At 39.0% G+C, this 62,598-nt stretch overlaps 1 protein-coding gene across 4 annotated transcripts; it reads left to right on the top strand.

Annotated features, from left to right (window-relative positions):
* The first annotated feature begins 29,532 nt into the window (after window positions 1-29,532).
* Window positions 29,533-56,264, top strand: TIPRL (TOR signaling pathway regulator). 4 transcript variants are annotated; one of them, XM_063104893.1, is made up of 7 exons: window positions 29,533-29,775; window positions 34,103-34,282; window positions 34,975-35,074; window positions 44,894-45,025; window positions 50,503-50,598; window positions 52,722-52,784; window positions 53,906-56,264. In XM_063104893.1, exons 1-7 carry the CDS (start codon window positions 29,672-29,674, stop codon window positions 54,047-54,049), a joined length of 819 nt encoding a protein of 272 aa, XP_062960963.1. In that variant the 5' UTR covers window positions 29,533-29,671; the 3' UTR covers window positions 54,050-56,264. The 4 variants fall into 4 exon arrangements, with proteins under 4 accessions (XP_062960963.1, XP_062960964.1, XP_062960966.1 ...); XM_063104894.1 differs by lacking the exon at window positions 29,533-29,775 and adding an exon at window positions 29,789-30,045; XM_063104896.1 differs by lacking the exon at window positions 29,533-29,775 and adding an exon at window positions 30,067-30,164.
* The last annotated feature ends 6,334 nt before the right edge of the window (window positions 56,265-62,598 follow it).

The following is a 62,598-nucleotide window of genomic DNA, read 5'->3' on the forward strand; positions in this document are numbered from 1 at the left end:
CATCTATCTCTTCCATTTGGCTGCTCTCGAGTTGTATCCTTTGTAACAAACAGGTAACAGTAGGTAAAGTGCTTGCCTGAGTTCTGTGAGCTGTTATAGCAAATTATTGAATCTGAGAGGGGGTCATGGGAACCCCCAATTTGAAGTCAAGTCAGTCAGAAGTACTGGAGGACTCAGACTTGGAACTGATATCTGAAGGAGGGACAGTCTGTGGGACTGAGCCCTTAACCTGTGGGGTCTACACTAACTGGGGTAGTGTCAGAATTGAATTGAATTGTTGGACACTCAGTTGGTGTTGTAGAATCAGAGAATTGATTGGTGTTGGAAAAGACACCATATATTTGGTTTTGGAAAGAAAAATAACCCTCAAATAAATCCACATTTACCCTTTGATCTGTAACAGTAGCACTTCTAGGAATTTATCCCAAATATAAAATGTTGCCAGTAAAAGGCAGAATTATTTGTAATTACAGAAGATTGAAAACACCCAAATGTCTGTTAATAGGGATTGATGGAATAAGTTATGATTCACTAGTACAATGGAATGAAGAAAATCTCTATAAACTAACATGTAGTGGCCTCCAATATGTATCATTAAGTGAAAAAGGCAAGGTGCAAGAGTGTTGTTATATGTTCTCTTTTGTGTGAGACCAGGAAAGAATATGAATATACAAGTACTTGCTTATGCAGTTGATCCTTGAAAAAGGTGCGGGTCAGGGAACTACAACTTTCCCTGCCTTTACTTAAGTAGTTAAGAAATGTAAGTAGTTAAGCACTTAAGCAGTTGGCCCTGTGAAACCAGTGCGCATGAAAAAGACAGTCTTCCAGCTGACTATGCAGGTCCATCTTATAAGTAGTGGACCCACACAGTTCAAACCTGTATTGTTCAAGTCTGCTGTATTTCAAAGTGGAAGAACAAACCAAAAACTAATAAAAATATGGTTTCTAATAAGGGAAAGGGACAAACAGGTATAGAGAACAAAAAAGAAAGCAAGGTTTCTAGGAAGATTTTGTCTTTGAAACTAAGTATAAATTTTGCAAAATTGAAAAAAGTTAACTGAAAAAAAAGACAACCTCTAAAAACTGAAGGAAAACTAGAGTAAATATCAAGTTGGTAGCACAGGAACTTTATTAGTTTTCTACCATTCCTTAAAGGTTATCACAAATAGTCTGGCTGGTTAGCTCACGTGGTTAGAGTGTGCTGCTGATAACACCAATGTCAGCCACCAAAAAAAAAAAAAAAAAAAAAAAAAAAGATACCACAAATTTATCAGTTTAAAGCAACATTCATTCATTGTCTCACAATTCAGAGAGAAATCTGGGTGGGCTCGACTGGGTTCTCTGCTGGTGAGCTCAGAATGCAAAAGTCAAGGTGCTGGCTAAGCTGAGCTCTTATTTGGAGGCTCTGGGGTGGGGTGTGGTAACAGGTGGGGAGCGTGGGACTAGGGGATCCGCTTCCAAGCTTGTTGAGGCTGTTAGCAGAATTCAATTCCTTGCTCTTGTGGGACTGAGGTCCTCGTTTCCTTGCTGGCTGTCAGTGGGGGCCACACTCTGCTTCTGGGGCTGCCTGCACTCCTCCTCACATGGTTTCCCCCATCTTTGAAGTCAGCAAAGACATGTCAAATCTTTCTCACACTCTGATCTCTCTGGTTTTCCCTTAACTCCCCTTTCAGCCAGAGAGAACTCTTTGTTTTTGGCTCGTGTGATTAGGTTAGGCCTACCTGGATAATACCCTGTTTTATAACATAACATAATCACAGGAATGATATCTCATCATATTCACAGGTTCCAGGGATTAGGGAAGGACTCTCTGTGAAGCTATCTTCATATACTGCCACAACAATATAGAAAAAGAATTTCAAGTGAATTTAGAATATAGTATTTTAACTGTGCTTCCCTAGTGGGATATGTTCTAAGGACACAAAGAATCTAAAAAAAAAAAAACAAAAACCAAAAATCGAACAAACTCAATCTCCTTCAGTTGTCGAATGTCAGTGGTACTTTGATACTGTTGAGTGAAACAATTATATAGGAAAAAGCAAATAAGTAATTTTGTTTATGTTGTGGAAACTGCAATTTTTAGTGAAGAAAAAGATCAAATATAATACTGAAAAGGTTAAGTAAAAATCTGCAGAGTTTAGATCCCTGCATTGTCCAGCCACCGAAAAAGAAAGAAAGAAAGAAAGAAAAATGTGCAAAGAGTAATTTGCATTGGGAATGTCAGTATGAACTGATGATTTTTCCTTCTCTAAAAGTATCTGCTAACCCTATCCACTCAAATGGCAGGAAGAAATGACAACAGAAGCAATGAGCACTCTTGTGGCAATGAACAACCCTAGCAACCAGATGTGGTCTCAAAATACCATTTCTCATTAGGAGTAACTAAGGCTCCTTGCAGAAATGACTTATTCCAGTTCTGGACCAGAAAGTGTATAAAATGAGTCTGGAATATCTTCTCGTGCCAGGAAAAAAAAAATTTAAAAAAAAAAAAGGACCAATGGGGTCATTTCAAAAAGATACAAAAGCTGATCTGAAGGGACAATTTGAGCATCAAAAAGAACAATAATTGCAATAAACTAGACCAGATCCAATATAGAAAAAATTTTAAGTTTATAGTCATTTTTAAAAATAATCTATTGGTCATTCCTGGTGATTGCTAAAGCAACCGGCTCATTCCTCTGAAAAATTAATGGAAGTGACTGGCAGGATAGCTCGGTTGGTTAGAATGCAGTGCTGAAAAATTAATAAAAGGGAGGAATCAAGCATTTATTCCACTTTTCCTATAGGAATTGCATTTCAGTATAACCAAAGAGTAGTTAGGGAATGTTTTTACTAACAGAAAATCTCCAGCAAAATAAATGCAGAAGGAAGAATAGAATTTTAAAATCACCGTTTTGCAACCCTTAATGAAATAATGGTTGTAGGCAGCAATCATCTATGTATACTAAAATCATTAGGTCAATGGTTGATGGAGAACTGGTCAGTCTTAGTATCACAGAAAATGGGATGCAAGAGGAAGTACACAGCACCACCTAGGAAGTACTCTTGTGTAAATTTTACAATGGGGGATAGATGCTTAGCAAATAGAAAGTAAAAAATAACTATGTTAAACTTTAAACAATAATTACAAGTTGGCCACCAGCTGAGAGAAAAACCCAATGGAATAGGAGACAAAGTCAGGAACATCACCAGTACTTTCCCACCCACGTTATGATTTCACCCTGAGTAGGCTTTCTCTGTGCTGTTTATTGTCAGTTTCCTGCAACGCCAACTTTGAGTTGCCTCTTAGCAACTGACTTTGGCCAGCAATGGAATCTAAATCCAGAAGACATGGAAAGTGTCCTGTCAGATAAAAAATGTGAGTTCTTGAAAACTGCTATGCTGCAGGCTGGAGGAAATCTTTCTTTTTTTCAATGAGAACCTGAGAAGGCAGGGCTGTGCTTTTTTCTGTACGCTCACTTCGTTCAGCTTTAGAACTCAAGATCCATTATCATTGTTATATTAAATTCATTGACATTCTTTTAAATCACCTCATGCATGGCCCTTTGAAGGAGGGATTATGGTGTAACTAGCAGTCTACAGGTTGGGAGTCAAAAGACACGGATTCTGATCCTGACTCTGCCCAGGCTTGCTGATGGTCGTGACTCCACAGTTGGATGCGGATTGAGTCTAGTCAGCTGCCAGGGGGAGGGGCTGAAATGATCAAGATTTGCCATGCTGACAGTCGCAGAGACCTCTAAGAGGGCTAAAGAAACACCGCCGGGCAGGAAGTCCAGTAGATCTTACCTCTGGGCCAGCGGAGGGAGTCAGAGACCAGGACAGCTGCAGAGGAGAAGCTCCTAGGGTGGAGGGCAGGGGCTGGGGGAATCTGCCCAAGGTCATGCCAGGAGAGATGATGATTAAGAACTAAGTTTTGAAAGGCAGTAGGGCTCCTGCTAACCCTCATATCATGACCAACTTGATTTTATCCTTCCCTGTGCCTCCTTGGCTGGGGAAGGAAAGGAAGGAAGACCATGTCCAGTCAGCCGTATCTATCAAAAGAGAGCTAGGAGTAGGTTTTAGTCATCTTCAACTCGAAAACCGTGTTTGCCATTGGGAGCATCTTTTCTTTAGTTCCCTTTGTTTTTCTTTGGTTCATCTGGGGGTTCTCATTTGAAGCTACCCACGAGACATTTCTGCTAGGAAAGTTAGAAAAAAGACATTTTTCTCTCCCCTCAGACCGGGGAGCCGAGGACCCCTGCTGGCCACTGTGGGAGCTGCAGCAGCCCCAGCCGAAAACCTGATGGACCTGGTTGCGGTTGGTGAGCAGGAGACTCAGAGAACAAGGGCCCCACACCTTTTGAGGGTGTCAGTAAATGGGGGGGTGGAAGGGGCAGCGGCGGGCGGGGGGTGATGGAGGGGAGGGGACAGGAAGAAGGGGGACGAGAAGGGGAAGAAAAAAACAGAAAAGTAGTAATGCCAATACAAGCTTATAAAACAGGTTCTATTCAATATTTACCTTTAGCAAATACATACTTTTAATAATCTTCTCCAATACAGTGCAATAATTTGTTTCTCTACCCAGAAAAATTAGGATCATTGAAGTATTTTCGATTAATATAAATGATAGAATTTTTACAGAAAAATTATATTGCTCAAAGAATCGTTCCAATTTCAGTTTGAATGATGACCGTATGTCACACGTAAGTTATAAACCTAATTGGATTTAAAATGTTCCATCATGAATGGCAATGTTTTACCATATAATTGTGCTAACAACAGAAAAATGTACTAAAAGATAAATATTACCAGTGGGGTGGGTAGGTAATGGGACATAAGTTTAAGGTCAAATAATTAATATTTTCTTTTCAGTCCTGTCAGGGTGTCTCTGTCACTTATATTTGTAATGTTATTTGGTGAGAAGGTGAAAAGTTTAAATTTGAGGCCCTTTGGAAGAGGGAATTCCCAGTGGCTCTCCTGATTCCTGCCCCTTCTTCCTCCTTCTTGATAAACCCCATAGTGAAGTGAACCTGTGACTCAAAAGCCTTTTTACTTATTACAATTACATGTAGAGCTTTGAAAATATTCATTTTCCCGGATCCCCCCCAGCACTTACTAATGTTTCTGGAGGTGGGTTGTCCCCAGACTAGCATTTGGAAATGGGGCCCTGTGTTCTCATACACTGCTGGCAAAGGTGTATATTTACATCGCCATTTGGAAATCAACTGGCAGTCCAGTATCTATTAAATCAAAATAAATACATCCCCTTCAACTCGGAAATCTTCTTCTTGGGAATCTATACCATAGAAATGAAAGCACTAGGCCATTTTCATCCTGTGATAGTGTGGATTGCCACTCTGTACAGAGCCCCCACCAAGAAGGCCCTCACCAGATGTGCCCCCTGGACCTCAGACCTCCCAGCCTCCAAAACTCGGCAGCGGGTAAGGAGCTGCGAGCAGTCCGGAGCCTGGGCGAGCAGCCGGGAGGCATGCAGAGCTGCGCTGGGGCCGCATGGGCGCCACGGAGCTGGGGACCGCACCCACCAGGCCGATGGGTCTGCCCTGGCCTGGTGCCGAGGGGGTCCTGCGCTGTGGAGACATGGAGGAGCCAGGTGCTGCGGCCTGAGATGGTGGAATAGACTGTCCCTAGCATCAATCTCTCCCACAAATCAACCGATTTAAACTATAAAAACATAACATCAAGTGCATATGGAACGGGGAGACGTCCAGCAGGGGAGGCAGAAGCTCCGCGGAGACCACATGCCCTGCGGGGCCGCCGTCTCACGATCCGCAGATAGGCTTCACTGCTGCCACCCGGCTCCGTTCCCAGCCCAGCCCAGTGCGCACAGAGTGGGGAGACATCCGGCAGGGGAGGCGGAGGCTCCGCAGTAAACCACACACCCTGTGGGGCCACCACTGCGTGATCCAGCAAGTAGGCTTCACTGCAGGCACCTGGCTCCATTCCCAGCCTGGCCTAGTGCACTTGGAGCAGGGAGATGTCTGTCAGGGGAGGCAGGAAATCCACAGGGACCACACTGCTGCTGCACGATCCAGCAGCCAGGCCCAATGCATACAGAGCACAGAGACGTCCAGCAAGGGAGATAGAAGCTCCGTAGAGTCCACACACCCTGTGGGAGGGCCGCTGCCATGCAGTCCAGCAGCAGGTAGGCTTCACCGCCACCACCTGGCTCGGCTCCATCCCAAGCCTGGCCTAGCGTGCACAGAGCAGGGAGACATCCTGCAGGGGAAGGGGAAGCTCTGCAGAGACCACATACTCTGCTGTGCCTCAGAGCATCCCAGCAGCCCAGGCAAGAGCGCATGAAACAGGGAGAAGTCCAGCACGGAGGTGGAAGCTCAGCAGAGACCACACACCCTGTGGTATCACCCTGTGATCCAGCAGCCCAGCAGAGTCCAAGCTGACCAGAGAGGTGGCTCCCCGGAGAGGCCCAAGACCAGAGGCAACCACACATGCAAGGCACTAGTGGCCAAGTGAGCAGTCACTGAGGTAGCCATACCAAATAGGCAACCACAGCAACATCTTAGTCAGTCAATAGTGTCAAACCTGTGAACTGTGAAACCCCCTGCCACAATGAATAAACATCAAAGAAAAGATACCAGAAATATGAAAAATCAAGAAAGTACACCAACAAAGGATAATAACTCTCAAGCTCTAGATCCTATAGGACAAGAAGCCCTTGAAATGACTGACAAGGAATTTCAAGTGATAATTCTAAGGAAACTGAATGAGATACAAGAAAACTCAGCTAGACATCATGATGAAACAAGGAAAAATATACAGGACCAGAAAGAGGAAATTTACAAGGAAATCAATGCCCTGAAAAAAAATGTAGCAGAACTTGCTGAACTGAAGAAGTTATTCAGCAAAATAAAAAACACAACGGAGAGTTTAACCAGCAGGCTTGCAGAAGTTGAAGAGAGAACCTCTGAACTAGAAGATGGGCTGTTTGAAATAATACAAGCAGACAAAAAAAAAAAAAAAAAAAAAAAGAAGAAGAAGAAAGAGTCAAAGGCATTGAAGAAAATCTGAGAGAGATATCATACAACCTTAAGCACTCAAATCTCCGAGTCATGGGTATTCCAGAAGGGGAGGAAAAAAGAGATTGCATTGAAAACAAAATAGTGGCAGAAAACTTCCCAGGTATAGGAAAAATCACAGATCTTCAGATCCGGGAAGCTCAACGATCTCCAAATGTATTCAACCCAAAAAGGTCTTCTCCAAGACATGTTATAGTCAAATTGGCAAAACTCAAAGACAATGAGAGAATCTTAAAAGCTGCAAGAGAGAAGCGTCAAATCAGATGCTAATCAGATTAACATCAGATTTTTTATCACAAACCCTAAAAGCCAGGAAGGAATGGGATGATATATTCAAAATACTAAAAGACAGAGATTGCCAGCCAAGAATACTCTACCCTGCAAGGCTATCCTTCCGAAATGAAGGGCAAATAGTATATTTCTCAGACAAACAAAAACTGCGGGAGTTCACCACCACACAACCACCCTTACAAGAAATTCTCAAGGGAGTACTGGGTTTGGTTCCTGAAAAATAGCTACCACTGCCATAAAAACCCAAGAAAAATCTAAACCCACTAGTATAATAAAAATGGCATTCATGAAGAGAAAACAAACAAACAAAAATGCTATCTACAACCTAAGGAACCAACACACAGAAAACAATCAGTAAATCAGAAAGCAAGGAACAAAAGACACCTAAGACAACCAAACAATAATCAATAAAATGCTAGGAATAAATCAACACTTTTCAATAACAACTCTTAATGTAAACGGCTTAAATTTCCCAATCAAAAGACATGGACTGGCTGACTGGATTAAAAAGGAGGACCCAACTATATGCTGCCTTCAAGAGACCCACCTCACCCATAAAGACTCACATAGACTAAGAGTGAAAGGATGGAAAAAGATTTACCACGCAAACAGAAAAGAAAAACGAGCTGGAGTAGCTATTCTTATATCTGACAAAATAGACTTTAAACTGAAAACCATAAAAAGAGACAATGAGAGACACTATAGTGATAAAAGGACTGATGCATCGAGAAGACATAGCAATCATAAATACGTACGCACCCAATGTTGGAGCAGCCAGATTTATAAAACAATCTCTATTAGACCTAAAGAAGGAAATAGACACTAATACCATAATAGCAGGGGACCTGAACACCCCACTGTCAATATTGGACAGATCATCTAGGCAAAGAATCAGCAGAGAAACACAAGATCTAAACAATACTCTAGACCAATTGGACTTGGCAGATAACTACAGAACATTCCATCCAACAACCTCAGAATATTCATTCTTCTCATCAGCACATGGATCATTCTCCAGGATAGATCACATAGTAGGTCACAAATCAAGTCTCAACAAATTCAAAAAAATTGGAATTATCCCATGTATTTTCTCAGACCACAATGGATTAAAATTAGAAATCAATAACAAACGAAATTCTGGAAACTGTACAAACCCATGAAAATGAAACAGCATTCTACTTAATGACATATGGGTCCAAGAAGAAATCAAGCAGGAAATCAAAAAATTTATTGAGACTAATGAAAATAATGATACATCATGCCAAAACCTGTGGGATACTGCAAAAGCAGTATTAAGGGGGAAATTTATTGCATTAAATGCTCACCTCAGAAAAATGGAAAGATGACAAGTGAACAACCTAAAACTTCACCTTAAAGAACTAAAAAAACAAGAACAATCCAAACCTAAAGTTAGCAGACGGAAAGAAATCATTAAGATCAGAGCAGAGCTTAATGAAATTGAAACCCAAAAAACAATACAAAAGATCAATGAATCAAAAAGTTGGTTTTTTGAAAAGATAAATAAAATTGTCAAACCATTTGCATGGCTAACAAAAAAAAAAAGGAGAAGAGAGAAGACTCAAATAACAAAAACTAGAAATGAAAAAGGTGATATTACAACTGATTCATCTGAAATACAAGGAATCATTCAAGACTACTATAAACATCTATACGCCAACAAATTTGAAAATCTGGAGGAAATGGATAAATTTCTGGACACACACAAGCTCCCAAAACTGAGCCATGAAGACGTAGAAAGTCTGAACAGACCAATAACAATAAAGGAAATTGAAGCTGTTATCAGAAGGCTCCCAACAAAGAAAAGCCCAGGACCAGATGGATTCACAGCAGAATTTTACCAAACATTCAAAGAGGAATTGACACCGATTCTTTACAAACTATTCCAAAACAGAAACGGACGCAAATCTCCCAAACTCATTCTATGAAGCAGACATCATCCTGATACCAAAACCAGGTAAAGATATAACCAAAAAAGAAAACTACAGGCTGATATCCTTGATGAATATAGATGCAAAAATCCTCACTAAAATACTAGCAAACAGAATACAGCAACACATACGTAAAATTATTCACCACGATCAAGTGGGATTCATCCCAGGGATGCAAGGTTGGTTCAACAAACGTTAATCAATAAATGTGATACACTGTATTAATAAAATCAAACACAAGGACCATATGATCATCTCTATAGATGCTGAAAAAGCATTTGATAAAGTACAGCACTCATTCATGACAAAGACCCTCTATAAGTTAGGTATAGAGGGAAAGTATCTCAACATAATTAAAGCCATATATGATAAACCCACTGCCAATATCATCCTGAATGGGGAAAAGCTGAAAGCTTTTCCTTTAAGAACAGGAACTAGACAAGGATGCCCACTCTCACCACTCCTATTCAACATAGTGTTGGAAGTACTAGCCAGAGCGATCAGAGAAGAGAAGGAAATAAAGGGCATCCAGATAGGAAAAGATGAAGTCAAACTGTCCGAGTTTGCAGATGACATGATCCTATATATTGAACAGCCTAAAACCTCTACAAAAAAACTGTTGGAATTGATAAATGATTTCAGCACAGTAGCAGGGATACAAAGTCAACACACAAAAACCAGTAGCATTTCTTTTCTCCAATAGTGAACATGCAGAAAGAGAAATCAAGAAAGCCTGCCCATTTACAATAGCCACCAAAAAAATAAAATACTTAGGAATTGAGTTAACCAAGGATGTGAAAAATCTCTATAATGAGAACTACAAACCACTGCTGAGAGAAATTAGAGAGGATACAAGAAGATGGAAAGGTATCCTATGCTCTTGGATTGGAAGAATCAACATAGTGAAAATGTCCATACTACCCAAAGTGATATACAAATTCAATGCAATCCCCATCAAAATTCCAATGACATTTTTCTCAGAAATGGAAAGACTATCCAGACATTTATATGGAATAACAAATGACCACGCATAGTCAAAGCAACACTGAGCAAAAAAAATAAAGCTGGAGGCATAACACTACATGACTTTAAACTATACTACAAAGCTATAATAACCAAAACAGTATGGTACTGGCATAAAAACAGAGACACTGATCAATGGAATAGAATAGAGAATCCAGAAATCAACCCACACACCTACAGCCATCTGATCTTTGACAAAGGCATCAAGCCTATGCACTGGGGAAGAGACTGCCTCTTTAGCAAATGGTGCTGGGAGAACTGGATATCAATATGCAGGAGAATGAAACTAACCCATACCTTTCACCATACACTAAAGTCAACTCAAAATGGATTAAAGAATTAAATATACATCCTGAAACAATAAAACTTCTTAAAGAAAACATAGGAGAAACACTTCAGGAAATAGGACTGGACACAGACTTCATGAATATGACCCCAAAAGCACAGGCAACCAAAGGAAAAATAAACAAATGGGATTATATCAAACTAAAAAGCTTCTGCACAGCAAAAGAAACAATTAACAGAGTTAAAAGAGAAACAATAGAGTGGGAGAAAATATTTGCAAAATATACATCTGGCAAAGGATTAATAACCAGAATATACAAGGAACTCAAACAACTTTACAAGAAAAAAACAAGCAACCCAATTAAAAAATGGGCAAAAGAGCTAAGTAGGCATTTCTCTAAGGAAGATATACAAATGGCCCACAGACATATGAAAAAATGCTCAACATCACTCAGCATCCGGGAAATGCAAATCAAAACCACACTGAGATACCATCTCACCCCAGTTAGGATGGCTAAAATCCAAAAGACTCTGAACGATAAATGCTGGCCAGGTTGCTCTCATACACTGTTGGTGGGACTGCAAAATGGTGCAGCCTCTATGGAAAATGGTGTGGAGGTTCCTCAAACAATTGCAGATAGATCTACCATACGACCCAGCTATCCCACTGTTGGGAATATACCCAGAGGAATGGAAATCATCAAGTCGAAGGTATACCTGTTCCCCAATGTTCATCGCAGCACTCTTTACAATAGCCAAGAGTTGGAACCAGCCCAAATGTCCGTCATCAGATGAGTGGATATGGAAAATGTGGTACATCTACACAATGGAATACTACTCAGCTATAAAAACGAATGAAATACTGCCATTTGCAACAACATGGATGGACCTGGAGAGAATTATATTAAGTGAAACGAGTCAGGCACAGAAAGAGAAATACCACATGTTGTCACTTATTGGTGGGAGCTAAAAATAAATAAATAAATTCACACACACACACACACACACACAAAACCGGCGGGGGTGGGGTGGGGGGAAGAAGACATAACAACTACAATTCCTTGAAGTTGATACGACAAGCGAACAGAAAGGACATTGTTGGGTGGGAGCGGGGAGAGGGAGGAGGGAGGGAGGTTTCGGTAATGGGCCACAATAATCAACCGCAATGTATATCAACAAAATAAAATTAAAAAAAAAAAAAAGAAATGAAAGCATTAGTACAGAAGAAAATGACAGGTCTTCTAAAAGTTCATGGATTAATATTATCTTTTAATTCCATTTTTCCATGAATTTTTTGGAAGTACATGCATATACATATACAAAAACATTTATTGCAACGTTGTCTGTTGGGGAAAAAAGAATAAACAGAGTAAATGCCCATCCATAAAGGAAAGCTTGGATAAAATGTAGACTAACCATACAATGTATTATATTATTAAAGAAGAACGAGTTAAAGTGATATCACTTGACCTGGAAGGATTTTTACAATGCTTATTTAAAAAACGTAATAATAACTAAAAAAATACATTTTGCAAGAGTATATATGTTTATAAAACTATATCTTGTAAGAAATATATAAAATAAATAATGGCCAATCCCTCAGTATCTGTGCTAAATTATCTGATTTTATGACTATGGAGAAATGTATTATAAAACACACACCAGGCTGTTATTGTTTGTTTGTGGGGAGGGCTGTGCACACAGAGAGGGCAAGGGTGCTGGAAGAGAAAAAATAACAAAACTATAGAAATATATTGATGTGTCAAATAAAAATATATAAAGATATATTTAAATATAATATATAAGATATAAGGAATATATTAAAACAGTGAGATTGTAGCAGTATAATGGCATTTAAAATGTAGACTATAAAATTCTACCCATAATGTTGTTGTAAGTAAGTAAAAATAAAGTATGCACATGGAAAGTTCTAGAAGGTGACAAAGACAAATGAAAATTGATTTGATTTTTTATGAGACCAAAAGTAACTTTCTTCTTGGATTTGTTATTTAATACAGAATCTGTAATTATGTAGAGTTCTTGTGCATTTTTATGTTTGTTTTAAGAAAAAATAAATAAAAAAGAAAGAAAGAAACCACTGCCCTGGACTCCAGTGGGGAAGGGTTGCTTCCCTTATGTAGTGTAGTGAAAAGAATCCTGACTTTCCAGCCAGACTTTCCCGACCTTGAGCTTTGATTCTATCACTTGTGATCACTTGACCTCTCTAGCTCAGGTTTCTTCAACTAGGAGAGAGGGTAGTAACTGTACCTAACTAAGGGTACAGTTCCTGTCATGCAGCAAAATCCTAAGCAATGTTAACTATTTGTGGTAGACTAATATACTGAGGTATTAGTTTGTTTTTTATTTTTACTGCTATGGAATTATCCAAAAGAAAAAGCACTATCTGTATGGTGCTCTCAGTATTTTCCCTCCACTGTTCCAAAAGGGTGGTCAAGGCTGTGTACGCCTGTGCTTCAAAGGCGATTTATATTGTTTGGTGGGAGAGGGTAAGGAGAGGGTAAGTGGAAGATGGGCAAAATTAGAGACACCGGGAGTTCTCCAAAATGAGAAGGGTTCCAAGAATTGGGGGAACCATGAGTGGCAAACACTTTCCTCCCCACCCCACCCCCATCTCCCACCCCTCCTGAAGCCTGGGGTGAGGGCAGGATCTCAGAGGAGGAATAGAAACTCCCAGTAGGCTGGGTCAAGGGCAGGTCAGCAGTGAACACCAGCAGAGAGTCAAGACTGGATTGTCCCCCTTGAACGTTATCCTCTGCATAGATCTAGGTCCCTAGGACCTTTGTATTATCCTAAGGATAGGGGTAAACAGTGGTGGGATGAGGTGTCTCTATTCTATTTGTCTAGGGGTTTGAGTTGGATTTAATTTGATATAAAGAAAACACATAGGATATATCTTACGGGATTCCAAATACCTATCATATTCTCATTCTTTTTCTTACTCACTTTATCACTATGTGATACTGGGGAAGTGGGTTATTTAACGCTCTCAGCCTCAGCTTGCTCATCTGTAAAAAGAGCAATAATAATACACAGCTCACAGAGTTGTCGCACTGAAGATTAAATCAGTGTCTATAACAGTGGCTAACTGGCCATTGTCACGTCCCTTTTCTAAGCCTCTTGGGCATGCCCGACTCAGCCTCTGAACACGATTTTCAGCATTTGGAGCAATTTTTCCTCTTCTGCTTTTTGAATCCTACTTCAAGTCCTAACACAAGCACTGTCCATTTCCTTCTTTCCTGACACCCAGACAATGGTCCTTTCTCTGAACTCCTAAGCCATTTACCTTGTTTCCTTCCTTATTCAGAAATTTGACATTTCTGAAGCACCCTCTGAGTGGCAGGCATACCGAGGGGAAGTGACAAAGTTTTTGTTTCACAAAGCTTGTATAAGTAGATTGTTTCCATACCTTATAGGTAGATAATGTCTCCTTTCCCAAATACACTATCTGCTTCCTAAGGTCAGAAGTGATGTCTTTTACCTCAATATTATCTAGAGCAGAGCCTAGAATACAGAAGATGCATGATGAATGCTCTCTTGGATAAGTTTGCCTTTAGTCAAACTATTCCTCCTTCCCTTTACGTACCTGAATCCCCCCTTACATAGCTAACTCTAAAGTGGCTGATCCTAGGTGCTATGATCTGTATCTCTGGTCTCTATCCTCAGTCCAGCACAGACCAAGCTCATACATGTTTGAATACACAGAATAATATAATCTGTGCAAGATGGCTGACTGAGGATTGGAGTGTGGTCTGTTTCAAAGTGGACATCTGGGAGTCTGGGGTGAAGCTCACACTCCAGGCCCCTTTCTTTATCTGTCACCTGAGCTGACTTCAGAGTTACTCTTAGACTTCTAGCAGAACAAAGAGCTAAAATCATAGGAGATTTCTAAAGTTCTGTATTAGTGCTCAAGTAATAGTGCCCTGTATCTTTTCCACATTTGCTTCACAATTGAGTTCCCCACTCAGAAAACAGATGTTTGAACATTTTTAACCATTATAATAACTGATGTTTGTATAGCAATTAATGGCTTTTATTGTAAAGGGACTTCACAGTTATAAGCAAGCTAAGGCAGGTAATAGATTAGATTATCATTATTACTGTTACTTTTGCTATTCTATTAAAGAAACAGGGATTTAACAACATTATCTAAAGTTAGCAAGCCAGGATATAGCAGATCCAGGAAACTAAAAGGTCTACTGACTCCAAATCTTGTGTTCTTCACATCATACCACACAATTTTTTTAAAAAGTAACTTTCCCTGAAGCCAACCTCAGCTAGCCCTCAAAAGATTTTATTAGCGTTCAGGAAGGAGAGAGGCTCATACACTCAGTCACTTCTTGACAAACCTAGTTTATGGCCAAGCTTAAACAGCCACCCTTGGTTTCAAACAAGTGGTTTCCCCCTGCCATTTATCTAGGAAGAAACCACCATAACTTTCAGATGATTTAACACCAGATGTGCTTTTCAGGAAAGAAAAAAGAAAGATGTTTCTTAGGGGGAGTTGTTAATAGGAAAGAGAAAATAATGTGATATTGCAATTGAGTTGATTTGTTAATTGTGCCTTTGTTAGGAAATACTTATTAAATTGAATTATGGTTATGCAGAAATCAATGAGCTCCAGCTCTGTGAGAAAAATATAACTGTTTTCAGGTTTATGTAATAATAAAGTCCAACATAACCTGGGTCTTTATTTGCTGTGCAACTTAAAACGACTATTATATTTCTCTGAAACTCTCTGAACATTTGCAATGGCTGGCTTCTATTTCTCCTTTACTAATGACTTAGTCTTATTTCCAAGTCATGCTACAAGGGAGAGTAGGCAACATTTCTTCATTTTAAAAAGTAAATTTGGATGCCATCAGCATCTGCTGTCCTCTCGGTTCCTCAAATGGTATGAGTCTTCTGCACCCTCTTTCCCTACCTTCTTACCCTGCTGAAATATTTGTATTCTCATCAATATCATGTCCCCCTCCTTTTTGAACACCCCCAAATCTGGATTCTCTCACTCTGTCTACTCCTGCCTCCCCTCTCCCCTGCCAAACCTGGCGTCTCCCTGTATATTTTATTTTATTTTATTTATTTATTTATTTTCCGTGACCGGCGCTCAGCCAGGGAGTGCACCGGTCATGCTTATACAGGATCCGAACCGCGGCGGCGGTAGCGTTGCCGCGCTGCTAGCGCAGCACGCTACCGAGTGCGCCACGGGCTCAGCCCCTCCCTGTATATTTTATGTAAATATTTTGGGGATGAAGGGGTTGTGTTGTTGGCTGTCTCCTCGGCTTCCTCCCACCAGTCACCTGTGGAATCCATGACAACCCCCGCCCTGACCCTGTGGGTCCATTTAACCCCCAGCCCGGCCTTTCCTACCATTGATCAAGCCCTAGATCATCAGTCCATTCCCTTGAAAGTTGGCTGATTGACTGTTGTGTCATTCACAGCCCCAGACAGGCTCTAGGGACATAAATATAAGTAAGAAAAAGGTCCCTGTGCTTGAAGAGGAATTTTGAGGAATTTAAGAAATTTTCACAATAGCTTCAACTTAATGGAGAAATTAATGGGGAATTGGAAGTTATTTGAAACCAGGAGAAAAAAAACTAGGAGAGCAATAAATGAAACTAAGGAGGTGGAAAGGAAAGTTTGTGACATCAGGGTGACATAGAGACAGCCATGGTTTGGTTCAGTGTGGTTCATTTGGAAGATGGAATCATACTATCAAGATACAGTAGCAGTTATTCCTATCATGACTCAGAAAATTGGACAGAAGAATAGAGTCTTTTCAGCTCTGGATCATTTCATCTGTGTTTATGCAGACCAGTCCCAGTCCTCCCATTTGTGTGTGATAGGTACTCCTCATGTTCATATAGGTTATCCACCATGGGGATTACGGAGGAAAGTTGAATTATAGGTTGACTTTTTCCTTTTCCTGACACTTAGAAAGTTCCTGTGTCCCATTCCTCCTATCAGGGTTTGCGCGGGGAAGGTGAAACCAAATTTAAAAGGCCTTCCAAACTATTTTGTATCATTAGAAATTTGGTTTCATTATTGATATTTTTAAATAATTGGGTTTTCAGAAATCTCTCTTTTGGAATATGTTATAAAACTACTTATTCTAATGAAATTAAACTTTCATTTCCTGCTTATCTATAGCATGACCAAAAAAAAAAAAATCCATAAACAAAACAAACCCTTAATGATTTTGAATAAGAATAAGGTACACTGATATGTTCAAGCCTCCCAAACTGCCTGTAGTTCACCTAAGGCACCACACTGTTCCTTTTCACCTTCTTTATAGGGAATCATGGTTTTGTGGCCTTCTTTCATATGAGAATCCTATGGCCAGTCCAATCTAATCAGTAGCTCTTTTCTCTGTATTATCGATCCCTTCATCCATTAGTGTCGATTAGCACTGATGGTACCGTTACTGTGTCTGTTTTCTATGTGTAGAAGTAAACTCCTAAAGACTAAGCACATTGTCTTATTTGTCTTTGATTCTTCGGAACTTAACGCAGTGCCTGTATCCTGTTGGCTCTCAATAAATGCTAATGAATGAGTGAATAAATCCAGTCACAGGCCTAAACTTAAAAAAAAATTTTTTTTGACCCTTGCAAGAAGGCATTGAAGAACCCAGTCAAAATATAATTCATGATTAAACTGGAATGATATGCAAATCACTAGGACATTTGTTTAAATTAGTTTATTAGAAGATCTTGCTAGTTACCTAATCAGTACTGAGATAATGGGGCACAAGAGAAGAGAAGACAGGAGAGAGAGAATGGATCATAGTATCACATTTAGGAGACTGAGATGGCACAATATGATGACATAAGGACTGTCCATTGAGTCAGGAGTGGTAAGCAGAGTCCAGAACATCAGATCTTTGCAGCCGTATTTAGAAACCTACTTTATCTTAAAAGCACTGAAGGCTTGTAAGCAGAGAAAAAACAACATGATCACAGCTGCGTTTTAGAGTGATCACTCTGGTTGCAGGGTAGAGGAAGGACTGGAGGAGTGTGAGGATAGGGAGAAACAGCTAGGATGCTGCTGTAGGAATCCAGGAGAGAAGTGCTGAAGGCCTGCAGCAGAGTTGAGAGGATGAAGGGAGATGGACAGATTCCAGAGATATTAAGCAACTGAATCAACAGATGAGGACTGTGACCTGCCCAGTGCCTCCTCTGGATCCTAGCCTGGCTGACTGACTGGCACAGGGTGGAGGTGCCATTTACCAATATTGGGGAGTGCAGTGCTTAGTGATCTGTTCCTATGACAGTTTCACTGTTCACAGTGATTTCTCCATTCTCAGGGGGCTTCTGTGTGCACTGTGGGCTGCAGCACCTGTAGGGTAAGCTTCAGCTACTTGGGGCCTGCTCCCAGTCTCATGGCACCTACAGAGAAAGCCATTGGCTACTGATGTCACTGAGTCTTCCACTTTACTTGGGAGACTCTGGTGAGGCAGTGTTATGTCTGAGCACCACTTGAAACCTTGATGCCCAAAATCCCACCAGGCCTCCACTCTGTCATCTTAATCACCGCCCCCCACTTGTCACGCCTCACTGATATTCTCATCCAGGTCCTGCTCTGTGCTTTCTTTTGCTGATCAAAATTCCCCCTGTTCCCCTCCCTTCCAACATCTGCTAATTTCTCCAGAACACTTATCCCAAAGCAAACTCTTACATTAATTCTTAAATTGATAGGCTGCTCCTTTCAAGTTCCTACCTTGATGAAATTTGTCTCTCCTCTGAGGACTCTGTGCCTCACAGCCCTCATGTGCGGGGAAGCTCATTCTTTCCCACCCCATATTCCTCCAAGATGGTGGTGGGTTTTAGTATCTCCACTCTACAATGATGCTTCAGGACCACTCTGCTCCTCTCCTCCTCCCTGTCTTCTTCAGGCCTGACTAAATGCTTACCTGGACTACTACTGCCTGCCTTTCCTAATCCTGCTATCATCCTGGGTGACTTCAGGTCCAGCAGATAGTCCGTCCATCCAACATCCTAGCAGGACAGCCTCAGGAGCTATTTTAACTATTTGTAGCCACTTTGCTGCATTTAGGGTAAACTGCTACAAGGTTGCCAGGACACCTGGGTCATGGTAGTAACACATCCAGGTGTCTTACTTGGATATGGTTAGCCGAATCAAGATCATAACATGTTTTTATGTAAAAGAAGAGTATGAGCTAAATTCTATTCATATTAAGAATTAAGTGAACTCATGTTGTAAAACATTTATCATGGTGTCTGGCACAGAATAGGTGCCCAATAAATTGTAGTTATCGTCATCACTGTTACTATTATCAGCTTCCAGCCCTTCTCTCCTCAAAGCACTCATATGCGTGCATACTCAGACACACATGCACACACCAACACACACGCACACCACCTAACAATAGAAAAGTACTGTGTCTGCCAACTTGTAGGGACATCCTATTTCATCCAAGTATCTTCTGCTCTCTTTCTTATGAATGTACAAGTTAAGTGGCTTTGAGATATGAGGTGTTCAGTCCTCCAGGGATTGGGTTTCAGGCCACTCCCCTGAGTTTAGGCCTCTCCCCAAGGACTCAAGATCTGCCTCTGAGTCCTAAGCTGCAATGGCCTTGGAGCACCCATTTTCAGCACCAGCACTTGCAGACTGAGACCACAGGGTATAGACTTATGTACTCTTGATGGCCAAGCAGGCTCAGGACAAAGGAATTTACCCCTTAAATGACCTTTACTGGAGGCACTACAGAGCACAGAATATATTTGTGGTTTTTTTTTTTTTTTGTCTTTTTCGTGACCGGCACTCAGCCAGTGAGTGCACGGGCCATTCCTATATAGGATCCAAACCCGTGGCGGGAGCGTCGCTGCTCTCCCAGTGCCGCACTCTCCCGAGTGCGCCACGGGCTTGGCCCGCACAGAATATATTTGAATATATTTGGTGCATGTGGTGGAATTTGACTAATGAGCATGGACTAAATGAGACCAACTGAGCATTTCAGGACTAGGCTGCAATAACTGGGAACCACCCCCTTAGCTGAATATTCACTGGATAGCACGAATATGTATAAATAGCGAAATCATAAAAGCTGAATCCTTATAGAATGCAGGGCTGTTGCTCTTCACTCTTCTAGAGCCAGCTGGCTCTTAGCCTAGGTGTGTATTTCTTACTTTTGTTTAAACTTGCTGTGGCTGCTGCTCGGTCTCTGAAGCTAGGCCACACTTTCCCTGTGAAGTCTGTATTTCTTATTCTCTGTATTAAGCCTGTTTTCACTTTCTACTGTGACTCTGCTATTCAATTTTTTCCTGTGGCAGAGTCAAGAACCTGGTAAGAGGACAGGGTGGGTTGAGGCCAGCTATTGGGTCTCCCCAGACCCTCTCTCCTCTGGTATCAGCTTCTGGGATTGCCTTAGTCCACAGACTCTCCACTATTAGCACATGTGGGATTAGTCTGAAGAGTTTGTTAAAAATGAAGACCTCCCATCAAATAAGATTCCACTCATACAGATTCTGAATCAGTAGTTCCGGGTGGAGAAACAGAATTCAATTTTTTGAAGCACTCCAGATGATTTTGATGTGTGTGTGGCCCCGGGACCACACTTCGAGAAACAACATCACTCTGAATGCACAAGTGCACACTAGGCCACTGCTGCTACTCCAGTCATACTAGTGGATAGTGTATTGAGTGAGTACCTTTGCAAGGCACTGTGCTAGGTACCTGTATATATTGTCTCATTTAATCTTCCTAACAATACCATAAGGTATGCTATTATTAGAAATAATTATGAGAAAAAAAATGAAAAAAGTGAGGCTTGGCAGAGGTCACAGCACAACTAGCAAGTGGGTTGACATGATTTGAACCCAGGCAGCCTAACTTCAGCTCCCCCGTGCTCATCCGCTTCAGTTCTTCCCTAAGAGCCTATTTAGACTTTTCCCTTTTTGAGATGAATGTTGAAAAGTCCACTTGCCAAAGCCTAATCCTTTCTTCTTTGCTCAGCTTGGTCTTATTGATCTCACCCCGTTACAGCAATAATCTCTTGGGATCTTTCTTTTCTTTTTTAACATCAGTCATGGAACTCTCGCTGCAGTGATGGGGCTCTGCCTCCAGGCCCACAGCTCACCCCCCACAGGCTCAGCCCCTCCTGCTAGTGCTCACCAAGAGAGAGGCCTGACCCCACCTGGGAATCCACCTAAATCTCTGCCCTTGTCTTCCTTCATTCCACCTCTACCAGCTGTTCCTATCTCCAAGTTTTGAATTTGAACTTACGATTTCAGAAAGGCTATGTTTGCCCATTCAAGTTCCCTGCATGTAAATTGTCTCAGTTTCTTTTATCCTTTTTTTCCTTCCCCAAATAAGCAGGGAAAAGAAAGAAAAATTCTTTGACCATACAGCATCCCTGGACAAAAAGAGCATGAATTTCTACTATTGTTCTGTTTGGTTTTGTTTTAATTCATGCTTCTGTGGTAGCTGTCTTATACATTCCTGGTTTACCTGTTTCATTTCTGTCTTCAGAAACTAGCATACAATAGTTCTCTTAGTACTATTTTTCTCATCTCCTGAAGTTTTATAGTTTGATTTTGGTGACCTGAATTAAAGCACACACATACAAAAATCTATCCTTTACCAGAGTCTATTACTATAAAAGACATATAAAAAGTGTAATATGTCGTATAAGGAATTATCCAGTGATTTTTCTCACAATCTTAAAAGTAACATTTGAATCAAAGTCTTTCATGTGCTTCTATTTTCTTGAGTCTCCAAATGAATTCCCATTTATACTAAAACACCAATTCTCTGTAAAATGGACACAGTTACTTCAATAGTTAACATGAATTATTGTAACAATGATATAGTGCAGCTGTTTTCCTTTATAAATGATTTAAAAATAGAACTATTTATCTGTGTTCCATCAGTTCTTTTGATACAGTTACATGCCATACACTTAAATCTATCTTCACAATGTGTGAATGTATTATATATATAGACAACAAAGCCTTACAATGTTTATTTAATTAAAACTATAATGCCAGGGGTTGGCTGGTTAGCTCAGTTGGTTAGAGCATGATGGTGATAACACCAAGGTCCAGGGTTTGATCCCTGTACTGTACCCGCCTGCGCCTCACAAAGGTAAAACTATAATGCCAAAAAATAACATCAAAGACCAAAAAATCAATACAAACAATGTTATTGATTCCCAAGATGATGTCCACTATACGTGCCACTCAAGTGCTCTGAGAGAACTAACCACAGCCGGAGCTGGGGACCACACTGAGCCTGGCCACACAGTGGCTCCTGCTTCCTGGTACTCAGCAGCTCTCCAGGCAGATGAAAATTCACATCAGTCCTCAAAAATTTGAAAAAATGGCTCTGAAGCTGAAGTAGCAATATTAATTTTCCTTAGTCAATTTCTTATCACCTAAATAGATGTATATCTGGTTATGACTATAGGTTTAAAAGACCCAGAGGCCTGATTTATAAGTAGATATTTCCCTGTTTTGCATATTTGTGAGCCTAACTTTGACTTTTGACTACAGTTCCAGAAATACCCTGGTGCTCACCTTTAAGCCTGACTACACCAGAAATACCCTGGTGCTCACCTTTAAGCCGTCCTTTTGTGGGTCCTTAAACCTTACCAGGGTGCTGCTTAGACATTTGGTTTTCTTTGGCCTACAAAAAAACTGTAAAGTAGGTAGAGGTTAAATTTCATAACTTCTCTTTCAACTTCCCCTTTCTTTTTTCATATCCGACTCTGCCACTTTCTCTGCCACCCCCACCGCACCCCCAGGACTTGCCTACACTAGTAGTACCGCATAAAAACCCTTCTATTCCTCTTCTAATTACTACAAAGCCCCCTGTTGTTGACATTGGGGGTGGGGGTGGGGCATATGCCTATCTCTGAGAACCACTGTCCCCAACTCCATGGGCTTATACTGGCATGGCTCAATCTAGTCATGGTTGATTGGGCCATGCTGGATACCTGACCCAAGCTGAGTCAATCAGAGTCTCTCTCCTGGGAATTTGAAATGAGAACCAATAGATACCTATCAAGATGTCTACTAGGAAGCTCTGGGGGCCACACACAAGAGAAGCAAAGAGAGCTAGTTGGCAAAGAGAGGAGAAGGAAGTAGAAGCACAGTCAGGGGAGGAGAGAAAAAGAGAGAGACGAAGAGCTGTGGAGAGAGTTAGAGAGGCTGCGTAGGGCCGACCAGCACCCTAGGTGTCCCAGCTGCTGAGTCCTTCCTTCCTAAGGCCTGGTTGTTCACTTTCTCCTCACATGCTGTGAGGTGACTCCAAATCTTTAAATGCATTGTCTTTTTTAAGACTAGACAGCTTTGCTACTGCTAGTTTGAAGAGGGTTTCTTTTACTTTCAACAAATGTAACTCAAATAAGATACTCCCTTAGGGAATGTGTTTTTGCACTTAATATTCTCATCATCAATACACTGAGCGGGGTACTGAGGCCTCCTTCAGGCATTTAATTCCTGAAGACTCTTCTAGTCTCCAGTGCAGCTCCCTGTGAGCAGCTCTCTGGTCCTAGGGTTCCTCCAGCCATCTCACATATGTGCTGCCTCTACCCAGTATTCTTAGGAAGTTTTCTTATCCTTGGCCTACTTCAGAACAGGGTTCCCAACTGCTGTCTCCTCTGTTTTGTTTTGAGATAACCATAATCCCTTCCGAGGAATTTTTTTTTCCTCTTATATTCAGTTTAGACAATTAGTAAAAACAGGGCATCAGAGGGTGAACTTTTTTCTCTTTTCATTTTTGCTGAGAGAGTGGATTTTTTTAAGACATGGGAGGAAAATAAGGTAAAGTGAGATGGGTGGTCAGAGTTAAAGCATTCTAAGGTTCTCATGTTGTTTGAGAGGAGGGTAGCAATACAGAGTAATAGACTTTGGTAAGTATGCAAGTTAAAGAATTGCAGGGGACCACTAAACAACTACACATAAAATCTCTTATAGCTGTAATGTGACATGGCAGAAAATGAGCTGTAGTTATGGTCTTACAGGTTGCTGAATTTCAACATAGGTTCAGTTTGCAGGCTTGTGGGTCTCTTAAGTGAATTTAAGACATTTATTAGTCCAAGAACAGGAAATTTAGAGTAGTAAGATTTGGGAGGACTCCAAGTACCCTGGTATTGCAATCACACAGCCCCTTCTCTCTCTGACAAGGTTGGTTCTGACGTGCTTGAAGACTCTAGGCTGACCTCATCTGAGGAAGCTAACTTGCAAGAGGGTGCCAATTCTTTTTGTGCTCTACACCTACCACTTCTCATTGCCTCCACAGCCTTAACTATACTCACTCTCAGTGTACCTAGAGGACAAGTTGCAAAGTCAAATCCAGGTGGAGAACTTGTCAACAGCAAATGAATTGCATTATTTTTTAAAATTTATATTGGCAAAATTCCAGGAAACAAGCATGGGAATAAAATCTGAGGTTGCTAGTCCAAATAGGGAGGAATGTAATTTTAGAGTGAGCTGAATGTGTTGATATGTTCTACTTAAAGAGAGATTCTGGATTCAAGTGTGCTGGTGTAAACAGTTGGGACTTATTTGCTTGGTAGACTAACTGAAACCTGAACTCAACAATTAGCCTTGTTGAAAGAACTAGAGATATAGATTTTCCTAGGTTTAATGTAGAAGTAATGCAAAGACATAGAGTGCCAGGAATGTCAGAGTAGATTTTATCACTCATAACCTGCTCACCCCACCTCCTAATATGTCCCCTGGGAGGTTTAGAGGACATGCCCTTTACCAAGAAATGTATGGGTGAAAGAGACACCAGCATCCTCTGTGGTTCTTTGACTGACCTCTGTATGCCAGGGATGAAGGTGGGCAATGATCCATTGGAATGAACTCTTTGATTTTCATGGGGATGTTGGGATGCCCAAATGATAAAAGCCAAACAGGAGCACCTGATTGCCAGAGGCAATGTGAGTATGGTAACTAATTGTAGTTAATTATAGGCAGTACAGACACAATGATAATCAGAATGGATTGATCCATAGAGATCTTGGTCAAGGGCAATTGATGATGGCCCTCTGTGTCAGAGATAGATGGTCAGTAGGCTAAGGTTATACTTGATCTGTATTACCAACACAACCCTGAATATAGTAAACAAAGCTTGGATTGAGTCACCACTGTAGTCATGGCCCCTCCCCCAGTTTCTAGACCTGAATGAGTTCACAGAACTTGAACCCTTTGCAGGGGAGGCTGGTTAGTCTTGTGGATGGGCAATTTGGCCAAATTATTAGCATTTTCCAAATCATTCTGTTGGCATGCTATACTATTGTGCAGAAGAGAATCATTCTGAGATAGAAACAGTGAAATCAAATTACAACTGACACAGTATACAAATTTGAATATTGATTTTCTTTAATAATCCTGATCATTCATTCAGAAGTGCCTCCACAGTTATGCAGATATTAGCATTCATTGTCTATGTGCATGTGTGTGAAATTTCACATGTGCGGGAACAAAGGGAGTTTAGACAGAACTGAAACTTCGTTTCCAAGAGGCTCTTCTTCAGAAAATCTAGTTTTCTTCTTTCTTATACTTTCATGTCTTTTCTCTTAATGGTCTCTGCCCTTTGTCATCACTAAATGCACAGGGCTGTTGACGGGTATCCTGATTATGGCCTTGTGATCGCCAGACCACAAGTTGGATGTTTCTCCTTTTATGTTCAGTCACCTACTCCTCTCCCTTATTTGTCCTCTTCTCTCTAGCCCCTCTTCTACCATCTCCAGTTATACCAATGGTCCACAAAGTCTTTTGATCACATGCCATTAATATCTAAAAAATTGAGCATGCATCCCAATATTTGTTTATAAATAAAATGCATGTGACTATATGAGACATTATGTATATTATGAAACATGCAAAGAAATAGAACTAAGAAAGATGAGATAGATCTAAATAGAAATACTGATATTTTCTTCCTCTGCTGCAGTGCATTTTGTACATGCCCTAGGTGTGTGTATCTCACTTTGAAGGCACAAGTTTAGGACATCAAGATCTCTCATCTAGGCAGTGGCCCCAATCAGCCATTGAAAAAAATTCCAAGTTCTTTAGCACAGTATCAAGTTCCCTCATGATCTGGCCCCTGCCTACATTTCCTGACTCATCTCTTACCACCCTCCCAGTGACAGTTTATGCTGCAACAGTCCCAACCACTTTTTGCTCCTTACTCATACTGTGCTGCTCCATGCTTTCACACCTATGCATCTGCTGTTCCTTGTCCTTGAAGTAGAATGTCTCCTCCCAGTGAAGTCTTATTTTCAGTTTAAAACCTTGCTCTGGGATCAGCTCCCTTACATTCATTGAAGTAGTGAATTATTCCTAACCTTTACAGAGAGAATTAATTACTTCTTCCCCTCTGTTCCATGTCCATGTATGCACACCATTTTATTGCCCAGATGTTACATAGTATTGTTTGCATTTACTTACTTTGTTTCTTATTTTTCAGGGCAAGCTTCTGGAGATTACAGGCAATGCCTTGTGTATCTCTATATCCTTGGCATCTGGCACAGATGACTCGAGCCGAGGTGGCTTGAGGCCGGGGAATATCATAGCTTACCCATGACTCGAGCTGAGGTGGCTTGAGGCCGGGGAATATCATAGCTTATCCATATTACTCACTGTAATGCCTTTCTCTAAATACTGTGCCTTGTATGTCAGAAATGTAAATACTCTAGGGCTGGCCCGTGGCTCACTTGGGAGAGTGTGGTGCTAACACTAAGGCCACAGGTTCGGATCCCTATATAGGGATGGCCGCTTAGTTCATTTTGGAGAGCGTGGTGCTGACAACACCAAGTCAAGGGTTAAGATCCCCTTACCAGTCATCTTAAGAAAAAAAAAGAAAAGAAAAGAAATGTAAATGCTCATTGAATAAATTAAGCTGATGGATGGATAGATGAATAGATATATAAGTGACTGGATGAATAAAAAGACAAAGGGAAGGCATGAAAGTTGTTTGAGATTAAGAACAGTCATGTGGCGGGGGAAATATGCTATTTCCAGGGTGCTCCAGAGGGCAAAACCAGGTTCAAATAATATAAGGAACAAGGAAGCACATTTTAACTTAATCTAAGGGAAAACATTCTCATCATTAAACTTTATAAATGGCACAGGGTGTTTAGAAATAGTAAGCTTCTGCTTAACAAAGATTTTTTGAAAAATTGTACATTCATTTGACAAGGTTGCTGAGAAAGGATATCGTATGGCTTATAATACCTACATAATTGAGCCTCTGCCCACCTCTCTGAACCTTCCCAGTTCCCTCTAGCCACACTGGCTTCTTGCTCTTCCTAAAACATGACAAACCCATTGCCTCCACTGGGCCTGAATATCTGATGCTTCCTCTGCCTGGAATGTTCTACCTCCAGATTTTTTCATGGATTTTCCTTCTTATCAGCAGGTCTCTGCTTGAGTGTAACTTCCACAGAAAGGGCTCCTTTGATCATTCCATCTATCCCAGTCTGCTCCCCAGCTCCCCACATTCTTACCCTCTCCACTTAATTTGCTTAATGTTCTGCACAGAATTTATCAATACCTGAAATTATAAATTTTGTTTACTTATTACCTGTCTTCTCTATTATAGTGTATGTTCCAAGATGAAACAGATCTTGCCTGTTATATTTACTGCTGTGTCCTTATACTTAAAACAGTTTCTAGCACCACAGGAGGTGACAAGAAAATGTTTGTTGAATGCATAAATTTCTATAATAACTGGTTAATAACCAACTGGTTAGTTGGTTGTTCTCAGCACTGAATCTTGACAAACTTGTTTGATTTGGTGGCTCTAACAAACTTTTCCCAACTTGGTTGAAAATGAATCCCTTCCCTTCATCAAGTCTCAGGTATTACTCCATCCCAAAAATCAGCTTTACAAAACAGTTATTGCATGATGGTACTTGAATGGGCCCTGAAAATACCCTGCCAATACCCAAATATCTCACTTTCTAATGTCTGAGTGCTTGAAATTGTACCTTTAGCGATTCATTTCCTTGCATCTTCAAAAATTTTAGTCTTAATATCCTTTAATAAATTGTTGGATTGGAGGTAATGGAGATAATCAGTTTAATTGCAAGATTTTAAATTTAGATAAAAATGCCCAGATTAGAGGAAGACTTCATGATATCTAGGAAATTTCGGAAAGGGACAGATGTTTTGGAAGGTGCTATGGGTTGAATGTGGTCCCCAAACGTTCATGTGTTGGAAACTTAATCCCCACTGTAACAGGGTTAAGATGGTGGGAAATCCTTTTATGGTAATTGAAAGGTGGGGCCTTGAAGAGGTGATTAAATTGTGAAGATTATACCCTTGTGAATGGATTGATACATTCATGAAGTAATATGTTGATGATTTAATGGGTGGTAATGGGTGTGGTTCTGATGGCTTTAAAAGGAGAACAAATGAGGAGGTTACTTCTCTTGCTCAGCCATTTGCCGTGTGATATCCTGCATTTCTGTGGATAGTCACCCCCAAGAACAAGGCCCTCACCAGGTGCATCCCCTGGACCTTGGATTTCTCAGCCTCCAAACTGTAAGAAATAAATACTATTTCTGTATAAATTACCCAGTTTCAGGTATTCTATCATAAACAACAGGAAACAAACTAATACAGGAGGCAGGGAGAAAAGCACTGAGTCCTCAGTTATGAATAGGGTAGTCTGGATCTTTTCTATCAAGTCCAGCTTGCAGAAAATTATATGATAAAATGACTTCAATTAAGATGTAAATGACTAATTAAGCAAATCAGTGGCCTGTTACCCTATCTAGAAGCAGTTGAAAGTTTAGATGAAATTGAACAGATAGAGAACATACATTTTAAGGGGCAGGGAGCCCTGCCTTGTATCATTGAAATCATGCCTTAGAATCCCATCGTCCATCTCTGCTATAAGAAAGGGTGTGAATGCTATTTTGTAATAAAACAAATGCTTAACAAATAGCAGGTGCTGTTTTTAACACTCATTTGGATGAATGGACAGTAATAACTGGAATAAGTGAAGGTGACTTAAATCAGCACTTTGGCTCATTAAATCCAGCTTCAAAGTTTGGAAAAAACCTTTCAAAGAGATATCAATGCAAGGCAGATTGATCAAAGCCAGTGCAAGGCACTGGGTCTAAAGCCACAGGATCTGGAGAATCTATATTTTTAAAAGGTTACCAGATCGAATCTGAAACACAACACGTTTTAAACAGGACACGCAGGTAGAACAGCAAGAGTAAGGGCTCAGAAGTAGGGCTGAGTGCAGGTAGGAAGAGTTGAGAGAGAGTTGTTGGAGTTACGCCTGGAAGGACAGATTTGGGAGAGGCTCTAACATAAAACCAACTCATCTTTGAGGCAATTTAAGTCTAAAATCATAAGGTAAGTGGTTAGCCCAAACAGCGTTGCAAAAGTGGATTTAGCACCAGGTCTCCAGTCTTGCCGGTAGCCTAGACCATGCCTAAGTAGCAGCTAGACCGTGCAGTTTCTTGAAATATCTGAAGGATGAAATTTTTGATAGAAGTCTGTCTTAGTCACTAGTGGCTAGATGGCCACTTCTAAATCATGCTGGTGCTGGATCTGCTAAACTCTACAGGATTACTTTATTTTTGGCCTCAGAAAAATGGTGAGCATTTTCTCTCCACAAGGATTCACTAACACACGACGTAATACACCGCTTTCAGAAGTCTGTAAGCATCACGTTGGAATAGGCTTCCCAATCCCAGAATATTAGAATTCTCATTGGGTGAGGCGACGTCACCCAATGAGTTCAGGAGGGAGGTACGTCCCTGACCACACCCCCTGCACCGAAGCCCCGCCCCTGGGTGTTTTCCTCCCTTTCTTTTTTTTCCGGTGCGTCGTAACGTAAGAGGTGGGTCACGCAATGTTAGCAACTGAGACCGGAAACAAAACCCGAAGGGGTGGAGAAGAAGGCGGAAAGGCGGGCCCGCGTCCGGTCGGCCGGCAGGGGGCGTGGCGTGGCGGGGCCGGGCATGGTAACGGCTCGGAAGCCGAGGGGGCTGGGCCGAAGGGAGGTGGAGGAAACGGTGTCCGCCGCCGCCGCTCCCGCTGCAGATTGTTCCGTGTGGTGCCCGTGGGCCCTTCCTCGGCCATGATGATCCACGGTTTCCAGAGCAGCCACCAGGACTTCTCCTTCGGGCCCTGGAAGCTGACGGCGGCCAAGACCCACATCATGAAGTCAGCGGATGTGGAGAAGTGAGGCTCCGGAGCGCGGGGTCCGGGCGCGGGCCGGGTTGCAGGGGCAAGGCGGGAGCCTGAGCGAACTCCGTGCAGCCCCTCCCCTTTCCCCTGGGGCGGAAGCTCAGTCAAAGCTCAGACCTTTTGCTTGACAACCTTAGTAAATAATGCCATCACCATCTCTCCACCTTTGGTCGAGATTCGCCAGGCGCTGCCTTCGTGAAACTGTCACTCCGCCTGGCTTTGAGTAGAGCGTGACTGTTGTGGTGGACTTTCCCCTCGCTAAAGGTCTCTTCCTGCCCCAGCCTGCGCCACCTTTCTTTCTGGGTGGCTGTGACTTGTTTTCTTGGGGGCCGACATGTTCATGTTTTAGCTTGTCAGGTGCTGAGCCAGTCACTTGAGATACGGTACATGAAAGACAACCTGCGCCTCGGGGAATTCAGTCTCGTGAGAGAGATGGGTGGACGTTTATATTACAGTGTGGATAACTGTTTATGATGAACACCTGTACACGGCGTGATTTGAGAACTTTTAGGGAAGACAGCGCATCCGGGAAATTGGGATGCCCGAACTGAATCTTTGATAAAGTCTGGGTGGTGGGTGCATGTGTACAGCCAGCAGGCCAGGAAGAGTGAGATGTGATGCCTTTGTGATGCCTGAACTGAATCTTGACAGAATTTGGGGGCTGGGGTGGTCGGGGGATGCGGGTAAGGCTGGAAGGTCGGGGAGAGTGAGAGCTGTGATGTGTTCGAAGAACTGCTGCTGTCTTGTGATTGGAGCATGGGGTACCGGAGGAGGAGGAGTGAGAAATGAGGGGTGAGCCCCGGGGGAGTCGAGATACTGAGGGGATTTTTATTCTAGGCTAAGGAATTTTGAATTTTACCTGACAATCGCTGAGTGTAATGCTATCCTGTGGAGCTACATTATAAGATATACACTCTGGAAAAATTACTTTGGATGTGGAAGATGGATTGGAGGGCTAGAGGGCTGAGAAGAAGACCAGTTACGAAGGGAGAGAGGAAAGGAGAGGTTTCAGAAGATTAAGTCCCCAGGTTTGAGGGCGAATTGATAGGAGAAAGAAAAAAGGAAGAATCTATATTGATGGCACGATTGATTTCTGGCTGGGGCTGTTGAATCTATAGCATTGCCAATGAACAAGGTGAGAAGCAGAGGAGGAGGAGCAGATTGGGGGCTGGGCGTTGGATAGAGTATGAGTTTCGTTTGTTGAAATATGAGGTGTGTGTGAGCCATAAATAAAGTGGAGATGTTCAGTAAGCATTTGGATATATTTATCTTGGAGCTCAAAAAAGATGACATCTGTGGGTTTAGGTTTAGGAATCATCAGGTTATAGTTGGTACCTGGAGCCTTGGGAGTGAATTAAGATCATATAGAAGTCATCCAGAAGAAAAAGAAAAGGTCATAAGATAGAACCCTAGGGAGGACTTAGATTTTAAGATTCAGGCAGAGGGAGTGACCAGGGAAGAGTGGAGAGTCATGAAAGGGTGTTAAGCTCCATAATTTAAATAAATAAATTGTAAATTAAACCTAAATAGTTTAATTTAGTCACACAGGATTTTTTGCTTATTTGTTTTCAATATTAATTTACAAAGACCTGTTTGATGTGTGTAATTGGAAATAGATTTAAAACAATTAGAAAGAGGGTAATTGTGGACTTGGGATATCCATGGATCCTTTGTTGACTTTGTATAAGAATATATTCTTCAATATAGTATTATTTTACCTTACCTAACAATTATAGCTGTTCAAAAATTCAGAAGTCTTAAAAAAGAAAAAGGAAAAGATAGGCTTCTGATCTCTGGAGTAGCTGTCATAGAACACTTATACTAAAATTCTGTGCTTTATTCAGCATCTCTTAGAACTTCATTCAGAACATAAACTTTTGACTTTATTGTACTTTATAATTTCATATTGGAAGTGTAAGGAAGAAGTTCTCTATAGTCCCTTTGCCCTAATAAGTGAATTCTTATTTTTCATATTCTCTTTTTATTCATTATGCAATTTTAAGAAGTGTACTTGTTTGGTTTTCCACCCTGTAATAGATTAGAAGCCAAATGAAAAGAATTGACGGTGCTTCGGGGGCATTCCAGAGCTAGAGGCACACACACTTAATTGACCTTGAGGACATTGTCTTACATAATTTTTAAGTGTGATGGTCTCTGATCATCAAGAAAGGGTAAAATAACATTTTGTATTTTTTGCTTAAGAACACAGAAAAGTCAGAAGTTTAAATTGGATAATTTTAGAGCAACCATATCAGAATCCATATCTATATCTATATTCATATAAATGCAATAGTTTATTTGCAGAATTCCTTTTTACCACTACCAACAACCTCCCCATCCAGGTGAGGAAACTAGACAAATCCTGTGTGTTTTAATTAGCCAAGCAAGACTTAGTTAAATAGACATTTGAAGATTCCTCTAATAAGTCATTCCTTTACAAAAAGTTGAAATCCCTCTGCTGTATTGATTAAAGTTCATGATTCATGGAATACCTAAGGCTTGGCTTATATAAACTTAATCAGATGGTTAGAGGTGTTGGGTGGGCACTTTAGGACGTGCGGGCATAATTGGATGAATAAATTTTTGTAATCTAAGCTATTGATGATTTTTCTATACCTCAACTCATTCCTTCCATGTAGGCTCAGTCTTTTTAGTATTTGGGTTACTGGTTCAGCAGAAGCCAGGACAACAGTAACTTCATAGTAATTAGAATGTTATCCAACTGTATATTGTTTACTTTATTGTAAATACTGGTGGACAGATCAATAAATAGTTTCATATGCCTTAAAAAAAAAAGAATGCAGAAAATCTATAAAACATTTTGAAAAGTTTCCAAAGTCTATAAAATAAATTTGGTACATAAGGTAACTGGAAAATAAACTTGCATGGAAACTTCTGTGTTAGTTATGCTTTCAGGTTCCAAGGAATGGAGACCCAGGTTGCCTAAAGTAAAGAGAATTAAATACTACATGAAGAAATAATTAAACATAGGAATAATCTCAGAAATGGAGCAGCAGATTTTGTGGACTCCAAAACCATAGACGTCTCTTCTTGTTACTGTTATCTCTGTCCTTCCTTTGCTGTCTGCTTCCCTTATTGTTACTGAACAGCTTTACTCTTCCCTCCTCTCTGCTTCATTGCTTCTCTTTTATGCTATGTCTGTTGACCTGTGCTTCATTTGTCTGTCATTCAGATTTCTGAAAAGAGAGAATTGTAATGAATTAATTGGTCATTATTCAATTCAGAATAATCATGTTAGGCAGAGTTACCAGGCTAAGATTCAGGGATTCTGTCTAGCCCATAGATAATTGCCTTTGGTTGAGATGCTAAATTTTCAACCCTAAATTGAAAGTCCTATTGTGACCAAGATGATGGGGTCATAAAGCATGGCAGCTTATACATATAACTACTTTTTTTAGAAGTGAGTAACTAGCTACCACTTAAAAAACTTTGTAACAGGGCTTATAAACTCAACATTCTAAAGGGCCGAGGGGACTGATGAACTGGTGAGCCCATGCCCCACTTAAGGGAGGATAACCTCTACTGAACTCCAGCCAATGTGTGTCATGTGGCAGTGCAGGTCCAAAGTTGCCAGGTCTAACTTTAACTTTTTATTTTTAAGAGAAACACAAGTCCAGGTTTTATAAAATTTTTCAATTTATATTGGCAACTATCTCTCAATAGTTGTTGGCAACTATTTTAAATATTAAAAAAAATATATTATCTAGGCCAATCAAAACACATCTGTAGATTAATAATTTGTGATCCTTGCTTTTTACTATGTCTCATGTAACTTTCTTCTCTAATGAGGCTGGCCAAATGAGGTCCCAGTATATATAAAGTAGTCTAATAATATTAGAAAAAGGCCTGGTGTTACCACTTACTAGCTCTGTGATCTTGAGTTGGCTACCTAAACTCTCTGAACCTTTCTTAGCTCAGAGGGTATTTTTGAGGCTTGAATTTAACTATTTCAGAAGTGTTCTCTGATCATCCTACCTAAAATAGTCTCCCACCCCAATGACCTTGCTTTGTTTTTTCATACATCACTTATCACTAGCTGACATTATGTTATGTGTATATTTGTATATTTGTTTATCTGTTTATCTGTCTTATTTGGTCCACTACCTAGTATAGTGCCATAAAGATATAATGATGAAAGAATGGATTGATGAAAGCATTTTATAGATTTTACAAATATATTACTTTAAAATCGTACTTTAACTCATTCACTAATGTAGGAAGAACTCTGTTGGGATGAAAAGGAAACAAAAGTGCCAACAGTGATATAAAATAATCTCACCTAACTTTTGGTTATGTCTAGGTTAGCTGATGAATTGCATATGCCATCACTCCCTGAAATGATGTTTGGAGACAATGTTTTAAGAATCCAGCATGGCTCTGGCTTTGGGATTGAGTTCAATGCTACAGATGCCTTAAGATGTGTGAACAACTACCAAGGAATGCTTAAAGTAGCTTGTGCTGAAGAATGGCAGGAAAGCAGGTGAGACTCTGTGCAGTTATGGGTTAAACAAAAAAGAAAAGAGTTGAAAGAAGTGTTCATTAATGGTATGTATGTGTTCTGTTAGAATGAAGGACCAATGTTATTATTCAACTTGATAGTTGGATCATTACAGAATTCATTTTTCTTAGCCATAAAAAAATGGAGGTTAATTATCCCACTATTTCAATACTTGTTGAGTTAAATTGAATTACAATTGAGCTGAGCTATGTAGGGTTTACTTTTTCAAGCCTCAGTGTTTCTTAGTGAAGAGGCGGTACACGGTACTTTAATGTTCCTGTTTAAAAAAATGTTTGCTTATGATTTGCATTGAATATTTGAGGAACATTGAAATTAAGAAAAAAATGTATTTTCTTTGATAATCAAATCAGCAATTATTTACTTTGTGCCTATTATGTACTAGGTACCTCGGATGATACAAAGAAATACAAGCCTTTAGATCATGTTCTCAGGCAGTGTACAGACTAATTGGAAAGACTGCATCAGCACATGACAAATTAAATAAAAATAAGTGCAAGAAAACAGTAAGAAAGATCTTGTACTAGTGAATTTGACAAGTATATGTGTATTTAGTAGGATATTTTATTTGTAGCATCTAATTGGGTGTGATATATGAATACAGATAATTATATTCTGCATCACTGAATCTGACCCTTCTCATTTTGGTATTTGAGGACGGAGGGCGAACACTCCAAAGAGGTTATTAAACCATACGATTGGACCTATACAACAGATTATAAGGGAACATTACTTGGAGAATCTCTTAAGTTAAAGGTAAATCTTCCTTTTTGCTTTTATGAGTCATTAATTATCTTGGACAGTCTCAGCATTAGAACTTTCTAGTAATGGGTTATTTTTTGCCACTATTTTCATCCTACTTATTTTCTACTGAGGCAGTCTTCAGAACCTAATGTAAGGGGATTTTGCTTTTCAATTATCAGCAGAACATAAAAGAAGGCCATAGTGGAACAATATTTTTAAAAGTGGTTGGTAGCAATGACAAACTGCCTTAATGTTATCATTATCAAGAAGCATTAAATGTGTATCTGTCCTTGGTATTAAGTATTAATGTATTAGGTGATTTAGACAGAATCTGCTAGTTAGTAGCTTACAATTTGACAGATGGACAAATACGTGGGCAAACAGAACTTTTGGTCAGACAACTTAGGTTTGTGTCCTGCCTGCACTATGTATGAACCTGGTATGACTTTAGGCAAGTTAATCTGAGTCTTAGTTTTGTCAGTAAATTGGGTAAACAGATATACTTACCTCACAGCACAGTTTTGATATGAAATAATTTATGGGAAAGTTCTCAAATTCTAAAGCTCTGTGCACATTAGTATTAAGTTTCATCTGTGTAAGCCCTGCTTAAGAAGAGATTCATTTCATGGTAAATGACACTGGGAAGGTGGAATTGGTATTTTAAAATCTTACAGTATGACTGAAATGAAACAAATATGGCTTCGGTTGCATGTCTCTAAATATCACAGACTATTACAGAGAACAAAATTAAAAGTAGTTATTAGAAACTCTATATCCTATGTTGGTGCTTAGGTAGAAATTTTAAGGGGATAGTGTTATATATGGTTTCCTTGTCTCTGCATAGATTTTTAGAGTCTCTGGAAGAAAGAAGTTCATAGCAGGAACTTAAGAATTTTTATCTTCAGTTCCTCCCACTCCTACATTCCAGTCTTTAATAACTAATTTTCTGTGCTTCCATGACAAAAACATAGTTTTTGAGAGAACTTGTATACCTTCATTCATTCAGCAGATATTTCTTGAGCTCTTACTTTGTTCCAGGCACTAATTCTCAGAGTGTGGATATAGCAGAGAATAGACAAATTCCTCCTTTACAGTCCAATGGCAGAGCAAGATTATTTCAGTCTCTTATAATACTTTCATAGACTAGTGTTTTACCTCCTCTCTTCTGATTGAAAAAGTTTGCAGAGAGAGTAGGTCATTTGATCATTTGATATTTCATTGCCAGGAGTGAGGAAATGGGAACTTGTTTTAAATCCATGCAATAATGATTATGACTTACTTTGTGGGCTTACATAGGAAAAACCTCCTGGAGGCTATGAGTTAGCATTGGCTTTGGCCAAGGAGCAAGAACCGCAGTAGTAGAAACAGGGTGTGTAAGAATAGTAGGAGGTGAAAGCATGTGTTCAGTACTCTCTTATTGATACTCTAACCTATAATGTAACCTATAAGGTGTTGCTGATAAATATCAACGTGATCCCTTACTCATTGGTGGTAATGAGCTCAGGCTTTAGCAGAACACAGACCTGGGTTCAGATCCCAGCACAATCATTTACCAGATTGGAAAAGCAATTTAGTCTTGCTGAGTCTTGTTTCTCGCTTTGACAAACGGGATAATACCAGTTGTGAGGTAGTAAATAACATTAAATATGTAGAGTGTTTAGAATGGTGTCTGTTATACAGTAAGATCTTAATAAATGGCAGCTGCTATTATGGTAAAATCATATCTCAGATATCAGGGGAACCTAAAGTTAATATTATTGAAATACCAAGAATAAAATTAGATGTATTGTCTAAATATTTATTCTTCCTTTATGGTCTAAACAGAGTTGAGGAATGTATTTCTTTATGGCTCTAAAAAATGGAATGACTGTTTTCCAGGCAAAATTGTTAGGGCTTTGTTGCTTAATCTTCAAAATAACCTTGTAGAATAGGTATTATTATCCTTATTTTGTAGGTAAAGAAATGTGTTCAAGATCTTTATATATAGTATACTTTATATAGTATACTTTATTTATTTATTTATTTATTAAAAGATGACCGGTAAGGGGATCTTAACCCTTCACTTGGTGTTGTCAGCACCATGCTCTCCCATGTCAGCTAGCCGGCCGTCCCTGTATAGGGATCCAAACCCGCGGCCCTGGTGCCATCAGCACTACCCTCTCCCAAGTGAGCCACAGGCCAGCCCTTATATAACACTTCTAAGAACACATGGCAGTAACATCATGCCGATGCTATAGTTTATTGTTAAGATGTTTGTTAATGTGTAGCAGACCACTTCCATAGGAACCTAGCTTGTTTTTTTTTTCTGATAGTATTCATTGAATTTTTAATTCTTTAATTCTTCATCACTTCCTCAAAACACTATCTTATATATATGGAGTACATGCCTGTGTAGGATAATATATTTTATATGGACAGTAAGAATGTCTAAAGAATGAGGCATTAAAATGAAGCCTTTCCTTTGCTCTTAAATTCTTGCTTTTTAGTTGCTGGGGACTGCTCTTATGTGTGTATGTGAGTGTGTTTTAGTGTTTTCTCACACTTTTGAGTTGTTTAACCTATTACTGTAGCATAGTGTAAGGAAAGAGAGCCATTCACAGATTTATACTGACCTGAGTATATTCAAATCCAGCCTTGCCCTTTATCAGTTACGTCACCTTAGCCACCTAAGATTATAGGATGAGAATGTGATGAGAATACAGATAAAACATCCGATGCTGTACCTAGTCCATAGTAACCTATCAATGTATGGCCATTTTCTTCTTTACTGTTAAATAAATAAATTGATTCCATTCTACTTTCAGTTTCTATGAGTTCATCTACTTTACCTCATATAAAAGGAATCATACATTATTTGTCTTTTTGGGACTTGTTTATTTCACTTAGTATAATGTCTGTCCTCAAGATTCAACTATATTATAACATGCAGCAGATTCCCTTCTTTTTTAAGGTTGAATGATATAACATTGTGTATATATGTACCACATTTTGCTTATCCAGTCATCTTTCAGTGGGCATTTGGGTTGCTTCTACCTCTTGGCTATTGTGAATAGTGCTGCTGTGAACATGGGTATGCAAATATCTCTTCGAGATTTTACTTTCAGTTCTTTTGGATATATACCCAGAAGTGGGATTGCTGGATGACATGGTAATTTTTTTTTTTTTTTTTTTTTTTTTTTTTTTTTTTGTGGCTGGCTGGTATAGGTACCTAAACCCTTGACCTTGATGTTATCAGCACCATGCTCTCCCAAGTGAGCTAAACAGCCAGTGGGTAATTCTATTTTTAATAGTTTGAAGAATTGCTGTATTGTTTTCTATAGTGGTTGCACAATTTTACATTTCTACCAGCAGTGCACAAGGGTTCCAGTTTTTCCACATCCTTACCAATACTTGTTATTTTCGTTGTTTGTTTTGGTAGTAGCCAAGCACTTGTTGTTTGGGAATAGCCAAATACTTTTGTTTGTTTTTAGTAGTAGCCATCCTAATGAGTGTGAGATAATGTCTCATTGTGGCTTTTTTGTTTTTGTTTTTTATTAAAAAATAATTTTTTTTATTATGTTTGTCATTGTGGTTTTGATTTGCATTTCCCTAATGATTAGTGATGTTGAACATCTTTTCATATGCTTTCTGGCCATTTGTGTATCATCTTTAATATCTTCAGCTTTTAAAAGTAAATTTAGGGGGAAAATATGCTAACATAAATATTGGAAATGAATGGAGTTTATAGATTAAAGGCAAAAGGAACTGTACATAAGTACTGTACACTAGTTGATAAAGTTGTTTTCCACAGAGGTCTGGGTTAACAATTCTGATACTGTTATACATGTATACTGGAACTGAACAATTAAGTTAATGGATGGGAATGGTAGGAGCCAGGTTTCTCACTGTTGGAGTGGAAACTTACAGATCAGCAAGGGGAAGAGGCTGCAATGATCCGTGTGGTAATGGATTAAGTTAGACATCAGTAAGAACTCATATTTGACTTCATATAGGGAAAGATGGTAACATATAGAAATATTTATAGATGTGTGTATATACACAGATTAGTATATACATATATTTAACTCTGTCAATTTCAACAAGTGAAATTTATTAAAAATTATTGAAGATTTTCACTGTGTTATGAGATTTGTTAATGGAAAGCAAGATAAATGAAGAGAAACAATTTTTATTTATTTACTTATTTATCTTTACAGCCCCTTCCGCACATTGCCCGCTCCGTCCCCCCATACTGCACTTCATTATTTGCATAGTATTTATTTCTTGAACTTGTTGAAAATATTGCTCTATAAAAGCTTATTCTCCTACCAGGCAGGAATTATCTTCTCTTTTTATTTTAATCCTAAGCAATAATTGCATACTCTGCTCTTGGTAAATTTTCTGGAGTTGATTGACTAATTTGGGACATTTCTACCACTGCTCCCCCATTCTTTTTAATTGAAGCATAATTGATTATACATATTTGTGGGATACAAAGTTGACTATCAATAGTTGGGTACAATATGTGGTGGTCAAATCAGGATAGTTCTGGTTTGGGCATAAATAAAATATTTGACCACTTTACACTCATTAAGATGACTATAATAAAAAAGACAAACAATAAGTGTTAGCAAGGATGTGGAAAAATTGGAACCCTCTTACATTGACAGTGGGAATATAAAATGCTGCAGCTGCTTTGGAAAACAATTTAGCAGTTCCTCAACAAAATTAAACGTAGTATTACCACATCATCCAGCAATCCCGCTTCTGGGTATATATCCAAAAGAATGGAAAGTAGAATCTTGAAGAGATATTTGCACACCCATGTTCACAGCAGCACTATTCACAATAGCCAAGAGGTAGAAGCAACCCAAATGCCCACTGAAAGATGAATGAACAAAATGTGGTATATACATGCAGTGGAATAGTATTCAGCCTTAAAAAAGAAGGGAATCATGCCTCATGCTATAACATAGTTGAGCCTTGAGGACATTATGCTAAGTAAAATAAGCCAGTCACAAAAAGACAATGTATGATCCACTTAAATGAGTGTTTAAAGCAGACAACCTCATAGAAACAGAAAGTAGAATGATGGTTGCCAGGGGCTGGGGGAGGGGGAAATGGAGAATAGTTGTTCAATTGGTTTAGCGTTTCAGTTTTTCAAGATGAAGAAGTTCTAGAGATTGGTTGCACAACAATGTGAATATACTTAACACTATTGAACTGTACCGTGAAAAAAAGTTAAGATGGTAAATTTTATGGTATGTGTTCTCATCACAGTTTTGGAAAAAAAACTTAAATGTAGTATTACCACGTAACCCAGCAATTTCACTCCTAAGTATACACATAAAAGAATTGAAAACATGTATCTACACAAAAACCTGTACACAAATGTTTTTAGCAGCATTATTCATATAATTAAAATGTGGAAACCACCCAAATGTCTATCAGTGGATAAACAAAACTGTTATATCTATAAAATGGAATATTACTGAGCCTTAAAAAAGGGATGAAGTACTGATACATGGTGCAACGTGGATGAACCTTAAAAACAATATGCTAAGTGAAAGAAACCAGACACAAAAGGGCACATATTTGATGATTCCAGAATGATTTGCAGAAAAGGCAAATCTGTAGAGACAAATTAAGTTAGTTGTTGCTAGAGACTGGGGGGTGGGGGGATGAGAAGTGACTGCTAATGGTTATGGGTTTTCTTTTTGAGGTGATGAAATGTTCTGGAATTAGAAATTAGATAATGGTGATGGTCGCACAGCATTGTGAATATACTAAAAACCTCTGAATTTTACACTTTTTTTTCTTTTTGTGCTTCTGAATTTTACACTGTGAAAGGGTGAATTGTCTGGTATGTGAATTATATCTCAAGTGTTAAAAAATGAAAGAAATCATCATAAGACACAACAATTTGAGTATATGTTCCTAATAGGATGTACTCAAGGACAAAAAGAAAAAAAAATGTATATAATATGTTAACTGTTTTCAGTAATTTTTAAAATTTTAAATTAAGTAAATTTAAAAAGTAAATTTGACACAGAATTCTTAGCATTTGCTGTTAATTAATTTTCTATAAGTTTAAAAAATATTTAAAAATCAAGTAATTTCCTTTTTATAAAACATCTGATGTGAGGGAGGTTTCATTTGAAAAATAAGGGCAGGACCTATTTTTCTTGTAAGGTATTAAGAGTGTAGTGTTCTGCATGTTTTTTAAGCCCTTTAAAAATTACAAAATAACTCATGCAGAAAAGTTCGTAAAACAAAGTTTAATGAATAATGAAATATAACCATCCAGGAAAAGAAATAGAACATTTTGAGCACCTCAGGAAACCCCCCAGCATGACCTTTCCTGATCATAATTCGTTTTAAAAAAATTGTTCCTAGTGTCTTTTGAAATTTTCAAACTTAACTCTTATTTCCCTGAGATTAGTGTACATTGTTTTATTTTCAGCTTGGATCTTGCTTTGATCTGAATATATGTGTTTCCCACAAAATTCATATGTTCATATGTTGAAATCTTAATTCCCTAGGTGATTTGAAGGTCACACCTTTGGGAGGTGATTAGGTCATTCGGGCACAGCCCTCATGTATGGGATTAGTGCCCTTACAAAAGAACCCAAGACACACCCCTTGCCCTTTCCACCATGTGAGGACAGAGCAAGAAGACAGCTATCTATGAGCCAGGAAGTGGGTCCGCACAAGACACCAAATCTGCCAGCATCTTGATCTTGGACTTTCCAGCTACTGGAACCTTGAGAAATAAATTTCTGTTGTTTATAAGTTGCCCAGTCTATGGTATTTTGCTATAGCAACTTGAATGGACTAAGACAGGCTTGTTAATTTCAATCTCTAGAATTCTTAGTGTCTTGTATTATCTGTTATTTCTATTGGTTCTGGTTTATGATGTCTAGGCTCCTAACATACCTCTTTATTTCTGTTTGAATCCTGGGATGATGTTGTTTTCCTCCTGAGAGGATTTTTGTTTATTTTTGACAGGTGGTCAAGAGCATACATAGTCAAGGACAGAGATCTGCAAACTTTTTCTGTAAAGGACCAGACAGTAAATATTTTAGGCTTTTGGGGCCATAGAGTTTCTGTTGCACCTACTTGACTCTTTCGTTGTAGTGTAAAGAATTGGTAGATAATATATAAGTGAATGGCATGGCTGTGTTTCAAAAAAACTTTATTTATGGACATTGAAATTTGAATTTCATATAATTTTCATGTGTCATGAAATATTTTTCTTTTGATATTTTCCCTCAATCATTTAAAAATTGTAAAAAATCATTCTTAGCTTGCAGTCCATACAAAGGTAGACAGCAGGGCAGATGTGACCTACAGGTCTTAGTTTGCCAACCTCAGTCTAGGACCGGGGTTTGAGGTTTACTGGGCATGTAGATAAGAAACTGTGAACCCAGTATAGCTCTTTAGGGTATCATCTCCAAATTGGAAGGGGACAGAGAATACTTCAAGGTCCCTTAGTGAGCTCCAAGCAGTGGTGACACCAAGAGTTGGCAGAGCCCAGCCTCTCTGAATCAGCCCAGGCTGATGCCTCAGGGCAAGAGCCAGCCAAGTACAGGCTCACTTTTCTGGGTTCCAGTACTTTGCCAGATCTCAGCCCAGTAACTCCTCACTGCCTTGGCCATTTTATGCCTTTAAGAAGTTTTATTTTTTCAGCCAGCTTTTTAAATTGTCTTCAGCAAGAGAGTTTGTCTAGATTACTTATTCAGCCAATGCTGGAAACCAAAAGTGTTTGCTATGTTTTAAGTTTAGCTGGTTTTCATTTTTTTCAGATGCCTGAGTTCAGGGAGGAGATAAGTGGAGTTGAGGAGGAGAGAGGGCTGAGAAGTATAAAGTTATAGATATTATTTGCCCTTGCAAATGGGAGAAGGTAGTGTAAATAAGTTAAGTGAATATCCCTAAACCATGCTTTATCTAATTGTTTTTTGTCTTTCTCTTTCAAACATCTTACAAGAACAACTAAATGGCAAAATTGGCAGATTCATTTTGACTAATTAGTTACTGAAGGCATATATGAAATATTAGAAAATTCATATGATGACTAGTTTTTTGAAAGCCTAGGTATCTATAAGGAGGGGCTTACAAACGTGCTCCTTTAATCTAAAACTAAATAGAAAGTAGGGAATTTACAAGTTCTGTGTATTTAACACTAAATTTTTATGCTCTTAGGCAACCCTAGAGACACCAACTTTTGTCTTAAGTAGATCACAAACATACACGTGATGCAAGGGGCTGATTATATGCCTTATCCCCCACTTTCCAACTTCCTTCCCCCTCCAAATTTTCGCCTTCAAAAGTTATCATATGTCTGCTCCAGATACATTTTAGAATAAAACTGCAGAAGGCTAACGTTTTTCAGGTAGGTGAGCATGGAAGATCTACGGGTATTTTTTCACATCTTGGGAATCATATACAAACTGTGCTACTTTCTCTTCATTGCACCTTTTCTCCCCCTACATCACTTAATACTCAGATTTCTCCCAAAATCTTTGCAGTCTCTCGCACATTCTTTATCCTTTTCTTCTAATTCTTGTTCAGTTATCTTAAATTACTCTCCATCTCTTAATTCTGTCCAGGAGCCAAACAAATCATGACTGTGCAGGAGTCAAACAAAATCGTAGCTACCATTTATTGAATACCTATGGTTTGATGAACAGTGTTGTATTTGTTTATGATAAACCATGTCAAAGAATAGAAAAGCTAAACTTTTTTTTTTTAGCGACTGGCAGGTATGGAATGCAAACCCTTGACCTTGATGTTACAAGGCTGTGTTGTAACCAACTGAGCCAACTGGCTAGCCTGTAAAAGGTGAACATTTATAGTGAAATTGGATGTAGTAGAAAATGGTATCACAAATCATGTTTTGGTGCTACTATTAGGAGACACTTGGGTTTAGTGAGCTACTGATATGATCTGCCTTGGGATTGTTGATGCTTTTGTTGGATTATGTATGTGTGTGTATTTGAGCTACAAAGTAATACACTGAAAAATTGCCAGCACCATCCAAAATCCTTGCAATGCCAGGAGTTGCCCTCAGAATTTTTCTAAAAGTTCTTCTTTACCTCATTATTTAAAGGACTTTATTTTGCTTATAGGTTTGGGGGAGCTAGGTTGGGAACCTAAGATATATAACATTCAAGGGTTGGCAGGTTTGCTCAGTTGGTTAGAGTGTGGTGTTGTAACACCAAGGTCAAAGGTTCATATCCCCATACCAGCCAGCTGCCAAAAAAAAAAAAAAAGATATATAACATTCTAATGGAAAAATATTTTTAAGTTCCAAAATGAATGTCTTAAACATGGACTTTCACAGCACAAAACTTCTTTGACCTTCTACGATAGTAGTAGTTCACCACAACCACTAATTTTCAGTTGGTTAATTTTCTCATAGTCATAACAGAATACTTGATTTTAATCTGACTTGTATGAAAGATGATGAATTTTTACTCTATTTTTTTGAAAGCTATAACATCAGGTATCTGTAGTGTCTTCAGTTTTTCAGAGTTAAGGTATATTCTAGTTATTGATGACTGTATGTTCCGGCTCTACAGAGAAAACTAATAGAAAAAACTACTCTCGGGCTGAGCCCGTGGCGCACTCGGTAGCGTGCTGCGCTAGCAGCGCGGCGACGCTCCCGCCGCCGCGGGTTCGGATCCTATGTAAGAATGACCGGTGCACTCCCTGGCTGAGCGCTGGTCACGAAAAAAAAAAAAAAAAAAAAGAAAAAACTACTCTCTTGTGTCTCTGTAGCCCCTTAATTTTTTTTATGTGCTTCTTAAGTTATTTTTTTTTATGTGCTACTTCTTAACTTATTTTTTTCAGGTTGTACCAACAACAGATCATATAGATACAGAGAAATTGAAAGCCAGAGAACAGATTAAGTTTTTTGAAGAAGTTCTCCTGTTTGAGGATGAACTTCATGATCATGGAGTTTCAAGTCTGAGTGTGAAAATTGTGAGTATTATGACTTTAGGTTAAAATTAACATATTTCTTCCATTCTTACCATTGTGCAGAAGTATAAGACTCGCTTTGAATTACACTATGTCTACATGATATCATGTACAATTTCACTTGGGTCTACAGTATATCTTATTAAATATCCAGTAAAAATTTCACAAAATCTTAGTATATTATTAAGATTTGCCTGGTCACTTTGTAGTTTTTTTTGTGTATTATTTAACTTGAATGAAGACTATGGTTTAATTTTCACACTTCGAATTTAAAGTGATGTTGGTAAGGATCTACAGACAGCAAGGTAGATGTCATTTTAAAAAATGGCCCTCGTGTTAGGATTACAGTGCTAAATTACCACTTCAATTTCCAGCCTTGAAGTAGAAAACAGAAATGACAAGTATAGATTCTCTTTTCCTTTTGTCTTGTTTTCTATCAGTGGAGGGCAAACTACGTCCATAAACAATGTAATTGGTGGGTCATGCTTAGAAGGAATAATAAATAGGCCACTAGCAGCTACTCATTTGTTTACTGCTAGGTTATAATTGAGTTTCTAACACTTTTCAGAAAAACCTCAACTGAAACTTTTTACTAAATGCCTTATTCTTTAAGACCCCCTCACCTCCTTTGTAAGGCCCTTCACAACTCCCCTGGGCAGAGTTAAATATCCATTTTTCCTATAATAAGGGGTACTATAATAATACTTTATTTTTTAACTTCTCAATTATAGCAGTTACCATGAGGTCTGTCAAAGACAGAGATCAGCATCAAACATTGTTCTTGGAGCATAATGATTGTGGGTGTTATGATTTAAACAGTAATTATGAAAATAGTGATAAAAAAGCAATAAATTTGTTTTAAAGTCAAGTTTTTCTGTAGAATCATAGGGTTTTGGAATTGTAATGAATTTTTAGAGAATCATTTAGTCCAGCCTCCCTATTTTATAGCCAAACATTGCCCCAAAAGATTAGTTTATCTAAGTTTGTGAAACTAATTAGCTACAAAGTTTTCCTTGTACCATCTAATATATATCATTATTTTAATATTAGATAGTTATTTTTGTTGCACCTTACTCTTTTGCTCGCCTATAACTGTCTTCGAATTTACTTTTTTTATTTAGGGTCTATTCAGTCTCCAACTCATCCAGTCATGTATCTTTCCATTTGCCTATCCATCTACTGATTTGACAAGGCTGAATGTTTATTATGAGTTTGCATATCTGGGTGTGCGTTTGCATCTAAGTGGGTGGATATATCTATGATGTGTATGTGTGGGTAGTTATGTGGGGAGCACATGTGTTTTTGTAGATGAAGGAGTTGGAGAGGATATGGGCATAAATTTATTATATGTGTACCAGAGTAAATAATAAGTCTCAAACTAAAAAGTAATGTCATCTTAAAAAATGTTTTTCTTTTTACCTAGTGTAACTTTTATAAGTTATGTGACAGGATTGCAGTTTTAAGAATGTGTGGAAAGTTTTTTTTAGAATACTATCTTTACTGGTTTCTTTCGAACAATGTAATAGATGTTGCTCTAAATAAAATAAATGCCATAGTGCCTGGCTTAGGGACAATTGGGTATTGGACAAATGAAATAAGGACCAACCTGGTAAATATAGATGTATGGATGTAAATATGGAGAAACTAGGTGTGTGGTGCTTGGGAAGCTGAGGAAGTAGAACTTTTCAAGGAGGGCACCAAGGTCAGTATCATGCTATAGAGGAGTCTTATAAGCTTAGACTGGGGTGGTATCCATTAGACTAAAAATTTTGTTTTTTGGTTTTGGCAATTAGATAGTTATTCACTTTGGCAAGAACAATTTAAGTTACGTGATTAGGGAGTAAATAAAAGATGTGGATGTGGGGATAGAGTGTAGATGTAGACCAAACTTTAAAAAAACTTCCTAGGATAGAACAAGAAACAGGTGTGGCTAAGAGAATATGTGGTTGAGAGAAGTGTGTGTGTTTTTTCAAACATGGGGAAGACTTTAAAATGTCTAGGTGCTCACAGGAAGGTGCCACTTTTAGAGAGGGGAGAAAATGGATGGAATGAGGTTTCTGAAGATGAGGAATAGGAGAGGACGAGGAAGGCTTTGAGCCTTTACTGTATATGAGACACCATGCTAGGTAATTACCTACATTATCTCATTTATTCCCCAGGAAAATTCTATGCAGTGAATACTTTCATATCTCCATTTTACAAATGAGAAAATGGAGGGTCAGAGATCTTAAGTAGCTTGTCCAAGATCAATCACGTAAGTGAATCAGTTTGATCTCTGTGCCCTTGCTCATACTCCTCTAGGATCTAGATCGTGAGTAGAAGGGTTAGCCTTTGACAGAAGAAGAGAGAGATGCTTCTTCAGTGGTGATAGGAGGAAAGGGGAATGGGAGGTAGGTAAATCTATCTGTATTCCAGTGATTTCCAAATCTAGAGTTGATCAGAATTACCTAGACAAATTAGAGATTTAAGTTGTCTTTTTAACACTGTAGGGCAAGGAATGTTTTTTATTTGACTACACTTGGTACACTTGCTGTATATTTGTTGACTGAAAAAAATGGATAGATATATGTGAAAATGGAGGTTGTAGGTTAGGGAAGTGGTCCCTGGTCTGAGTTTTAGATGTATGAATTTCTCTAGCCAGATGAGGAGAGGGCCTGATGGTAAAACAAGGTGATCATTGATGTACTTTCCAAGCTGGTGGTTGTGAGAATTGGTAATTGGTTCAGGCTGTCAAATTACCCACTACTGCTAGAGAATGAAGTATGATGATCATTTCCAAAGCCCTCACTAGATACCTTCCACTTAAAGTTCACTTAAGAAGACCATTTAACTGGCTTTTTTCCCTAGAGCTTTCCCTGACTTAAAATCTACCTTTTCCTACTTGCTTTCAAATAAAATCCATACCATCACAAATTATTTTTAGTTTAACAAAGCTTTCCAAGGTTCTATATATTTTTAAGGACTACCTTATATCTTTTATTTATTGCTAGGAGTTTGACTGAGTGTATGGAATATATGGAAATTAGTTTTTCTTATTTATCATATGTGGGTTTTCCCCCTTTTTAAATTATGTCACTTTCAAAATGTTCCTGGGATTATCTGGGGTAATGGGAATAGTATTCATTGATTTTACTTGGTGTTTTAACTGGCTAGAAAACTGCTAAAGGGTTTTAATTGTTTTAGAATTGCAATACTAGTTGCTTATGAATGTTTATTTCTCAGTTTCCATACTAATTATAAAACACTCTGAAAAGAAATGCTGTTGAAATAATGGAAGCTACCTATATGACAAAGTAATTTATTTTAAATCCCTGATATTGTTGGATAGAGCCTTTTAGGTTACTCATAACTTATTTTACTGTTTGAAAGTTTTGAAGTGTTTTTTCTACCTTGTTCTCAATTCTACTCCTAGGCAAGTTTTATCAAAAAAAAAAAAAAAAAAAAACCAACAAAAATCCAACAGCATAATTTCCTTGTAGTACAGTTCTCCAGGGAGAAAGAGTAGATTTAGAGCTGTGTGCACAGTGAAATCTGGGATGTTTTGGATTTGCTCCATTGAGTTTATTACATGTTTTGATAACTGTGTGAGCAGCATTATCTACATCTAATAAAAAGATATTTGTTTCAGAAATTAATTTTCCTCTTATATTTCTAAATTAGCTTCTCAGCGGTGTTTGCTCTTTAGTTAGAATTTTTGTGTCCCTAACATTCTACTGTCCTTGTAGGGTTTATGGCTTTTATGGCTACTCTAATAATAGAAATTTAAAGAGAATCTGTTTTCATGCTATGTTGGTTTTTAACTTTCAAAGAAAAGAAATGTCCTGTTTACCAAATACTGTCAGTACTATGGGGTTGTGTAATGGCTTTTAGGGCTAATGATTAGTTTCATTTTGCATAGTCAGAAGTGAACATTGTCCACCTTTTATTTCCCTAACCCCATCAGAATGCAGAAATCTCAGAGCCTTTTTTCTAGCAAAGATAGCTTCTAGCCTCCTTTTCATTCAGCAAATAGTTAAAGAGTACCTGCTGTGTGCTAGATACTTATCTAGGGTTACAAGTGGTGAACAAATCAGGTATTCTGTCTTTTATGGAGCCTACAGTCAAGTGGAGAGAGAGAGGCATTAAGCAAGTAAACACATAAATGAATATAGTTACAAATCTGTTAACTTGTAGTGGAGTACTATGAGAGAATAACAAGAGGAATCTTATTTGATATGGAATGGTAAGAAAGGCCTCTGTGGAAGTGACATTTACAAGAGATCTAAAGGACAAGTAAGCATTAGCCAGGAAAATATCCCAGGTAAGGGAACAGAGTTTGTAAAGGTCCTAAGGCAGGAAAGAGCTTGGCCTGTGGCTGGTGACTCTTCAGGCAGTTAAACACTATCACTCCTGGTTTATCCTGTTATTTCTTCTTCATTAATGTAGCCCTCTGCTTGTATGGAATTATAGGTAGTTCCCTGAATATGTCTTGCTATTTCATGCCTCAGTACTTTTTGTATATGCTGTTTCCTCTTTCTGGAATTCTCCTTCCCATCCCCTTATATCTCAGTGTTCTTTCCATGGTCAGCTTAAGTGTTGCCTTCTGTGACTTTCTTCAGCAAACTAAGGTACTTCTTTCTCTGAGTGCTTATTGAACCTTGTGACTACCTCTGTTGTAGCAGCTACTATATCATTTTATCTGTTTTACTGATTCCCTGGTTGATAAACTTTTTGAGTACTGGAATTCTATCTTTTCATTTATATAACTCTAAGACCTACTATAGTAAGAACTTGGCACTTAGTAGACAATAAATATTTACTCAGTAAATGGTCAAGCACATTTTTTTTTAAAGACCTAATACCTCACAACCCATTCAACCCTTCCCTGCCTGCCACCAGGACCCACCTTCTTACTCTGTCTACTAATTCTGGCTTTCTTCAGTAGGTATACTTGGGAAGCACAGCAATTTGTAGATGTGCCACAGATGAAAGATGTTAAGAATGTGTTATAATGTTACAATAAACTGGTCTTAGGTAATATGAAATAAATGCCTAATTGGTTGCACTGAATTAGAGCAGTCCGTTTAAGGGTTCTTGCCTTTATTTTATATAAGGTGAATAAAAGTGAGTAGTGACAAAGAACTAGGTTGTTCTTTCATTTTGGTTCTACTGGTGTTAACATTTACTATCAGTACTACCATTTTAAAAAATGAACGTTGTAATTTTCACATTACTTGGGTGTGATTTGAGTGTTTTAAACCTCAATATCTTTTGACCTAGGGAAAACATTTTCCTATTGTAGGAAACTGAAACCACAATGTTAAATAATTTGCACAAGGTTTTAAGGCTAGTTTGCAGCTAGGACAAAGAACTTCTAGTTCAGAGATTTTTATATACTGCTAATTCAGCCCTCCTTCGATGCTTTTTTAAAAATAATTTTTCTTTTAGCAGAGTAATAAAATATTGAATTTTCATTAAAATATTAATGTAATTTTTTTCAGAGAGTGATGCCTTCTAGCTTTTTCCTGCTGTTGAGGTTTTTCTTGAGAATTGATGGGGTGCTTATCAGAATGAATGACACGAGACTTTACCATGAGGTACCTATTCTCATTTAATGAGTATACTAATTGATATTGGACCTGTTTATGTTGTTTCACTGTCATTCTGAGAATAAAATTAAATAATGCTTTGTATTGTACGGCAATCCTTTTAACCTTTAAGTTTGGTTGTTTCAGATTTACCGTTGACTGCACAGTGTTATTGAAATATACCTTCTTTTCCAAAAGTTCTGTTAGCTGAAAATGTTTTCTGAAAAATACTCCCTAGTGGGGGGGCATCTGATACTTTAAAAAAATTTTTGTATGTACTTAATCTGTGTTTAAGAAAACTGTCGTTTAACTATTACCTGTGTTTATAGTATATATATTGTTTATATAATGTCATGATGTTAGAAATACCAATTACATGGCCTCCTGAATTTTGTATTACGTAATTATTTTGATGACTTTCTAAAATTTGAAAGGTATGTTCCATCTGAAAGAACTAGCAATATGCAGGACTTTAAAAAATGTGAAGAAAAGGGGGAAGATTAAATTGAGTCATGAAAATTCCTCTAGTAGCTTTACAGCAGCCTGTCTTTTCTGAATGAATTTTTAACTTCAGATTTGTGATCATGTAGAATGAGGAATTAGAGACCATCATGTTAGTCATGTTAGTCACAGTAATGGTTAGCTCTAATAACAACCCTCTGAAGTCAGTGCTGTTATTATCTCTGCTTTATAGCCGAGGTTACCAAGGCAAAGGAAGGTTAAGTAACTCGCCCGAGTTATACAGTTATAGGTGGCAGAACTGGAATTTGAACCCAGTAGGATGGGATTGAATTGGTGTTTTCCCAAATCTTTCACTTAGGGATAGTTTTTTTTTCTTGAAATAACACCATGACTGTGATGGACCTTTTTTTCTTTTTAAAAGTGGTGGCAAAGTAGGCTGCATTTTTCTTCCTCAAAGGGTAAAATCTAAATTTTAAAAATACTATGTTTTAACTTAACAATATTGAGTGTTAGGAATTCATTCTAAAAAGACTTTTTTATACGCAAGTCTACAAATATTAATCAGACAATTGCCCAGAGTTGTGTGTACATGAATATTCATAGCAATGTTGTTCATAATAGCAGGAAGGAAGAAGGAAGGAGCTTAATGCCTATTAATGGGCATTGATTAAATTGTTTCGTTATATAGTAGAAAATATTTAAACATTAAAATTGATGGCAGAGAATTATATTTAACTAATTTGGAAAGGTGTCCATCTCAATGTCAAATTTTAAAAAGTGGATATGAATCTATTTATATATGATTTTGTGTAGAGATTTCTAAATGTTAAAGATAGTGTTATCTCCAGAAGGTGTGATTGCTGATGATTTATGCTCTCTTCTTTTTGCTTTTATATTATTTGATTTTTTATGTGAGCAGTAATCTGTTTTTATTAATATCAAAGATTGAAATCTTATAGGGGTATAATTTTGAGGGTTTTCTTTTATTGAAAAGTGTTTCACCAAAAAGCAAATTGAAATAATTGAAATAAATTTCTGTTCTAAAACCTAACTTAAAAAATCTTTTATTTCCTTAAAAAAAATCTTAAATGGGAAAAATTGAAATACAGAAAAGGTGATTTTAAGTTAGCAATTTAGCAAGAGTTTTGTGGAAATGGGAGAGAATAAAAATTTTTAAGCATCCTATTTGGAACATAAAAGTAGCCACAGTTATGTAGATTAAGGAAAGTGGCTGGCTGGTTGCTCAATTGGTAGAGCGTGGTGCTGATAACACAAGGTCCAGGGAATCCCTGTACAGCTGGCTAAAAAAAAGAGACCTCAAGGAAAAGATATAATTACAAACTTGAAGTAGTAGTAAAATATCTTGCATATTTCATTTACATACATATGTATATTCTTTCAAAGTGAAACCTTTGTGTTTCTCTTACATAGTAATTATTAAATTTGTTTACATATGTATATCCAGTATTACTGTAATTTATAAGAACTGGAAGTAATAATTCAGAATTCTTGATGACAAATAGGAGTTATCTCTGTAAAACGAGATGTTCTCATCAGACCTCTTGCTACTTTCACATCCTGTTTTAAAATGTAGGCAGTCTGTTTAATAGAAAGGAATTTGTAAGTAAATATAAATAAATTTGTGGCAACTTTTAAATTTTTAAATATAGGCTGACAAGACCTACATGTTACGAGAATATACATCACGAGAGAGCAAGATTGCTAATTTAATGGTGAGTATATAAATTTCAGTTTTTAGAAGTTGAATTTTAGTTTCGTTTTAAGTATGGTATCCCCCAACACCATCCCATTGACCTGTATTTACATCCCTAAACGCATTCATTCACTTCATAGGGCTCTACAGGATGAATCCTACTGACGTATACCTTTTATGAGCTTACCTAAAATACAAGAACATTCAGAGCTGTTAGGTACCTTAGCCATCATCCAACCAAGTTTCCACATTTCATTCTAGAGAAGCTGAGACCCAGAAGTGTGACTTACCCAAGGTCACATAGCTGGTTAGTTGTGGATCTGCAACTGGCACCAACTGGATGTTCTTTCCACTTACCACCCTGCCACCTATATACACAGTCTCCTCCCTCCCACCCCGCCTGCCCCCATATAGTAATTGGTGCCATGACTTGTTTGTTTTGGCATAATTTTTTTAATTTTTAAAATTTTTTTTGTCTTTTTCGTGACCGGCACTCAGCCAGTGAGTGCACTGGCCAGTCCTATATAGGATCCGAACCCACGGCGGGAGCGTTGCTGTGCTCCCAGCGCCGCACTCTCCCGAGTGCGCCACGGCTCGGCCCATGTTTTGGCATAATTTAAAAAAAATTTTTGCTCCCCTGGGTCTTATGAAGGGCTTCCTTAGAATTTAGGATTCTAAAATGGGTTGTTTAAAAAATGATACCTTCCTACAAACTTGATATTCTTTTTTCACTCTTAGTACTTATTTCTGTCTGGGTATAGAGTATACTTGGGCTAGAAAAGTTACTTAGATTCTATTATAGACTACATAGTGGGCCCTAACTGAAGACTAGTGCTTTTAAATTACAGAAGCAACAGGGATTGGGGATTAGATTATGATGTATTAAATTCTTAGGACATTTCTGGGAGCATTATAAATTATATAACCCTGTGACCTTTGAAGAAATTTAGTAACAAAGTTGAATGATTAAGTAACAGGAAGTACCCGTTATTTTTAGGATCACTTAATGGTGATCCTTATATTCATATATTATACCTGATCATGAAATTGTCATGCTTAATGAATGCTTAAACCAAAACATTTTCAAAAGTGTCAGTACAATAACTGAGTATATGCTAATATGATTTGTGTGTTTCCCAGCATGTTTCACCTTCCCTCTTCACGGAACCTAATGAAATATCGCAGTATTTACCAGTAAAGGAAGCAGTTTGTGAGAAGCTAATATTTCCAGAAAGAATTGATCCTAACCCTGCAGACTCACAAGAAAGCACACCTGTGGAATAGAATGTGATACAACATATACTCACTGTGGAATCTGACTGGACACCCTGGCTATTTGTAGGAGGGTATTTTTATTATGAGAATTAATCGCCTTGTTTATGTGCAGATTTTCTGTAGCCTTAAAGGGAGAAAAATAAATAAATAAAAGATTATTTCAGGCAGGTTCCACTCAACTGCTGTTTGTACTATCTTCAAATTCATATTCCAGATTTATATTTTCTGGAGTTAAATTTGGATTTCTAAATTGCTCCAAAATGGGACCTCAGCAGTAGTGATGTTTGTACGTCTCATGAGCAGTGGGTATAGTCTGTGTCCATCATGAAACACTATCTTCTACCACAAGGAGGTTAATTTAAATGACTGAATCCCGACACCTTGTGAGTTTCATAGGATTCCTGATCATGCATGTTCATGTACTGACTCTTCACTTTGAACTTTCTGATGTTTATTTGCACTTCTGGAGAGTCATGACTTGCCACCTAGGAAATTAATCTCATAGTTTAGTGATCTTCACCCACAAAATTTAAAAAATATATTTACCCCTAATTTTAAATTGGCTTTGAAATTTAAAGAAAGTTTCAGACACATAATTTTAAAAAATATAGTTGTTTGCCGAGCCCGTGGCGCACTCGGTAGAGTGCTGCGCTGGGAGCACGGCGACGCTCCCACCGCGGGTTCGGATCCTATATAGGAATGACCGGTGCACTCACTGGCTGGGTGCTGGTCACGAAAAAAAAAAAAAAAAAAAAATATAGTTGTTTGGAGAACTTAATCTATTATGTACATGGAAACATATGAACATGGTTTACCACAGACAGGTAGGATGTCAGAGCTATCTTTCCTCCATCTTTAGGTGCTTTTTCTTGTATGTGGTTTTACTTGTATTGACATTTTTTTTTTATTTCCATCTTCCATGCAACCTTAGAGTGAATAAATCCCTTAAATTTGGTATTGGTCCTAGAAAGCTTGAAGGGTTTTATAGTAAGGGGTTGTTTTTCGCAAATATTACATCAATCCCTAAAGCAACAAAATATTAATATTTGGGGATATGGAGGAGAAGGAGGCTTATTTTAAAATATAAAAGCCAGTTTTTGTTTTTTTTAAGTCATGTTTTTAACATTGCAGGGGATCCAGTAAAATATAATTATTAGTACAAGACCTAGATAGTACAGAAAGTACACAAAAGTGTACTTTTCAGATCCCTTTGGTTGTTTTGATAATGACCCTTCAAACATTTTTTATTCTTTTCTGACTTTCTAAGTGGTCTTCATGAAGTGAAAAGTGATTATAAAGCACCAAGTAAGGAATTATTTGAAGTGGATTTTTAAGAATAATTTTTTAAAGAGCAGGAGGAAAAAAATCACCCCTTTTGTTGTGGTTTGAAATAATTTTTATACATGTTTCCACTTGCTGAATAAATCATAAATAAGAATGTTTAATTGGAAGTATTAGCAAAACTCTACAGGTATTAGCCTGAAGATAAATTGTAGTGAAACAAACACACTTGGATATTCATTCATCATTGCTCAAACTTTGGTGAATTGGTCTGAGCCAAACAGACAGGGTGTATTTTATTACCTATGTTTAGTCACAAATAGTTTGGTATTTGTCTGCCTTCTGCATCACCTCCAGAGTATAGGAAATCAGGATTTTGTTGGCTTTAAGAAAAGAGATGGTATGTTCACTGTATATTATATATACCTGTAATTTAATGTTTTCTCTTAGGACAGGAAAGTGTGTGTGTGTGTGTGTGTGTGTATAAGTGTGTATATGTATCTGGACACACACATTGTACTCATCTTTCTGTTTTTGTCATGCAGATTTGAACAGAATAGACTGTTAATGCAAATTATAAGAAATGAAAAAGTTGTAAGAATATTCATTAGTTGGAGTTTCTGGGCAACATCATATTAAACACACATGCACACTTTTTTTTTTTTTAACTTGTTGATTTAGATGTCTTGATCCCTGAAATAGTCTTAGATTACTTCTTTTGAGAGTCTTGTTAAAAATCATAGGGAATTAAAATAACTGACCTTTTTTTTTTAAGAGGGTGGAAGGTGGGTAGGATGAGTGTACTTCTGAAAACTTCATTGGTTTATTCTTGTGGAAAATACCAAGAAAATGTGTTTGCTCATTGCTAAATATGACATATATTTTATATTTATTTGTTCCAGTGTCTTTTGTAAGAGGAGAATAAACAATCAGGAATTACTGATCTCTGTTTGCTATTATATTTATTTCAGATTTTTCTTAGAGCTTAATTGAAGAAGAGTGGTTTGGGGTACGTTTCTTGTTTGTGCTTTATGTTTTGAACTCAGTCAACATTATAGACAGATTCTCCAGGCAGATTCTAAATGAAAACCCAACTAATAGTTGAGAATATAATTCCCCAGTTTACCTTTGGGAAGTTGTTCCTCCTCTCCCTCTGTTCCCCAGTACTTCTGTGGATGTTTTAATTAGCTAGTGTTTTCTGTATGTTGGGTTAATATTTTCTGTTTTTGAAAATATGAATACCTGTCATATGTATCATTCCATTTAGTTTTGAGCACTGTGTGTCCAATGAGGTGCTAGGTATAGGGGATTATAATAATGAAGAAATATAGCATATGTTTTCATGGGGTTAAAGTCTAATGGAGGAGACAAAATAAAAATAATTGCAAATTTTAATAAGTGCAATGATGGAAATAATACTGACTTACAAGAATCACAGAAGATCCTTTTTAGTAGAGGTGTCAGAGTTTTGCTTTTGAAGAGGATGTAGGAAGCTTCAGAAGCTTATCATTCCCAACTTAACAGGGAGAAAAATCTGGGAAATCTACAAAATTATAGCTTTTCTTGAGGGTATCAAAGAACTGATATTGCAAGTCAAACAGGTAGACTGAATCTCAAAGAGTGATAAGCCCTCCAGGGAGAGATGGGACATACAAGCTGTTTTATCTTAGGAAGAACACAAGAGAAAGAGGTGGCCACTATATAAGCATGTAACAAAGCACTAGCAAAAATTTTAACAACTTCTTAAAGGCTATGTGTGGGCTAGTGTATCAGTTTGGAATAGCCAAGAGTCTTAAATAAAGGGACTTCATACACATTTACAAGTTCTTTCCCAAGCGTCTTTACCATGTGCTCAGAAGAAAGAATGGAGCAGGGCAGGGAAGTCCCAGCCAGTGGTTCAGGCATGCAGAACGTAATTGGTTGCTGCTGGGGGATAGGTATGAAACCCTTGCCACTTCCCCCAGGCCCTTCTCTTGAAGGATGCAAAAGCCATAGGCTGCTGTGGAGAGGATCAACAAACCATGTCACCCCCAGGACCTAAGCAAAAATCCACTGCTTCTGGGGGAGGAATATAGGCAAAACCTATCTGCCTCTGGGGGGCAGGGTAGGAAATGCTCTACCTTCAGGAAACAGGCAAAGAATCATTACTGCTAGAGAAGGAGTAAAAGCAAAAATTGACTTTGGAGGAGGGACAGAAAAGCCATCTGGCCTAGGGCCCACATTGATAACAAAAAGAGATCTGCTACCAGTGGGAGATGGGCATGAAATTCTAACACAAGACCAACAATAGATTCAGAGTAGAGTTTGGCCACCGCTGGGAAATGGGACAGGAATGTTGAGTAAGCCACTCCCCTGAGGGCCAGGCACACAAAGCCTGCCTAAGACAAGCTAGCTAAGGTCAACAGAGAAAATCTGTGCCCACTGTGAGCCTAGCACTAAGTAATAAGGAACACCAGCCTGTTGTTGAAGAGTATAGATACAGATCCTTTTTGGTGTAGACATGCAGGGATCCCTGGAAAGTAACGGTGGGATTCAGAAAAATCCTCCTGTGCTCCAGGTGCACTATAAGCACAAGGTAACAGCAGTCAACTACTGGAAGAATTGGAAGCCTGGTGTACCGAAGATAGCAGCAACAGTACTATAGTCCAAGCTCATACAAACTCCTATCTACATTGACACAATCCCCAAACCAATGGTCTGACAGGAGTGTGCACATTTCCAGGTGTAAACACAATTTAATCTCATACCTTTTGTTATACACATGATGTCTGACATTCAATCAAAAATCAGCAGAACTCAAGTATAGTATTGATAACACCAAGGTCAAGGGTTCGGATCCCCATACTGGCTAGCCACCAAAACAAAACAAAACAAAACAAAAACTCATCAGCAATGACAGATGTTGGAACTATCAGACAGACTTTAAAACAACTGATTAGTGTATTAACATATCTAGAGGAAAAAGTGAAAAACCAGGGATAGGGAATTTCAGCAGAGAAATGAATAAGGAAGAGTCAAGTGGAAATGCTAGAAATAAAAAAACTACAATATCAGATACAGATAATTCCTTCAGAAAACTTGATTCAGCTGAAGGAAGAATCAGTGAACTTGAGAGGTCAATAGCAATAATCTAAACAGATCCAAAGAGAAAAAAGAGTAGTGGTGTGGAGAGCTAGCGCTGGGTCTGGAGCTCACAGACCCCTCAAGTCTATTGTCCAGACTGGGTCACAAACCCTTCACAGGCAGGTCTATAAGCTAGGTAGCAGGAAAAGGGAAGGGTCCTTGGAGCCTTGGTTGAAGGAATAGTCTTTATTCAGCACACACACATCTAAGAGTTAGACAGTCCAAAGAGAAACTCCACTGCTACGGGCAAAGTCCAAAGAAAAACTGAGCAGCTGCCAGCAAAGTAAACACACTCTATTTTTAGACGCAAGCTCTGCTGTCCAGCAGTTCACCGGCTGCTTCACAAACTCTGAAGAACACAAGAATAGCAACAAACTAAAAAGATACATAGGTGAACATGCCCACTAACTACACCCACACACAACTTGTTTACAAAGAATGTGCTGCACCACCCTCAACTGGACCCAAGGCAAGGGGGCCTGACTAAACTATTCTATTTTCCTCACAATCCACCCCTTCAGGGTCCCTCACCGTACAATCTATGCATTCAGAATCTTCCGTTTCCTTCGTGAGGATAAATGACCCTTACATTTATATAACCTATTGTCTGTTCAATATGCCTTAAGGCTTGAAGTTCTGTCCTTTTAACTACTAGCCACATATGTCTGATTAGTAGTCATCATTGGTATGATTTTCCATGGGAATCCTGTAGTCATACTGATGGGAAGTTCAATGCACATTCAGTAGGCTGACACATTGATCACATGATTCTGGTGCAGTGCCTGCAGGCAGAACACTATGGGCTAAAAGATAGAAGGGTTATTAGTACCAATAGGGGATGTTCTCACCCCTCTGGTAAGATACATGCCAGTTTGCTATCCTGAGAAAGGATGGTTGCAGGAATAGGTATCTTACATGGTTTGGGGCCCCACAAGTCCATACAAACAGAAGCCCAGTAACTCTCTGACTTGGGAAGTGTCCCACAAGATCCACCTGCCACCGTGTCAGGGGCACTCTCACATGAGTTATCTGCCCATCAGGGGCATTTTTTTTCTCAGGTTTATGTGGCACCCGGTGAGCCATCAACCACGCACTCTTGCAGCCAGCATGCTGCATTCTCCAGTGTAGCCACCCACCTACATCAGCTGCTGGAGCTCTCTCCAGCCATCTTACCTTAGCCAGTGCATCAGCTTCATCATTGCCAATTCAACATGAGGCCTCCAGTTCTTGCCCACCCCCAAAAGATGAGCACCTTGGACTGCTCCCTAATCGAAATGGAACAGTTCATCCGCCTCCTCGGGATCAACCAAAAAATCTTTTAAATCCACTGAGCGTACCTTGCTACCTGTTTCCAGACATTTGGTGAAACGCTGTTCAGGGCACAATTGCTGCCACAAGGCAAACAGGACTGCATTTGGCTGCCAGTCAATTTTCTTGCTATCAACCCCTACTGCAAGCAAGTCAAGTCACATCTGCTTATGGCTAGTCTTGCTTGGTCCCCTCGGGATAAAATCCTGAGTATTTCTTGGTGGTTTGGTTTAAGCCACCTTTTGGACCCGTTTTGCTTGTCTGCTATCCTCTACTTCACCCAGGCTGGCTATCATGGTCACTACCTCATGTATAGGATGACCAATGTATGGGGCCAGTATGGCCATCAGTGACCCAAAGGACGTTGACAGGGCATTTTGCATCACTATGTCTCTCATGCTGCCTGTAAAATTTTCATTGTCCAGGCCACGAGTGTTCACATTAAATATGGACTGCTGCATCCCCAGCTCCCGAATTATTTGAACCAACTCAGCATATGTTTGCCATTTGCTAACAATATTGGGCAGTTCTCCAGCATTTGCCCATATGGTTTGGGCAGCTGCACTCACCCAGTCTATTAAGGAGTGATTACCTGGCCCTTGTACATATCTACAGCTATTCTGTAGCCACTGCCTCAGAGATGGGTGTATGGTGATAGAGGCCAATTTTTCCATCTCCTGACCAGAGCACATCATACTATCCACCCCTAGGTCCCATAACCATAACAGCCAAGCAGCCAGGGGCTCCCCCTGTTTCTGCCAAAACTGTCTCTCCAAGTCAACTAATTCAGCCTGGGTATACAGGACATAGGTGGTAAATTGGGTCACCCATGGATTGCCCACTGATTGTCTGCCCAGTCTCATAGGTTGCTGGCATTTCACTTTCTGATGCATGACAGGTCATGTCTGGAGATTCACGGTCTCCCCCACTCACCACTGGGTTTGTTGTCTTCCCTGATGTGAGAAGCAGGAGTGACCAGTTACTGCACGTCATCCTCCAGGACAATCATCCATGCTTCCAACAACTCTGCTTTCTTCTTCTGATCTTGATCAGTTTGCAGTATAGTGAGCAGCAGCCAGGCTCCGGTCAGCAGAAGAGTGGCCACAGGGCAGCACATGCTCAAAGACAACCACACTTCCTCCTCCTCCCAAGGGGTTCTCTGCTGTAGTGCCTGGTCTATGCTGCCTTGCAGTATAGTGAGCAGCAACCAGATCCTGGTCAACAGAAAAGTGGACACAGGGCACAACACATTCAAAAGTAGCCACATTTCCTCCTTCCAAGGGCTTTTGGGTCCTGTACTGATCAGAATCCTGCCAACTATGCCAATTGTAGAGCTAGGGCTGGGTCTGGAGCTCACAGACCCCTCAAGCCCGTTGTCCAGACTGGGTCACAAACCCTTCACACGCAGGTCTATGAGCTAGGTAACAGGAAAAGGGTCCTTGGAGCCTTGGTTGAAGGAATAGTCTTTATTTAGCACACACACATCTAAGAGCTAGACAATCCAAAGAGAAACTCCACTGCTATGGGCAAAGTCCAAAGAAAAACTGAGCAGCTGCCAGCAAAGTAAACGCGCTCTACTTTTAGACATGAGCTCTGCTGTCCAGCAGTTCACAGGCTGCTTCACAAACTCTGAAGAACACACAAGAATAGCAACGAACTAAAAAGATACATGGGTGAGCCTGCCCACTAACTCCACCCACACACAACTTGTTTACAAAGAATGTGCTGCACCACCCCCAACTGGACCCAAGGCAAGGGGGCCTGACTAAACTATTCTATTTTCCTCACATGGTGGATAAACAGTACAGAGTATCAGTACTGTGGGACAAGATCAAATAGTCTGATGTATATTATTGGAGTCCCAGAGGAAGTAGAGACAGACTGGGGATAAGAAATATCAATAGAAATAATGGCCAAGAATTTTCCAAAGTTAATGAAAAATGATAAATCAGATCCCAGAATTCCAGAAATCCCACATCACAAGTCAAACCAGTGAAACCAAAGATAAGGGTAAATTTCTTGAAGACGGACAGAGGAAAAAAGAAACATTACATACAGAGAAAGAAACATAACAAGAATAAAAGGTCTGGGATGTAAGGAGCTTGGAAGTCATCACACCATCTTAACAAGTAAAAAAACTGAACAAACTGACATGTATCTTCTTGGATCTGTCAGAGAAGTGAGGTCACACGGCAAACTGCTATTCCCAAAATTAGAGCAATAGCCAGGCAAATACAGAGAATCACAAATTAATGGAGTAGAGGGCCGGCCCGTGGCTCACTTGGGAGAGTGTGGTGCTGATAACACCAAGGCTACGGGTTCAGATCCCTATATAGGGATGGCCGGTTAGCTCACTTAGGAGAGTGTGGTGATGACAACACCAAGTCAAGGGTTAAGATCCTCTTACCGGTCATCTTTTTAAATTTTTTTTTTTTTTTTTTTAAAAGATGACCGGTGAGGGGATCTTAACCCTTGGCTTGGTGTTGTCAGCACCACGCTCAGCCAGTGAGCTAACCGGCCACCCCTATATGGGATCCGAACCCGGGGCCTTGGTGTTATCAGCACCACACTCTCCCGAGTGAGCCACGGGCCGGCCCGGTCATCTTTTTTAAAACAAACAAACAAACAAACAAACAAAAAAGTTAATGGGGTAGAAATCCACAAGCAGAAATCTCCATGTGAACTAGTGCCAGGGTAGGAAAAAATCTAAACTGTGATTGACAAATTGTCAGAGGCTCAGTGTGGACAAGTCTGAGAGTTAGAAACTCCAGGGTGACTCAATCAGGGGGACCCACTGCTTTTGGGAGTTTTATCTCTAGGAGCTCGATCAGATTCTCACACTGAAG

This window comes from Cynocephalus volans, chromosome 8 (assembly GCF_027409185.1).
Source record: "Cynocephalus volans isolate mCynVol1 chromosome 8, mCynVol1.pri, whole genome shotgun sequence".
In the NCBI taxonomy this organism is placed as follows: Eukaryota; Metazoa; Chordata; class Mammalia; order Dermoptera; family Cynocephalidae; genus Cynocephalus; species Cynocephalus volans.

What these genes read in the sequence shown, in the direction of transcription:
- TIPRL (XM_063104893.1), top strand. Translation starts at nt 29,672, where the DNA reads ATGATGATCCACGGTTTCCAGAGCAGCCACCAGGACTTCTCCTTCGGG. An exon ending in AAGTCAGCGGATGTGGAGAA is followed by an intron (nt 29,776 to 34,102) that starts GTGAGGCTCCGG and finishes GGTTATGTCTAG; the next exon opens with GTTAGCTGATGAATTGCATA. An exon ending in GAAGAATGGCAGGAAAGCAG is followed by an intron (nt 34,283 to 34,974) that starts GTGAGACTCTGT and finishes TTGGTATTTGAG; the next exon opens with GACGGAGGGCGAACACTCCA.